The sequence below is a fragment of the Onychomys torridus genome, chromosome 1 (assembly GCF_903995425.1).
Source record: "Onychomys torridus chromosome 1, mOncTor1.1, whole genome shotgun sequence".
In the NCBI taxonomy this organism is placed as follows: domain Eukaryota; kingdom Metazoa; phylum Chordata; class Mammalia; order Rodentia; family Cricetidae; genus Onychomys; species Onychomys torridus.
Window position 1 is genome coordinate 65,034,629 of NC_050443.1, and position 66,043 is coordinate 65,100,671.

A 66,043-nucleotide genomic window follows, 5' to 3' on the forward strand; every position below is an offset into this window, starting at 1 on the left:
TGAAGGATTTTGCCTTGCCTTATTGTATCTTGTTTTGTTTTGTTTGGCTCATCTCTCTTGGAGGTCTTACCTTTTCTGAAGAGGAAACAAAGGTGGAGTGGATCTAGGAAGAGGGTTGGAGGAGAGGTTCTCTCAGGAGCTGACAGAGGGAAAACTGTGGTTGGAATGTATTATATGAGAGAATAATCTATTTTCAATAAAATAAAAGAGATGAAAGTGTGGAATAAATATAACATATCAAATATATGCAGCAGAAAGAGAAATGACCATTTATAGTCAGGAAATGATCTTCTATAAGGGGAAACTTGACATAATTTGTAATTTTTGTACTCCTCTCTCAAATTTTTGCAGGTACCACAGGAACACCTTTTATTCTTGTACGTGAAAAGGGAAATGGGAAATAATTGCTTGCAGGGGCATCTCCTCTTCTAACAAATGTACAAATTATGTCCTAGGATAAGCAGATGCTTTATAAATTTCCAACTTAGAACTTTGAAAAATAGCCTGACATTGTTAACACAACAAAAATGTATCTGTTCATGTGAAACAGAATGTAAAGGAAAGGAAAGCATACATTTTTTTAGAGAACCGACATGGGATTCTCATCCCTGATTTCAACTGCAGGAGTCATAGAACACAACAAATAGGAAATTTTGTATATCTTTTCAACAGATGCAACTAAAAGTCAGGGCAGATACACCACATTCCAACTGCAGGAATTTGGTATTCATGCTGATGGATGAAACATTAGCAGGCCAATAAACATCATTTTACTGCAGTCTCTGTGAAGTAACTCAAAGTTGTACTTGGTACTATGTTTCTGAGAGACATCACATGATTTGATGATTTGGGAATTATCATATTAAGGGAATCTTCCTAGAAGCATGGTAGACAGTGTGGGTCATTTATTCAGCTTCTACCTGGAAATGTTGACTCAATAATAATAAACAACAAGCTATAAAATATCCCATAAACTATTAGATATATAGAAATATCCAGCAATAAAACCTGAAATAAATTTGGATTATATCCTAGAGGAGGGAGGGAAAAACAGATGGAGAATATGCAGAGTCATATTCTATTTCTCAGTACCCCTAGAATACATCATCTCCCATGATCTACTATAATTAATGAATGAGAGATATACTTACTTCTTGTCTAGATTCCCAGTGAAATGATCATTCTTCACATATCCATGCTTTGTGTAAATAGAAAATAAACAACCAAGCTCTTCATCTCCTTCCTGGTTTTTCTTGTCTTTTATTCTCCAAAAGCACTTGGGGTCAGTCAAACTGCAGAAAATGAGGGAATGCTTCAGGACCAAAAGGACAAAGATCAAAGAGAGCATCTTTGTCGTGTCTCCAAGATAGGAGCCCAAGCAAAGTGCAGTATGAAGAGTCAGACAGAAATCCATGTATCAACTATGCATGAACACATCTAGGTGTCTCTTTTTATTACTGCAGTTACTAGTAAAGAATGCATGTACTTCTCTCAGACATGTTTTTCAGCCCATTGTTCACCTCTGGAGGATTCTTAAGCACTCTGTGTCCTGAGGCCTTGTATCTGAGTTCCTTAGTCCAGGTGACAAATAAGGGGTAATAATTTTGTTTATGGTTATCTTTCCCTCCATATCCCTTATGGTTCCATCTGTTTCAGTGGACATGAAGGCCCCAAACATCATTCCTCTTGTGCAAATTTGTTAATAAGCCTAGTTCATCAAACCAATTCTCTAATTACCATTTGAATTGTTGACTTGGATTGCATCAGATTTTTTCAAACGAGTTTTGAGATGGAAGTGTAAGAAATAGTCATTCCTAGATAGAGCTTATTACAGACATATAGGTGCTATGAACAATAATGATCATGATTGGAAATAGTATGAATACATATTTGATGTCCTATATCGATAGAACATGCAGTGTATGATTCACACATATTTGAGTACCTGCTAGTGCACACAATCCCATGGAGCTGCCTGTGTTAGAAGTTCAATCATCACTCTGAATCCAGAACTTTTCATCACTACCTGAATATCAAGGCTAGAAAGAAAACTGCATATTAGAGTTCTATCACATGACCAAGACCTCAGTTCCCATGGATGTGTATTTTGTGCTCAGCTATATCTACATCTACAGCATTGATTTCTTCCATTTTAATGCTTCTGTTTGAATAGCATGCCAGCTGAGAGTTATCTATAATTTATGGATAACCTCTGTTCATTCCAATTTCCCAGTGAGAAATTGTGTACAGAATATATGTAGCCAAGACGGTAGTGCATTGATAGGTCTTAAATGAACTTATTTCTTATATTAATATGGGACATTTGAGAAAGTTCCACCTATGCAAATCAATTGTGTTTGCTTCTAGATGATGTACCCTAGTACACTGAGTCTTGTGCTACATAGGTTTTAATACATTAATGATAAACTCAGAGTCACCAATATTAGTGAATATGTAACACTAAAGAAAGGACATTAAAAACACTTCCCTTTGCTATATGTTACCCAAAAATCAACCCATATTAGACATCTCTACTTTTTTGTCTCAGTCTTCTGTCATTTCTGTCTGTCTGTTGTGCGAGTCTGAAATGGTTCTTGATTGAATGTTGTCTTTTTTAAATCAGTATGTCTGTCTGTCTCTCATTGCCTGTGTTTCTATAGCTCTAACAATATGCTTTGCTTTGTCTTTTTTGAACAGCTCAGAAAGTGTAACATCAGGGAAGGAATGCAAAATTCTTTACAGAAAATGTAGAGTTTTTACAAGAAATTAAATCATTAACTTCAACTGATCCTAAATGATCTCAGCAACAAACAAACCAATATGATTCAGTACCTGTATGTGTCTCCAACAATTATAGATATTAATTTTATAAGGTTACTTTTGACCTATTTTCTGGATCCTGAGTTTCTAACCATAAAATGAATTACTTTTGGGTCAGGGGCCTGGAAGAGTACATAGCTTAAAATTACAGTTATTCATTAGCTTGGATTGCAAAAGCTGATTACATGGGAATTCCAAGGCATGTAAGGTGTGATGTCACATTGTGTTTAAAAGGCATGTTAAAGAAGGAATCTTAATACACAGGATATCAGTCTTTCTTTCTTTTTTTATTTATTTACTTACATATTTATTTACTTATTTATTTTGTGTGTCTTTCACATCATGTATCTTGATTCCATTCATTTCGCATCCCCTTGCATCTGTCTTTCCCCCTTGCACAACCTTAAAAGAAAAAAAAAGAAAAAACAATAAAATCTTAAAACTATCTCATCATGAAAGCTGCAGTATGACACAGTGGGTCATGCTGTGATCCACTTTGTCCAAATATCTTATTGGTCCGGTCCAAGGCTCCTGGTTTCGACTTCTCTATCAATGCTGAGCCCTCAATAGGTTTCCTTCTGGATAGCTTGTTGTGATGGGTGATGTCTTTCTATATGCAGTGAAAATATGTTGCTCTGATTGTTTGATACATATAGCCGTTTGATCTATGGCAAGGCAGCTTAGGGGTAGGCAGGAATCCAAAGAGAGACACGGGAAGAATGTGGGGAGAGACACCAGCCACCACAGAAGGAACAATATACCAGTAGACTGGTGAGCCACACAGCCATGTGGCAACTTATACACTAATAGAAATGGGTTAATTTAAGATATAAGAGATAGCTAGCAAGAAGCTTTAGTCATAGCTTATCTAGTTCATAACTGAAATAAGATTCTGAGTGGTTATTTTATTAGCTTGCTATGGGACTGTGGGTAAGAGATTTGTCTCAACTGTGGAAGCCACTGGGACCCAAGAAACTTCCAGCTATATTTGGCGCTCACTGTTGGGCATTGATCCACATAAACCTGAGAAAGATTTTAAAAAAAGATTCTAAAACAGAGCTAAAAATAGTTTCCTAAATGTGTAGCTCTGGCAAGTTGTGAACTACACTATGATGGGTTCACAGCATACAGGCTTGAGCTAAGCACCAAAGTGGATTTTCACTACAGTACACAGAAGTGTCTCTGAGCTGCACAGTATGCTGCATGTTGGATTTAGATTTTGCAAGTACAAAAAACAAAACAAAACAAAACAAAACCCCAAAAAACAAAAACAACAAAAAACATAAAAAAAGAGGTTTCTGCGCTAAATGCTGCTTAATGGAGGCATAGACCTTCTGCTTCTAAGAGTTGATGATACGCATGCCTATGTGGAAAAGCTGAAATGGGCAGAGTCAGCAGCTAAGGCTGCTGCTTTTCATCCTGCCCATGCACTTTCAAAGTTTAAAGTCTCTCCTGGACAGAAAAGGATTATAGATTCAGAATAAGACAGATTAATATGGCATAAACCGTAAACAGTATACAATGCATGTAAAATTTTACATAGACTTGAAAAAGAGAGGAAAATGAATATAGACAGTTATATAAAGAAATGGTTTTAAAAAATAAAGTCTTTAAAGAGAAAATAAAAATAATATAAAAAAAAAGCCACAAAAGGATGGAAATCACACACAAAGTCTGGATTATATAGTCTTTGGAACTTTTTTAAATTAAATTTTATTTTTTTAATTTAATTTAATTTTACACATCAGCCATGATTTCCTCTGTGGCCTCAATTCCCCCCACCTCTAACCCCATCTTGCCCCAAGCCCCTCTCCCCCATTTCCATCTACTCCAGGGCAAGGATTCCCCTGGGGATTCAGCTCAACCTGGTAGATTCAGTACAGGCAGGTCCATTTCCCTCCTTCCAGGCTGAGGAAAGTGTCTCCTCATATGCCGCAGGTTCCAAACAGCCAGCTCATGCACTAAGGAAAGTTCCGGGTCCTACTGCCTGGGTGCCTCCCAAACATTTCAAGCTATAAAATTGGCTCAGTTATCCAGAGGGCCTGATCCAGTTGGGAGCTCCACAGTTTTGGTTCATAGTTCATGTGTTTCCATTAGTTTGGGTATTTGTCCCTGTGCTTTTTCCAATCTTGGTTTCAACAATACAATCTCTTACAGTCCCTCCTCTTTCTCACCAATTGGACTCCTGGAGCTCCATCTGGGGCCTGGCTGAAGATCTCTGCATCCACTTCCATCAGTTATTGGATGACAGTTCTAGCACAAAGTTAGGATGTTTGGCCATCCAGACTAGGTCAGATCAGGCTTTCTCTCGACCATTGACCAGTATTCTACAGTGGAGGTATCATTGTGGATATCTGGGAACCTCTCTAGCACTTTGCTTCTTCCTATTCTCATGTGGTCTTCTTTTATCATGGTCTCTTATTGCTTGTTCTCCCTTTCTGTTTTTGATCCAGCTGGGATCTCCTGTTTCCCAAAGCTCTCTTTCCCTTGCCCTTTATTACTCCCACTGTCGTCCAGGTTGTTTATGTAGATCTCATCCATTTCTCTGTCATTGGGTGATCCCTGGGTCTTTCCTAGGGTCCCATTTTCTAGGTAACCTCCCTGGAGTTGTATAGCAGTCTAGTCATCTTTGTTTTACATCTAGTATCCTCCTATGAGTTAGTACACACCATGTTTGTCGATCTGACTCTGGGTTACCTCACTCAGGATGATTTTTTCTAGATCCATCCATTTGCCTGCAAACCTCATGATGTCATTGTTTTCCTCTGCTGAGTAGTACTCCATTGTGTATATGTACCATATTTTCTTTATCCATTCTTCAGTTGAAGGGCATCTAGGTCGTTTCTAGGTTCTGGCTATTACAAACAATGCTGATACGAACATAGCTGTGCAAATGCCCTTGTGGTATGATTGAGCATTCCTTGGGTATATACCCAAGAGTGCTACAGCTGGGTCTTGGGGGAGATGGATTCCCAATTTTCTAAGGAAGTGCCATATTGATTTTCAAAGTGGCTGTACCAGTTTGCATTGCCACCAACAGTGGAGGAGAGTTCCACTTGCTCCACATCCTCTCCAGCATAAGCTGTCTTCTGTGTTTTTGATCTTAGCCATTCTGACAGGTGTAAGGTGGTATCTCAAAGTTGTTTTGACTTTCATTTCCCTGAGAATTAGGGATGTTGAGTAATTCCTTAAATGTCTTTCAGCCATTTGAACTTCTTCTGTTGAGAATTCTCTGTTAAGTTCTATAGCCCATTTCTCAAGTGGACTGTTTGGGATTTTGATGTCTATTTTCTGGAGTTTATTTTTATATTCTGGATATCAGCCCTCTGTCAGATGTGGGGTTGGTGAAGACCTTTTCCCTTTCTGTAGGCTGTCCCTTTGTCTTCTTGACCATGTCCTTTGCCCTACAAAAGCTTCTCAGTTTCAAGAGGTCCCATTGATAGATTGTTTCTCTCAGTGTTTGTGCTACTGGTGTTACATTCAAGAAGTGATCTTTTATGCCAATGCATTCAAGAATACTTCCTACTTTCTCTTCTATCAGGCTCAGAGGAACTGGATTTATGTTGAGGTCTTTGATTCACTTGGACTTAAGTTTTGTGCATGGTGACAGATATGGATCTATTTGCAGCCTTCTACACGTTGACATCCAGTTATGCCAGCACCATTTGTTGAAGATGCTTTCTTTTTTCCACTGTACAGTTTTGGCTTCTTCACCAAAAATTATATGCTCATAGGTTTGTGTGTTAATGTCAGGGTCTTCAATATGATTCCATTAGCCCACATGTCTGTTTTTATGCCAGTGCCAAGCTGTTTTTATTACTGTAGCTCTATAACAGAGCTTGAGGTCTGGGATCGTGATGTCTCCAGAGGTAGTTTTATTGTACAGGGTTCTTTTGGCTATCTTGGCTTTTTTGTTTTTCCATATGAAGTTGAGTATTATTCTTTCCAGATCTGTGAAGAATTGTGTTGGTAATTTGATGGGGATTGTTTTGAATCTGTAGATTGCTTTTGGTAAGATCGCCATTTTTACTATGTTAATCCTGCCTCTCCATGAGCATGGGAGATCTTTGCATTTTCTGAAATCTTCTTTAATTTATTTTTTCAGGGACTTAAAGTTCTTGTCATTTAGGTCCTTCACATGCTTAGTTAGAGTAACCCAAAGGTATTTTATATCATTTGTGGCTACTTTAAAGGGTGATGTATCTCTGATTTCCTTCTCAGCCTGTTAATCTATTGTATATAGGAGGGCTACTGATTTTTTTGAGTCAATCTTGTATCCTGCTATGTTGGAGAAGGGGAACATGACCAGTTGGTTTTGGGGGGGAGTCCTGCCTGTTGACCATAATCTGGGCCCAAGTTGAGCCAGTCTTCCTGGAATGGCTAGTGCCCAGAGTTGGGACTGTGGGGCAGGCCTCTCTGGGTATGTCCCAAGGCACTTACATATTGTCCAGATTGGAGCTCCAGAGTGGTATGGGTGCCGGGGGCTGCTCTCTACATCTCAGGAAGTGGCTGGGTCTTTGGCAGATGGGTGTGGGGGGTAGGGTGTGGAGATTGCAGGGTCTCCCTGGGGTCTTGGAAAAGGGGAAACTTCCTGTGTGGCCTGCCTGATGGGCCAGAAACTGAGGCCAAGTTGGGCAGGTCTTCCCAGAATGCTTGGTGCCCAGGGATGGGACCTAGGGGCAGGCCTCTCTGGGTATGACCCTTGGCACTCACCTCTGGTCCAGATGGGAGTCCTGGGCTATATGGGACCTGGGAGATGGTCTCCACAAAGTCACTTCTTAAGTATAAATAAAGATGGCTTGAGCTATTCAGGGCCACTTGAGTGCAATTCCCTTGGTTGGCAGCATCGTTCCTTGTGCCTCAGGACCTGAACCCAAGCCAAAGCTGGACCCTGGCACCAATAGCTGGTCAGAACAAGGCTAGGTAGGAAAATCAAACTAAGATACTGTAGAAGGGTAGAGATAGAGGAGTCATCAGTGAGAGATACAAAGGAAGCAAGAGATGAGCATGCCATACTGATAGAAGGTACAGCCACCTAGCAGAGGATAGATAAGAAATATAGGTTAATTTAAATGTAAGAGTCAGCTAGTAACAAGCCTGAGCTATCATCCCAGCACTTGTAATTAATATTAAGTCTCAGTGTCAATTGTCTGGGAAATGGTGTGTGAGGGAAAAAACAATCCACCTACGTATGACACCCAAACATCAGGTACCAACTTGGGAGAGAAAAAACCGATATAGACAGTCTCTCTTCATATATATTTTAAAATATATGTAAATACATATTTTTAAACAATAAAGTTTAGTCCTTAAAAAGAGAGTAAAGTAAAATTAAAGAAAAACTCACCAAAAGATAGAAAATATATGGGGAGTCAGGATCTTGTGTGTTATTTGTTGTCTTTAGATTTTCTGATTGCTAATGATGGAACAAGTGCTGCTAAAACATACTGGATTATAGAAACTGCTAGATTAAACCAACCTACATATTTAAAAATATCTTGACCTTTAAAATGGAAGTCAAATGGTATGTTGCTTTGGGAGAGAAGTTAAGCTTTTATTTCCATGGGAAATGAAAAACTGGTGTCATTCCTTGCTGAAAAAATTCAGTTTTTATTGGTGGAGATCCCCTAAATTTCTGGTTACAGACATAAAAATAACTTTAAAAGAACTGCAAGACATGTAACATGTATATTACCAGCTCAAACATAAAACAAAATATCATTTTTAACTGTCTTTTATACACCACATTTTCCATACTTGTATGTTACCTTTAAAAGTTTATGTATTTTCAGAACAGTGGGACCAAATGTTAATGATAGCAGATGGCCCAGGTGATTCAGCATCTCAAAATGCATTTGTAACAGTTTCCTCAAAATTCTGTGTCTCAAAGAGTTTCAAGGCTCCTGGCTGAGGTAGTTCAACCTCATAGACTACAACATCCAGCATCATTATTATCCCAATTTTCTCAAGGTTTCCCCAAAGATTTCAGTTCCCCAGAAAACAGGAAGTAGCCTGGAAAATGATGCCCACATTCCCAAAATATTGCTTATGTGTTTTGGTTATCATTTCATGGGGGTTGGTTACAATTTGGTATTGGTAATGTCAGAAGATCATTGAACAAACAAGATTAGATTCAGGTATCTTGTCTGACAAGGAAAGGGAGAATATAGAAACCATAGGATAAAAGGATAGACTATTAAATCTACTTTAATCTAAGAAACAACTATTAATGTCAAAATATTTTACATTGGTGTCTATTTTGGTTTATTGATAAAAATTAAAAGGTACATTTTACTATACAATAGTACTTTACTATACATATATTTATACTCTTGTTTGGGGTATTGTATTTAGGTAACTCATTTAAAATATAATATATAGTTAAGAAATACAGATAAATAGGCTTCTATCATATCAAAATTATAGCCATCTTCATTATTTTTTCAAGAACATACAGAGATATATTTTAGATGGACAGCAAACTTCAAACACTTCTAAGACCTACATAGTACATCATTTAATATGTCTAATAACCTAAGGTTTTTCATGACAGTCAGACACATCTGCTCCTGTCACCACTCATTTACTTAAAAAAAGGATAATGGACATTGAATAATCTCTGTATGGAGTTTTCTTTCTTTATGGCAAAAGCTAGCCCTATTGGCAAAGAAGCTGTACTTGCCTAAATTGCTGACATCATATTGTCCAAACTGTACCATCTGGATGCAAAAAAAGTGACTGCCAATCTTTGCCAAGACAAGGTAGGCCAGTCCTTCAAAATTAATTGCCTATCTGAAATATCTTCCATATATGCTTGGCCTATAGACCAAAGTTGGATGCCACAACATTACAGAAGAGCCTAGGCTGATTGTTTAGGCAGCCAGATGTCCCTGTCTTTAGGTAACATTTCACCCTTCTGGGGTCTTTGATGGAGGCATCAGCATCCCTGACTTCAAGCTATTTTATAGAGGTGTAGTAAAAAAAAAATAGCTTGGGACTGACATAAAAACTGACATGTGGACCAATGGAATTGAATTGAAGACTCTGACATTAATCCACACACCTATGAACATCTGCTTTTTGACAAAGAAGCTAAAAATGTTCAATGGCAAAAAGAAAGCATCTTCAACAAATGCTGCTGGCACAACTGGATTTCAACATGTAGAAGACTGCAAACTGATCCATATCTGTGACAATGCACAAAACTCAAGTCCAAGTGGATCAAAGACCTAATCATAAAACCAGTTATAATGGAATTGATAGAAGAGAAAGTAGGAAATAGTCTGGAATTCATTGGCAGAGGAGACCACTTCCTAAATATAACACCAGTTGCACAGTCACTAAGAGCAACAATTAATAAATGGGACCTCCTGATAGCCAAACACCAGAGCTCCAGGAGTCCAATCAGAGAGAGGAGAGGGATTCTAAGACCAAGTACATCAGTATCTTGATTTGGGAAACCTACAGAGATGACCAAACCAAAGTAGTGGGAACTCAAGAAAGTTGCATCAATGGCTGTGGAGCCTGCATGGGACTAGACTAGGCCCTCTGCATAGAGAGACAATTGTGTAGCTTGATTTGCTTGGGGCCATCCCTGGCAGGAGAATCATAATCCATCCATTGTGCATGAAGGAGCTTTTTGGAGCCCACTACCTATGATGACTTGTGTAGCCTTGAGGCAGGGGAAGGGGTAGGACTTGCCTCTACTGGATGTGACTCCCCCAGAAATTCCTTGCCTTCTTGTGGTCAGAAATGAGGGTTGGTTGGGGAAGAGGATGGAACTAGAAAATATCATTCCAAGTGAGGTAACCCAGACTCAGAAGGACAAACATGGTATGTACTCACTCATAAGTGGATACCAGATGTAAAGCAAAGTATAACCAGACTACACACCACAACTTCAGAGAAGCTAGCTAACTAGGAGGATTCTAAGAGGGACACAGATAGCCAAGTAAAGGAGAAATAGATGAGATATACAAGACCAAACTGTTGGTAAGGAGGAGTAATAGAGGGCAAGGAATGGGGGATGAGAACATAAGAAAGTGGGAGTTTTGAGCTGGACCATGGTCAGATTGGGAGAGAAAAACAGTGATACCATGATAAATGAAGATTTAATGGGAATAAGAAGAAACAGGGTGCTAGGGAGGTTCTCAGGAATCTACAATGATGACCCAACCTTAGACTACCAGTAATATTGGAGCTGGTGGCTGAACTGGTCTACTCTGATGACCTGATTAATGAATGCCCTAACTGTCATCACAGAGCCTTTATTCAGTTCCTGATGGAAGCAGATACAGAGATCCATGGCCGGGCACCAGGCTGAGCTCCAGCAGTCCAATCAATGAGAGAGAGAGGATGGATTCTATAAGTAAGGGACATCGAGATCATGATGGAAAAACATAGAGAGGACCAGCCACACTAGTGGAAACCCATGAATTGTGGAACACTAGCTGTGGAGCCCCCATGAGACTGGAGAAGGATCTCTAGATAGGCAAGACAGTTGTTTAGCTTGAACTGTTTGGGGGGACCTCAGGGGATAGGGATCCAGCCCTGGTACATGAGCAGGCTTTTTGGAGCCTAGTGCCTAAGATGTGACACCTTGTGCAGCCTTGGTGTAGGGAGGATGAGCTTGAACATGCCTCAATTGTTTTTGCCAGACTCTGCTAACTCCCCATGGGAGACTTTGACTTAAAAGAGATGGTAGTGTGGTATAGGTTGGGGGAAGGCTGGGGGAGTAGGAAGAGGGAGGATGGAGGATCTGTCATTGGTATGTAAAATGAATGGAAAAATTCCTAATAATAATAATAATAATAATAATAATAATAATAATAATAATAGCTTAAACCACAAAAACCACACATTCTAATAGTGGAAGACTTCAGCAACCCACTTATACCAATAGACAGGTCTCCCAGACAGAAACTTAACAGAGAAATAAGGGAACTAATAGATGTTATGACTCAAATGGACTTAACAGACATATATAGAACATTCACCCAAATATAAAGAATATACCTTCTCAGCACCTCAGGGAACCTTCTTTTGAACTGAACACACAGTCTCCATGCAAATCTCAACAGATGCAAAAAATTGGAGTAATGCCCAGTATCTTATCAAATTACCATGTCTTAAAGTTTTCATTCAACAACACAAATTGCAGAAGGCCTAAAAACTCATGGAAAGTGAACAACACTCAACTGAATCACCACTGGGTGAAGGAAGAAATAAAGAAATTAAAGACATTCTAGAATTCAATGAAAATGAATGCACAACATACTCAAACTTATGGGACACTATGAAACCAGTGCTAAGAGGAAAGTTCATAGCACTAAGTGTCTACACGAAAAAAATTGGAGAAATCTAACACTAGCAACTTAACAGCACACCTGAAGGCCCTAGCACAAAAATAATAATCCTCTCCTTGGAGGTGCAGATGACAGGAAATAAAGTGTAGGCTGAAATCAATAAAATAGAAACAAAGAGATCAATACAGTGAATCAATGAAACAAAGAATTAATTCTTTGAAAAAAATCAACAAGGTAGACAAACCCTTATCCAAACTAACCAAAATGCTGAGAGATAATATCCAAATTAACAAAATCAGAAATGAAAAGGGGTCATAACAGCGGACACTGAAGAATTCCAGAGAATCAATAAGTCATACGATGGGTGATGATGTTCTGTATGCTGTGAATATGTGTTGCTCTGATTGGTTGAGAAATAAATCTGTTTGGCCAATGGTGAGGCACAGTAAAGTTAGGCAAGACATTCTAATTAAACAGAGATAAAGACATAGAGCAGAGGAGACACTGCTAGCCACTGTCAGGAGAAGCAAGATATAAAGATATTGTAAGCCATAAGCCACATGGCAGAGTATAGATTTATAGAAATGAGTTAATTTAAAAGATAAGAGCTAGCTAGCAAGAAGCCTGCCATGGCCATAGTTTAAAAATAATGTAAGCTTCTGTATATTTACTTGGGTCTGAGCAGCTGTAGGACCACAGGGCCATGGAAGCTGGGCAGGACCAGAAAAACGAACTGCATTCATACTTCAAAAACCTATATTACAAAAAATTGGAAAATCTAAATGAAATGGACAATTTTATGGATAAGTAACACATGCTAAAATTAAATCAAGATCAGATAAATAATTTAAATAGACCTACAATGCCTAAGGAAATAGAAGCAGTCATCAAATTCTCCCCCCCCCCCCCAAAAAAAAAGGACAGGGCCAGATTGTTTCAGCACAGAAGTCTATAAGAATTTCAAAGAAGAGCTAAGACCAATACTTCTCCAATTGTTTCACAGAATAGAAACAGAAGGAATATTGCCAAACTCTTTTTGGGGCTACAGTTACCCTGATACCTATACCACACAATGACACAAAAAAAGAAAGAGAATTACAGACCAATTTCCTTCATGAACACTGATGCAGAAATACTCAATAAAATACTGGCAAACTGAATCCAAAACCACATAAAATTCATCCACCAAATAGGCTTTGTTTCAGAAATGCATGGGTGGTTTAATGTACAAAAATCTGTCAATGTAATACACAAAATAAAGAAACAAAAAGAAAAACCATTAATCATCTCGTTACATGCTCATAAAGCCTTTAACAAAATCTAAAACCCCTTCATGTTAGAGGTCTTGGAGAAATCAGGAATACAAGGAACATAGCAAACATAATAAAAAACAATATACAGCAAGCTGACAACCAAAGCCAAATTAAATGGAGAGAAATTCAAAGTGATTCCACAAAAATGAGGAACAAGACAAAGCTGTCCACTCTCCATATCTATTCAATATAGTACTCAAATTTCTATCTAGAGCAGTAAAACAGCAAAAGGAGATCAAGGGATACAAATTGAAAAGGAAGAAGTCAAACTTTTGGTATTTGCAGATGACATAATAGTCTACATAAGTCACCCCAAAAATTCTCCCAGAGAACTCCTATAACATAAACACCATAGATAATGTGGCAGGATACAAGATTAACTAAAAAAATCAGTAGCCCTCCTATACACAAATGATAAATGGGCTGAGAAAGAAACCAGAGAAACAATATCCTTTTTTGTTTGTTTAGACATGGTTTCTCTGTGTAACTTTGCACCTTTCCTCGAACTTACTCTATAGATCAGGCTGGCCTCGAACTCACAGAGATCTGCCTGGCTTTGCCTTCTAAGTGCTGGGATTAAAGACATGCACCACCACTGCCCAGCCAACATCCTTTATAATAGCCACAAATAACGTAAAATATCTTGAGGTAACTCTAAGCAAGGAAGTAAAAGACTTGTATGACCAGAACTTTAAATCTTTGAAGAAAAATTGAAAATATCAGAAAATGGAAAGATCTCCCATGTTCATGAATAGGTAGGATTACCATATTAAAAAATGGAAATCTTATGAAAATCAATCTACAGATTGAATGCAATCCCCATCAAAATCTCAACACAATTCTTCACAGAACTGGAAAAAACAATACTCAACTTCATATGGAAATACAAAAAACCCAGTTCAGCTAAAACAGTCCTATACAATAAAGCCATCTCTGCAGGCATCACAATCCCTGACTTCAAGGTCTACTCTTGATCTATGGTAGTAAAAATAGCTTTGTATTGATGTTAAATCAGACATATGAATCAATGGAATAAAATCAGATACCCCAAGTTTTGATAAAGAAGGCAAAATTTTACAATGGAAAAAAGAAAGCAAATTCAACAAATTGGACTGGTATGACTGGATGTCAACCTGTAGAATAATACAAGTAGATCTGTATCTATCATTATGAACAAAACTCATATCTAATTGGGTCAAATACCTCAACATAAATCCAATATCACTGAACATGATGGAAAAATAAGTGGGAAGTTGTCTTGAACACAATGGCAGAGGACACTAATTCCTGAATATTAGACCAATACCACAGTCACTGAGATTAACAATAAATAAAAAGAAATTGAAATTGAAATTGAAATTGAAAAATCTTCTGAAAGGCAAAGGACATGTTCAATAAGACAAAATGGTGTTCTATAGAATGGAAAAAATGTCTTCATCAATCTCTCATCTGACAGAGGGCTGATCTCCAAAATATATAACGAATTGAAGAAACTAGACATCAAAACACCAAATTATCCAATTAAAAATGGGCTACATATCTAAAGAGGGAATTCTCAACAGAAGAACTTCAAATGGCCAAAAGTCATTGCTTAACATTCTTAACCTTCTGTGAAATGTAAATCTCTGAGAGACACCATCTTTTTTTTTTTTGTTGTTGTTGTTGTAGGAGCTGAGGATCAAACCCAGGGCCTTGCACTTGCTAGGCAAACACTCTACCACTGAGCTAAATCCCTAACCCCTGAGATACTATCTTATACCTGTCAGAATGGCTAAAATCAAAACCACTGATGGCAGCTTATGTTGGAGAGGATAAGAAGCATGGGAAACACTCCTCCACTCTTGGTGGGAATGTAAACTTGTACAGCCAATTTTGAAATCAGTATGGCTGTTTCTCAGAAAATTGAGAATCAATCTACCTCAAGACCCAGCTATACCACTCTTGGGCATATACCCAAGGGTTGCTCAATCATACCACAAGGACACTTGCCCAGCTATATTTATATCAGCATCATTCCTAATAGCCATAACCTGGATCAACTTAAATGGCCCACAACCAAAGAATGAATAAAGTAAATGTAATACGTTTATACAATGAAATATTACTATGGTAAAAAATGATATCAGGACATTTGAAGGCAAATGAATAAAACTAGAAAAGAATCATCCGGAGTGAGGTAACTGATACCCACAAAGATAAACATACTCACTCATGAGTGGATAATAGATGTAACACAAAGAATAACCTGGCTGCAACCCACAGCCTTAGGGAAGCTAGGATATGAGGAGGACCCTAAGAGGAATGCATGGATCACACTGGGAAGGGGAAATAAATTAGGCTTCCTGGGTAAACTGAGGGTGGGGTGGTTAAAAAGGAGGATGTGGGGGATGGGAACATGAGGGATCAGGATGATCAAGTTGGGGAAGGCAACAAAAGAGATATCTTGATAGAGGCAGCTATTATGGGGTTAGGGAGAAACCTGGTGCCAGGGAAGCTTCCATAATTCCGCAAGGATGATCCCAGCTATGACCTCTAGCAAGTGTGGAGAGGGTGTCTGAACTAGCCTTCTCCTATAATCAGATTGGTGACTATCTTAATTGTCATCATAGAACCTTCATCCAGTAACTGATGGAAGCAGTTGCAGAAATCCACAGCCAAGCACTGGGCTGAGTTTCAGGAGTCCAGTTGCAGAGGGAGGAGGGATTTTTTTAAGCAAGTGGGGGTCAAGATCGTGATGGGAAAACCCATAAGGACAGATTTCCCAAGTTGTGGGAGCTCACAGACTCTAGACAGATAATTAGGAAGCCTTTCTGGGACCAACCTAGGCCCTCTGTATATGGCTGACATTTGTGTAGCCTGGTATGTTTTGGGGGCCCCAAAAAGTGGGACTAAGCTCTGTCCCTAGCACATGAGCTAGCTTTTTGGATCCTATTCCCTATGGTGGGATGCCTTGCTAGGCCTTGATGCAGAGGGGAGCAGCTTGGTCCTACCACAACTTGTTATGCCATGCTTTGTTGACTATTAGGGGAAGACATTATTTCTGAGGAGTGGATGGGAGTGTAGAAAACATATAGGGGGGAACTGGAGAAAAGCAGGGAGGGGAAACTGCTTGGTATGTAAAATAAACAAAAAATTTAATAAGAAAAAACAGAAAAATGAACAGTAGCACCTAGTTTTATAACTTAATCAGTACTATTTTTGCCTCTTCTTTTTCTCTAATCCTAGCTCCTATTAATATTCAAGTAGACTATTCCCTATGATACCTATGGAACACTTCAAGACAAACCCTTTTCTTGTCCATAAAATGTTAAAATAAGCTTACAGAATGATCAAGGACTAGAGGGTTTTAAATGATTATGTGGTCATAGACTACACTGTAGTTATTAACCTTATATCATATTTAGAAAACTGAATAGAAACACTTAATTTTGTAATTTAATCAGTGCTACTTTTGTTTCTTCTCTATTTCTAATCTATGCTCCTGTTAATATAAAGTAAAAGGATCTCCCTGTTTAGATCACTAAATAGACCATCTAGGCTATATGACCTTAAGATTTCATATAATGCCCCAACATTTTAGCATAGAACTTAATGAAAGGCCGGTGGTACTTCAAATGTGACAGCAGAATCAGGCTGATCACAAGGTTTAATCCATAGAATTGAGGTCCAGGTCATTTGTTAAAACTTTATTATGCATCTTATTTTCTTCATTTTGCATACAGAAACTTTATATTTTGACACAATATTTGATGAGTAGAAAGCAGCATTATAATCTTTTATATTTGTTTGCAGTTGCAAATAACATAGATAAATTTAATGAATACATTCAGCATTAGCATTTGTGACTCTGAACTTGTGAAAAGAATTTACCTTTGGTCTTAACAAAATAATATAGCACTTGGGGGCAAAGATGCAAAGAAATAGCCCTGCACTGGAGGCTAAGATGGAGAAGACCTCTACAGCCACCAGAGCCTTGCCTTTGGTGCTTTGGTAGACAGCTAGAAAAGTGACCCAAACACTGCAGAACACCAGCATGCTGAACGTAAGGAACTTCGTTTCATTGAATGTGTCAGGCAGATTCCTGGCCAGGAAAGCTATAGTGAAACTTGCCAGGGCAAGAGAGCCCAAGTATCCCAGGACACAGTAGAAGGAAATCACTGAACCTTTGCTGCAAACAATGACGATGTGGCCATGTTCCATGTGTACATCAGCATCCACAAATGGAGGAGAAGTTCCTATCCAGATCCCACAGAGAAGCACTTGAATCATGGTGCACATGGGGATGATAAAGTTAGGTGCCCCTGAAACCAGCAGTGACCTCATTCTTTTATCTGGAACAGTGACTTTGAATGCCAGTACTACAGTAATAGTCTTTGCCAAGACAGTAGAGGTGGCTACAGTGAATACAATTGCAAATGTAGTCTGCTGCATTACACAGGTGATTGTATGTGGATGGCCAATGTAGAGCAAAGGACAGAGAAAGCAAAAGTTGAGGGAGATGAGTAGAACATAGCTGAGAGCTCTGTTATTGGCCTTGACAATGGGAGTGTCTTTGTGCTTCAAGAACACACCAAATACAACAGCTGTGAGAGCAGAGAAGCACAGAGCCAAGCAGACCAGAGATATTCCCAAAGGATCTTCATATGCCAGAAATGTCACAACTTTTTTGAGGCAGTGAGTTTGATATGTGTTGGCATACTGATCATATGGACACTTGACACATTCATCCATGTCTAGTATAAGAAAGGTTATCAGTTTTAATTTTTTCTATTTTTTATGTATAAAATATGCAAAATATTAATGCATTGGAAAGCTATAGCTAAATTAGCCTTACCACTTGTGGTCTATGGAAATCTAAATATGGTTGATTCATAAGGTTTCATCCCAATTTCAAAGGTTATCATTTTTATGAAAGCCTTTGTTCATATTTATCTTACACACTCATAAATTTCCTAGTGGTTTTCAAAAACAATAATGTTCTCTCATATAATACTTATATTTATGCAACAACATACCTTGGATTAGATTATTCATGGCAATACACTTTTGTTAGTCATGATTTTGTGTAGTATGCAAAACAAAAATTAGAATGAGCTGCTTCCATGTATTTTATGGTATATCAGCCACAAATTTGGTCCCACATTAATGGTCTCATGTGGCTCCTTGAACATACAAACACCACCCACTTTATGTCTTTGAAAAGAATCTACAACAAACATTTTATTTATGTAGTGTAATACCTACATAATCCTAAATATTTGTCCCTATAAATACAAATAAGTATTGTCCTTACTCCAGATCAGGGAAACTTATCTTGGAACAGACAGACACCACTAGCAAAAAACACAACCAATGAAAATCTAGAGTTATGGAGTCTATTCCAATGGATACATCTACAATACTACTCTGTCACTTAAGGCTCATAGGAATTTGCAGGAAAGCTGGTTGGAAAGCTTACAAGAGCTGCTTCACAGAATTTTATGTGAATCTGTGTTTCCTAGGAGCATCACAAGCAACATCCCCAATGTCTTGCCAATCCACCTGCTTAAACATGAGCTGAACAAGGACAAAAGCAATAGTCATGACAAAGATGGTGGGAAAAAGACCATCAGACCATAGCTCTGGAATCTATGGAATAGATTATCTTCTTCAGAGAAATGCATCCTAACTGATTATCTTTGAATAACAAAATGGTCAGCCCTGAAAACATAAAAGATATATCACACATACTGAACAGGTTGTACAAAGAAGTATATGTATATATATGTATATATATATAATATTTTTATGTGATATCAATTAATAAGAAAATAGGCCATGAATTTTAATGTGAGGGAGGAGGCATGTGTGGCAGTTTTTGGAGGAATGATAGGGAAAGGAATATTAAGTAACTGCATTATAATATCAAAAATAAAAATGAAGCAAACAAAAGCATTGATAATATCAGAGAGGGCAGAGACAACATAAACAAATTACCACCTAATTTCTCTGCATGTTATATCATCACCTTTGGCTTATGTTTCAAATGTACAAATTTTGGTAGGGTATATTTTTTGCCAGTTTTACTAATTTCTATAAGATCTAACAGCCCAAGTCTCATGACAGTTTAGTGTCATTGAGAAACTTCATGGTCGAGATAATGTTCCATATATAAAGGACATAATTTTGAAAGTCAGTACTGGATGGGGCTGAGGATATCCTTCCAGCCATATGTTTGTAATTTACACAGCAGTACATTCAGTTTTCTTTCAGTTGCACTGAGCCAACAAGTCATATTGAGAAGTGATGGTGACTTCCCAGTGCTGAGTCTCTTCATTGAAAGATGTAGATTCTTTTTCAGCTTTTACATTCTCTCTGGTTTTTCTGAACAATGTTATCTAAACTGTTAAATCTAAGTCTTCATATACTTGAACTTTTTCTATCCAATTCAAATTTATTATGTGTTATAAAATATTGTATTTTAAAGCTTTAAAAATACACATGAGAAGAACAAGGGGAATTTAATCTAACTCTGTTTAGTTTCTTGTATTTGACCAACACGAAAGTATTTAAACAAACTTTTAATTAAATTTGATATATAGTCAATAGAATCATTTGAATAGATATACTTTTATTAATTTCTTTTCATTGTCTTATTCTATTCAAGTGGTTTATCTTCTTGAATTTTCATTGGGTTCTGAAATCAAATATGTTTAATATTCAGTGTAATTCTTAAAATATGTCATTCATCTTCACAATCTTTGTGTTCAAATCATATGAAACCATATACAGTTTGGTCTTATTCTTTAATAAGACTTTGAGTTAATATTTTAGCTGTTTTTCATCACTCCAACCACAATTTATTCCCTCCTTCAATTACCCCATATACTAATTGTAACATTATTTCCAGTATTTCTATGAAATTCAATATAGATACTACCACATATTGAATTAAAAAATCCTCCACTCATTTTTGTTATGATAATTAGAATAAAACATTTAATTTAGAGTTTAATATGTTGGCCTCCTAATTCATCTGTGACCTAGAATACTACTTAAAATGAAACCTACTGATGATTATATTCACCTACCTTAGCAGACAATATAAAAACACACGTTTCTAAAACATGATACAACACTACTGAGTGTCCACTTCTTGTTAGAGACATTGGGGGACACTTGGAAAATATGGATGTTATGGGAGTTTAAATGTGATTAGTCTCTGTAATCTCATGGAGAGTGTCACTTTTGGGAAGTGTGGTTTTCTTGTTGGAGCAGGTGTGGTCTTGTTGGAGGAAGTATGTCTCCTTTGATCAGGCTCAGTGGGACATCCAGTTCACTTCCTTTTGCCTTTAGGTCAAGATGTAGACTTCTCAGCTCCTTGTCCAGTACCATGTCCTTATCCAGCACCATGTCTACCTGAATGCCACCATGTCCAACCATGATGATAATGGACTAAACCTCTGAACTGTAAGCCACTCCAATTGAATTTTTTCCTTTACAGGATTTTCCATGGTCATTGTGTCTCTTCATAGCAATAGAAACCCTAAGTAAGACAGAAGTTGGTCGCAGGGACTGAGGAACTGATGTAAAAAGCCTGACCATACTTTTGTTTGAAGGAATATCAATTTGGGACTGTAGATTAGAAATGCAGTAGAATGCTTTCAGTGCTGCTTAATGGACAGCATGGAAGACAGTGGTGATGAGTGTCATTTGATGAACTGTGGCAGCCTGGCTCAAAGGGTTTCAAAAGAATATTAATATAGGGCTGGAGATCATTTTTTTTGTGATATTTTGGTGAAGAATGAAGTGGCTTTATGCCCTTGTCTGAAGAGTCTGCCTGAGGCTAAATTGAAGAGTTTTGGATTAATTCTATTGGCAGAGGAAATCTCAACATATCCAAATATTGAGAAAATAGCACAAAGAGCCCCACAAAACTACCATGTGTGGTTATTAGTGTTAACTCTACTGAAGATTTATAATGAAAAGGAGCAGCTTAGCAAGGTAAAATATAAAATGTACTCCATTATCAAAGGTTGATACATATCTGAGCTTTTAGATCAGCATGGTCCACAGATTCAGTTTCAAGATAGCCAAGCTCAGGCTGTGAAGGATACAATTGAAAATAGAATATTGGTGGAGCTGTAAATGAACAAGGGGACCATGCTCCAGCCCCAGCAAGTAGCAGAACTTAGCAGCTTTGGTCATGTTGTTCTGTTTTTTAAGGATAGAAGAAAGGTATTATGGAAATTTCCTCAATGATTAAGGACTGTTTCTGAGGCCAGGCATGTGTCAGGGGTGTCCCTGAATGGAGGCCCAGAGAGGCCATTGTATGAACCTTTGAAGGTGAAGCCTGGATTGCTTTGTAAACCCCAAGATGTCAGAGATGCCAGAACCTTCTAAGGAGAGCTGCTAACAGGTACTGAAATTAGTCTGAGAGAGAAGTGTGTTGCTTTCAACAAAGCTGAAAGGTTTTGGGGTTCTGAAGAGTGTTTTGACATCAGACATGGAGATACAAAATTTGGAACTTCCCCAGCTTGTATTTGGTTTTGTGTTAGTCAAGTATTTTACTATGCTCCCTTCCCTATATTTTAGAATAATAATGTATATCCTATGTTAGTATATGTTGGAAGTATGTGATTTATTTTTATTTTTATTTTTTTTTTCATTTTTTTATTAAGGAATTTTCTATTCACCATACATACTACCCACAGATCCCACCTCCTCCCTCTGCCCACCCCTCAGCCCTCCCTCCCAAGCCATCCCCTATCCCCACATCCTCAAAATCAAGGTCTCCCATGGGGAGTCCACCAGTGTGGCTGGTCATCTCTTCATGTCTTCCTATGGCATAACCATATCTGAATGGAATGGCAGAAGTCATAAAGTCAGCACAGCTACTTGACAAAGATACAGCAAATCTGAGCCACATGATGGCTGCCATGCCACCTTTGGTTTTCATCTCCATCTGCTACATACTTGGGGCACTTTTAGTATTGGTACAACTTGAGGATATTGGGTTGATGGAAAATTTCTTATCAATCATTTATGCCTTCTCCCAGGAATGCTGCTTCTAAGCTTACCTAGGAAAGTCCTGAACATACTACCCCCACCCCCAACTTTGAGGGAGGTATCCTTATCTACATGAAGGTCGTCCTTATGCTTTGGAGGTTGTGACACATAAACAAGCCAGAAGTCTCTTTATGAGGCTATGAGACATTCTTGAAACATCTGTCCCTGTACTTACACCGGAACAAGATATTCAAAACAAAGTAAATTCAAAAATATCAACAAGATTTGGTTGGCTAGAGAAATTTCCCACAGTTCATATTACAATGCTCTTCTCACTGTACACTCAAACAATTATGTGGCATACAACTCTGCCCTACATAGAGAGATATTGATGAGAAAAGTGTAGAGTGGAAAGATGATGAAAGTATGAGATGTTAGGACCTCCCTCTCTTAGAAGTTAGCTCATGTAGAGACACTATAATGTCATATGACCAAGAAACAACAGAATACCAGGATTAGACCTATAGGTAAATTCTATAAAGATATAAATGTGAACATTGAGTGTATTATGCCAGATTTGAATAATAACTGCAGCAACTTTAGCTTGAAGATTTTTTCCTGGCCACTCTGACCATTAATAATACATTGCTTGAGACATGGCAAAATGCCCAGGGTGATTGAAGATTTTGTTTTAGTCTAGTGTCCTTGAAGCAACCAAAGCAACCAGCCTGAGCACAGGCTGTAATATGCCTCTAGATTGTAAAAAAATGGGTTATAGGATTAATGAGTAAGAATGGTAACTATGTTTATTAATGATGTCAAAAATTGAGGGAAATGATTGGAAATGATGATGTATGATGTTCTGTCATAGTTTATTAATGATGACTAAAAGATGAGCAAAAGGAAGTGTCCAAAACCAAAAATGATATGATCTATGTTTTGTAACATCATGAACGTATCCCTGCTCACTAAATTCTGTATAAATAAAGAAACACTCTGGCTGCTAGTCAGTCAGGCTGCAAGATTCTCCCGACTACTATGGCCTGGCCAACTCCTTACACCCTCTGTAGGACTGATCTACTGCCAGGGATGGCTCCTGGCATTCCTATCATGATCTTGACATCCCCCACCCACAGAATCCCTCCTCTCTCCCATCAACTGGATGCCTGGAGCTTAGTATGGCCCCTGGCTGTGGATCCCTACATCTGCCTCCATCAGTCACTGGATAAAGGGTCTATGATGACAGTTAGGGTATTCACTAGACTGGTCATCCAAGTAGACCAGTCCAGGTACCCCCTCAAACACTGCCAGCAGTCCAAGATGGGGTCATCCCTGTGGATTCCTGAGAGCTTCCCCAGCACCCTGCCTCCTCCTACTCCCATGGTATCTTCATCTATCACAGTATCTCCTTCCCTGCTCTCCTATTCCATCTCTGCTCCAGCTTGACCCTCCCATTTCCCTATGTTCTCACCACCATTACTTGCCCACTGCCACGCCACCAACCCCCAGACTGCTCATGCATATTTTTATAGGGGATTATAATTAAGAGATGGCATGAATCTCAGAAGAGACTTTGTACTTTTAAAATAGTTGAGACTGTGATAGATTGTGGGGATTTTTGAAGTTTGATTAAATGTATTTTGCATTATAATATTGTTAGAAGATTATGGGGGCCAGAGAGTAGAATGTGGTAGTTTGATTGTAATTCGGCCCCATAATCTCATAGGGAGTAGCATTATTAGGAGTTATGGCTTTATTGGATTGGTGAGTCCTTGTTGGAGGAAATGTGCCACTGTGGGAGATGAGCTTTGAAGGTCTCGTTTATCAGGTCCAGTATGATACCCAGTTCATTTTCTGTTGCCTTTAGATCAAGTTGTAAAATTCCCAGCTCTTTCTCCATCACCATGTCTGCCTAATGCCACCATGTCCCACCATGGTGATATTGGATTAAACTTCTGAACTGTAAGCCACCCCAGTTAAATGTTTTCCTTTATAAGAGTTTCCACGGTCATGGTACCTCTTTACAATATTAGAAACTGTAACTAAGACAGATGTATAGCTTTCATATCTTCAATATAATTGAAAAATATAAAATTTATTATAATAAGCTGAATCTAAAATATAGATTAGGTGTAGAGGAAATATTTAGTACCCCAAAGAAATATCTAAGAGAAAAGACTAATTCACTTGTTCTGGAGTGATGAGACCAAAGTGTTGTTCATGAAGAAGACAGTATATTATTCCAAATAGTAGGGTTATTAACTATTTCAAGTTTGTAACAATACTTATCTTTTCCTATCCCCTCAAAGGACTCTTTGAGAACTATATAAATATGTTAGATAAATAATCTTTTGATTATTTTGGTAAATTATATTCTTACTTGTCATGTTTGAAATTTCATTTTCTGGACAGGGGTTACAATCAAAACAGCAGACAGCATTTCCCTGCTGAGGGGATTTTCTGAATCCTGGACTGCAAGGCCTACTGCATATCGAGGGTGGAGTCTGTGGAAAATCAGATACATTTTTGAATTAAAGAGCTTAACATACTTGACAAAACCAACAGTGATTCACAGTATGTATCCACTGAAAAATCTCCCTTTACACCTATGTATCATATTATAAAGCATAATTTCAGTACCTTCTCATGCTTCTCTTTTCCTCCAGATCCAGTTTCACAGTTTTCTCCCTGGTGCTGCACCAGAACACCAGTTTCAGCCTTCCCTCCTCCTACCCACATCCCTCATGGGTCTCATAGACCATTACTTCTTAACCTGCCTTTCTTCACTCATCCCCATATCACAGTCCCTAAGTCTAGAAGTTAGGACCTTCTTCAACAGATGCCCCACCTGCCAGAAAACCAGGTGGGCTGATGGCAGGCCTTCTGTTTCTCTGTTCCCCTACATATAATCATGCATTCTCATCCCTAGTGCTGCCACAGAATGTCATCTGCAGCCTTCCCTCACCTCTACCCACACCTCCTGAGAGTCCAACAAGCTATTCCTTCTTAAACTCCCTCCCCCAACTCATTACTGAACCCTAGCCTTCAATTCTAGTAGGAATGTCCTGCTAATTCAATGCTACCCTTCCCAAATCAACAAGTAGGTTGAAAACAGATGCATAACCTCTTCCTAATTCTCTTGAGATACAATCTTTTTAGTCTCATTCCCAGCTCTGTAGCTAGAAACTTGCTGTGTTCTCCCTTTCCTGTCTGATACTATCCTCAATGGACCACAAAGACCTTCTCCTCAAACTTACCTTTTCTCAACTCATTCCAGTTACCCAAAAAAACACCAGCAGGTATTTCCTGTGAACAAAGTGGCTGAACAGGCCAGGAAACACACAGATAACACACAGACATCACATGCTGAAGATCCAGAGAGGCAACAGAAACCAAGGAACAAAACACCAGCCAACAAAGACATATCCAAACATTAGCACTAAGAATTTTAAGAACCCAAAACCCAGATGCCAGGATGCCAGCATAAAAAAATCAATCAACAACAGCCAGGACAATGTGTCTTCATTAGAGCCTAGCTATCTTACCTCAGCAGGCCCTGAATATTTAAACGTATCTGAAAGTACACGAAAAATACCTCAAAATTGAGTTTTGAATTTGATAGAGGTCCCTAAATAGGAAATTAATGAATTCCTTAAAGAAACACGGAAAAGCAAAAGCAGACAGTGTAAGGAATTATATAAAACATTTTAAGACCTGATAATGGAAATAGAATCAAGAAAAATACCCCAAACTGCGGAAATTCTCAAAATGAAACATTTAGGAACTAGACATGAAATATAGGGGAAAGCTTCACTAGCAGAATATAAAAGATGGGTAAGAGAATATAAGGCATTGAAGATATGATAGAAAAAATGGTACATATATGAAAGAAATTGTTAAATCTGAAAAAATCCTGATATTAAACACCCAGGATATTGCAAACATTATGAAGATCAAGCCTAAGGATAATAGAGAAAGAGGAAGGAAAAGAAACCCAGCTCAAGGGCCCAGACAATATTTTCTACAATATCATAGAAGAAAATTTTCCTTATGTAAAGAAACACATGACTACAAAGGTATGAGAAGCACAGAGAACACCAAATGGATTGAACTAGAGAAGATAGTGTCTTTGCCACATAACAGTAGAATTACTAAGCATACAGAACAAAGAAAGAATATTAAAATTGGCAAGGAAAAGACCAATTAACATATAAAGACAGGCCTATTAGAATTATACTCAGTAATGGAGAGATGGCTCAGAGGTTAAGAGTACTGACTGCTCTTCCAGAGGTCCTGAGTTCAATTCCCAGCAACCACATGGCGACTCACAACCATCTGTAATGAGTTCTGGTGCCCTCTTCTGTATACATAATAAATAAATAAATCTTAAAAAAAAAGAATTATACTCAACTTCTCAATGAATCTCGGAGAGACAGAAGGTCCCAGACAGAGACCACCTATGCCACCCAGACTACTATACCATTCAAAAAACTTTCACTGTTCATCAATGGAGAGAATAATATATTCCATAAAGGAGTCAAATTTAATCAATATCTATCTACAAATTCAGTTGTACAGAAGATGCTAGAAGGAAAAATCCTAACTAAAGAGGGTAAAAACACAAATCAAATCATAGAAAAGAATTTCTCACCTGAAAAATTAAAAGAATCTCTCTCTCTCTCTCTCTCTCTCTCCAGCAGTTTTCTTTCACCTCAGGACAATAACATGAATCAATAGTCATTGGTAATAGATATCACAAAATCAGTCATCGCAATTCTCTAATTAAAAAGACACAGACTAACAAATTGACTGTCTAAACAGCATCCATGCTTCTGATGCAACCAAGAAATACCCCCAAACATTGAGAATACACATAACCTCAGGGTGAAGACTTCGGAAAAGATAATCTAAGAAAATGTACTTAACACTGAAGAAGGCACAGCTATTTTAATATCTAATGAAATAAACTTCAAACAAAAACTAATAAAAAGAAGTAGAGAGATATAATACATACTCAAAAGATGAAAAAACCTAACAAGTTGACATTTCCATTCTTAACATCTATCACACAAACACCAGGGCATCCAGGTTTGTAAAAGAAACACCACTACAGCTTAAAACATACATTGGTTCTCTCAGATGGACAGTGGAAGACTTCAACACTTCACTCTCACTAATCGATGGTTTCCAGACAAAATTTAACAGTGAAATACTGGAGCTAAGAGATATCATAAACCAAATGGACCTAATTGTTATTTCGAGACCAGTTCACACTAACACAAAAGATTAATTCTATACTCTGCACCTTATGGAACTTTCTCCAAAATTGTCCACATATTCAGACAAAACAAAACAAAACAAAACAAAACAAAAACCAAGTCTTAACAGATAGAAGAAAATTGAAATAACTCCATGTATTCTATTAGGTCACCAGATATTAAATCTGAATATCACCATCATCAACAACAGAAAAAACAGAAAGCCTACAAACTAAGGAAGCCTGCACAACAGTCTACTAAATGAAAAAGGAGTCAAGACAGGAATCAGGAAAGAAATCAGAGGTTTCATAGAATTCAATGAAATTGAATATACAGCAGATCCTGTGTGACACTATAAAAGTGCAGCCAAGAGGAAAGTTCCTCCAGTAAGTGTCTTCATAAAGAAATTGGAGAGATCTCATACCATTAACATCACAGCACAGCTGAAAGCTCTATATCACAATGATAAAAATCACACCTGATGTCTAATTTCTTGAGTTCTTTATATGTTCTGGATATTAGTCCTCTGTTAGATGTGGGGTTGGTGAAGACCTTTACCCATTCTGTAGACATCAAAATGCCCAACAGTCCAATTAAGAAATGTGTTATAGAACTAAACAGAGAATTCTCCTCAGAGGAAGTTCAAATGGCTGAAAGACATTTAAGGAATTGCCCAACCTCCCTAATTATCCAGGAAATGCAAATCAAAATGACTCTGAGATCCCACTTTACACCTGTCAGGATGGCTAAGATCAAAAACACTGAAGACAACTTATGCTGGAGAGGATGTAGAGCAAGGGGGAACTCTTCTCCACTGCTGGTGGTAATGCAAGCTTGTCCAGCCACTTTGGAAATCAATATGGCGCTTCCTTAGAAAACTGGGAATCCATCTCCCCCAAGACCCAGCTATAGCACTCTAGGGCATATACCCAAGGAATGCTCAGCTATATTCATAGCAGCATTGTTTGTAATAGCCAGAACCTAGAAACAACCTAGATGCCCTTCAATTGAAGACTGGATAAAGAAAATATGGTACATATACACAATGGAATACTACTTAGCAGAGAAAAAATGACGTCATGAGGTTTGCAGGCAAATGGATGGATCTAGAAAAAATCATCCTGAGTGAGGTAACCCAGACTCAGGAGGACAAACATGGTATGTCCTCACTCATAGGAGGATACTAGATGTAAAACAAAGATGACTAGACTGCTATTCACAACTCCAGGGAGGCTACCTAGAAAAAAGGACCCTAAGAAAGTCACAGGGATTGCCCAGTGACAGAGAAATGGATGAGATCTACATCAACAACCTGGGTGTGAGTGAGGTTAACGGAGGGCAAGGACTGAGGGAAAGAAAGCTTAGGGGAGCAGGAGATCCCAGCTGGATCAAGAACAGAAAAGGAGAACAAGGAATAACAGACCATGATAAATGAAGACCACATGAGAATAGGAAGAAGCAAAGTGCTAGAGAAGTCCCCAGAAATCCACAATGATACCTCCCCTGTAGACTACTGGCAATGGTTGAGAGAAAGCCTGATCTGACCTAGTCTGGTGGTTGGATGGCCAAATACCCTAACTGCCGTGCTAGAACTGTCATCCAATAACTGATGGAAGTGGATTCAGAGATCCTCAGTCAGGACCCAGGTGGCGCTCCAGGAGTCCAATTGGCGAGGAAGAGGAGGGATTATATGAGTGAGAATTGTTGAGACTAAGATTGGAAAAAGCACAGGGACAAATACCCAAACTAACAGAAACACATGAACTATGAATCAAACGCTATGGAGCCCCCAACTAGATCAGGCCCTCTGGATAAGTAAGCCAATTGAATAGCTTGAACTGTTTGGGAGGCACCCAGGCTGTGGGACCTGGACCTGTCCTTAGTGCATGAGCTGGCTGTTTGAAACCTGGGGCTTACACAAAGACACTTTGCTCAGGCTGGAAGGAGGGCACTGTACCTGCCTGTACTGAAACTTCCAGGTTAAGCTGTATCCCCAGGGAAGTCTTTACCCTGGAGGAGATGGGAATGATGGGGAGGGGCTGGGCAGAAGATTGTGGTTAGGGGTGGGAGGGGAGAGGACAGGGGAACCCATGGCTGATATGTAAAATTAAATTAAATTAAAAAAATAAAAACAAAAAACAAAGAACAACAAAACAAAAACAAACTAAAAATCACTCCTGAGTAGTAGATGGCAGCAGATATTCAAAGTGAAGGCTGAAATATATAAAATAGGAACAAAGAGAACAATGCAAAGTATCAATGAAACAAAGAGCTGGTCTTTGAGAAAGTCCATTAAGATGGACATAGAAAGAATAATAAAATTAACAAAATTTTAAAAAAAATTAAAAAAATAAGGCCATATCCACAGAGTGTGAGGGAATCCAGAAAATCATAAGTACATATCTTGAAATCATGTCCTCCACAGGACATACTTTAATAACCTGTCCTCCATCAAAATGGAAAATCTAAAAGAAATGGGCAATTCACTCAACAGATACTGCTTACTAAAGTTAAATCAAGATCAGTTTAACAATGTAAACAAACCATAATCCCCAGTGAAATAAAAGCAGTTATTAAAATACTTCTAGCCAAAAACAGAGAAAAAATCCAAGCCAAATGAACAAATCCAAACCAAAAACAAACAAAGAAACAAACAAAAAAACTATCAACCAAATGAAAAAACTCTAGCAATCAAACAGTACAAAACAAAACAAAGAAACAAATTCTTGGCCACGTAGTTTCATCATAGAATTCTAACAGACTGTCAAAGAGTTAACTCTAATCTTCCCCAAATTATTCTACAAAATTGGAACAGAAGGAGCAATGCCCAATTCATGAGTCCACAGTTTGTCTCATATCAAAACCAAATAAAGACTCTATAAAAAAAGAGAATTACAGATCAATTGTCTTTATAAAAATAGATTAAAAATACTCAATAAAATAGATTTAAGCCAAATCTAAGAACATATGAAAAAGATCATCTACCATCACCAAGCAGGCTTCATCCAGGAGAGGAACAGATGTTTCAACATAGGAAAATCAGTAACTATAATCCACTATATGAATATACTGAAAGAAATAAAACCATATGTGTATCTCAATAAATGCACAAAAGGCCTTTGACAATATCCAATATTGCATTGTGATAAAAAATCTGAAGTGATTAGCCATATAAGGGCCATACATAAAGATATTAAAGGTTATTTACAGTATGCAAATTGACATCATAAAAATAAATAGAAAGGAATTGAAAACTCTTTCTCTAAAATCAGTAACAAGACAAGGTTGCCCACTTTCCCCATATCTATTAAAAATAGTACTTGAAGTTTTATCTATGACAGTCAGATAATTGAAATTGATCAAGGTGATACAAAGTATCATTAATTGCAGGGGATATGATAGTATGCCTAAATGACATTAAAAATATTGACCAGGGAACTTCTACAGCTGATAAACATTTTCAGCAATGTGGCTAGACACAATATTAATTAAAAATATCAACTTCCCATCTATGTACAAATGACAAACAAAAAGAAGTCAGGGAAATACCACTTTTCCTAAAACCATCAAATAACATAAAACATCTTGAGTAAACTCTAAGCAAGTGAGGGAAATATTTCTATGATAAAAGCTTCAGTCTTTGGAGAAAGAAATTGAAGAAGTAATAAAAAGATGGAAAGATCTTCCATGTTCATGGATTTGTAGGGTTATCATAGTAAACATCGTAATCCTCCAAGAGCAATCTACAGATTCATTGCAGTACCCATAATAATTCCAATACAGTTCTTTACTGACCTTGAAAGGACAATTCACAACTTCATATGGACAAATAATAACCTCAAAAGAGCAAAAACAATCCTGAACAGTAAAAGGGCTGCTGGAAGTATCACCATCCCTGGTTTTAAGTTGTACTACAGAGGTGTAATAATTAAAACCACATGACATTATCATTAGAACAGACATATTGATCAATCGAATTTAATTGAAGACCAGATATAAGTTCAGATATGTATAGACACCTGAATTTTAACACACTGGAAAAAAGACATCATCTTCAACAAATGATGTTGGTCAAACTAGATGTCTTTATGTAGCAGAATGCAAATACACCCATATTTATCATTCTGCAACGCCTCTAGTTCAAGTGAATCAAAGAAAAGACCTCAACAAAAAAACCAGATAAAATGAACATTAAGGAGGGGAAAGTGGGAAATAGCCTTGAATGCATTGGCACATGAATTGACTTTCTGAACAGAACACCAATATTGCAGACACTAAGCCTGTCAATTAATAAATGGGACTTTATGAAACTGAAAAGCTATGTAAGGAAAAGTACATCATGAACTGGACAGAAAGGCAGTCTACAGAATGAAAAATATCTTTACCAAATCCACATTTGATAGAGGACTAGTATCTGAAGTACAGAAGGAATACAAGAGACTCAAGTAATCAATTAATAAAAAAAAACAAATAATCCAATTAAAAAATGGGAACAGATCTACACAGGAGATTCTCAGGGAAGAATCACAAATAGCTGAGAAACACTTGGAGAAATGTTCAACGTCTTTAGCCATCAGAGAAATACCAAACAAACTGCTTTGAAATTCCATTCTACACCTGGCAGATTGGCTAAGTTTTATAACACAAATGGTATTTCTTGCTGGTGAGGATGTGGAATAAGAAGATATTGGTTCCATTGCTGGGGAGAGTGCTAATTGTATATCCAGCATGGATATCAAAATGTCAGTTTCTCAGAAATATGACAATAAGTATCTGTAGACCCAGCAATACCATTTTTCAGCATATAACTTAAGAACACATACTACAACGAGGACACTTGATCAGCTTCATTCATTGAAGATTTGTTCATGATAATCACACTAGAAACAATCTATATGTCCCTCAGCAGAATAATGGATAAAGATATGTAGTATACTTATGCAATGGAATATTACTTAGGTCTTAAAAGAAATGATGTTATGAAATTTGCAGGCCCATGGATGGAACTACAAAAACAAACAACCATTCTGAGTGAGGTAACACAGACCAAAAAAGATAAATATGGCATTTATTCACTTATCAGTTAATATTAACCTTTAAAATCATGATAACCAGGCTATATTCTATAGACCCTGAGAACATAGGTAGCAAGGTCTCATGAGAGGGCACAGGGATCTCCCTGGGAGTGGGAAGTAGAATAGATTTTATCTCTAGACAGGAGCAGGGCGCGAACAAGAGTGGGAAAATAAGGTAGGAGGAGATAGGGTGGAGGTATAGAGTTAATGAATAGACACTTGGAATTGGGGGGACTTTTGGGGAGTGTTGTGGAATCCTAGAGCAATGGAAACTTACTGGAATCTATAAGGGTGATTCTAATGAGGACTCCTAGTAATGGAAGATAAAGTGTCCCAAATAACCATCTCTTGTAGTAAAGCTAGGTTTCCAGTTGTAGAACTATGTTACATTCAGTTGAATCATTGCGTAAGGTGATGCCACTGAAATCTCCAATGAAGGCTGTTGCTAAGACAAAATGTTGCTCTCTGCAAACTGACAGTGGGTCCTCCTTGTGGAGGATAACATGCATTACAATGCCTTGACAATGGATAAGTCAAGGTACTATCTACATGGAGCCCTCATCTCTACATTCTACACTGTTTGGTGCAGAAGTCAGTTTTCAAGCTACTAAAAGATAAATGTGGGCACCAACACAGCCACAAAACCTTTGACCTAAAATATGTCCTGCCAACAAAATATGCTAGGGCTATGGTGGCACATAACTCTTGGGAGTGGACAACCAATGTCTCAGTTGACCAATAGTCAACTCCATGAGAAGAAATTCATACCCAACATTGCTAGGATAACCATGAAGCAGAGACTCGATAGCTCAGAGTCCAATACCAGTGGGTCTAAAAGCAAACATCAATAACATGATTCTGAATGATGTTCTGCTATATTCACAGATCAGTGCCATAACCAATTCTCAGAGAAGCTTCCTCCAGCAAAAGATGGGAACAGATTTAGAAACCTAGAGCCCCATATTATGTGGAGAGTCTAAGTTTGAGATCTCCATTTGAGTTCAAGGAATCCTGTAGAAGAGGAGGTGGAAAAATTGTAAGAGCCAGAGGAGACAGAGGACACCAGGAGAACAAGGTCATCTGAATCAACTAAGTAAGGCATTTATGAGTTCACAGATGCTGAAGCAGCAAGCACAGAGCCTAAGCAACTGGTCTAGATTAAAGTTTTAGGTTAGAATTTTGTGAGACCCCTGTGAGAAAAAGTGCGTCTCTGACTCTTGTGCCTACTCATGGATCTTTTCTTTCTGTTGTCTTGCCATGTCCAACTTCAATATGGTAGTTTTTCCTTCATTTTATTATATTTTATTTTGTTATGATTGGTCATTATCTCTAAGAAGCCTGTTTTTTTTTCTACTGAGAAACAGAAAGAGAGTATATCTGGAGGGGAGAAAGAGGAGGGAGAAACTGGAAGGAGCAGAGGAAGTGTAAACTACAGTCAGCATATATTGTATGAGAAGTCTCCACCTTCAATAGAAGAAAAATAGAACAAAATTTCATTGTTTATTAAGTTAAATATTATGAATGTATGAGATTTATATATTATCAGTTGAGAGAGAGAGAGAGAGAGAGAGAGAGAGAGAGAGAGAGAGAGAGAGAGAGAGAATCTAGAAAGTGGAAAGTGAATGGGTAATAAGTGTTAAAGTGTTTTATCCCATGTTGGAGCATAAGCAGACCATTTAATTTTAGGTATTTAGATGTTAAACATTAGAATTAAGAACAAATTACCTGTCTAAGACCTGTAGCCCATTCTATAATTTCATCAGACATATACAATTGTTGGTAATTTGTAAAACGTCCAGAAAACTTTCCTATTTTCACCTTAAGTCCAAAATTTGATGGAAAGTCCATGATGTAGAAAATGTCATACTCTGCATCTAGTTTTACTTTCTGGTTCATTTTCACAAGGTCTCCAGCAGGATTTACAAATTGTATGCTCTTCAGTAAAGAGAACATCTAAAACACATTTGTCATTTTAGTTTAAACTGGGCCTACACATTATGCCAGAAATAGAATGTTTATAATGATTCCAATTTTCATTATCCTTTTCTAAAATGTAACTGTTACATAAGTACTCAGTTATTCAAAAGAAGCTCAATGTACATGTATAGATTCAATAAGCTTGAAAAATACAATTTTCTAACTGGAGTTTATGCCTTAACACATGCACACCTGAAATATATGCTTGAAGAGTAGTGACACATTCAGTACTTCTTTCTACTAACAGGGTTATTTGACCATAACCTAGGGAATTGAGATCCTTAATGGGCCAAATAGTGGTAAAACTACTTGATATTATTTTGTGTCTCTTCATTACATTGATCAGCATCTTTTTGATCACAAAAAGACAAGTCATTTTTCTATTACCATTTAATGATTTCATGAGAATATATTTTTATTTAAATGTTACAAAACATGATGTGTGTGTGTGTGTGTGTTTGTGTGTGTGTGTGTGTGTGTGTGTGTGTGTGTGTGTGTGTGTGTGTGTGGTTGAAACATCTGAGAAAAATTTCTTGACTTAGATTGTAAAATGCTGACTTGGGTACCAGTGTTGGCTGCATCATCATTTATGACACTAACATGATATACCTCACATGCAGTACTAGGGTACAGGCACAAATGCATTTAGGAAAAAGATTCTTTATTTACATGGTTTTAGATCTCATGGTTTCCTTTAAGAACATCATCTGTATAACATACATGCTATTCAGTGTAAGACACACTACCTTCCAGGGGTCAAATTCCAGTTTCTTCCCAGCATTATTGGAGCATGTGTCTACTTGTGGCAGAAGCACCTCATGGAGTGAGTGGGCCACAGCAAACACAGCATTATATAAGTTATAAGTTGTATCACTCATGGACATTCCAGATGGTGTCCTAAATAACCATTTCAGTAGGGTTTCTGTTGAATAATACTTCAGATTTTTACAATTAGATGATGGTAAAGAACACTTAAAATAAGTCCACCACAGTTTTGCAAGAGAAATTTCATTACTGTAGTTTGAAGGGTGCACTGTCTGCAGAAATTGTTTAAAACCAGATACTTCAGAATGCTGATGTGAAAAAATGAGAGTCCCATGCGGGGAGTTAAGCAAGAAATCTCCTCCTATTGTGATCATATCTAATTGTGACACACTGACCCAGATTCTCCGAATGTTTAGAGATTGCCATAGGATAAAGTTCTACTTTAGATGAGATTCTTTGTCTCCATTAACGATCACAACCTTTGCTGATGATGTCATGATCTGGTTATAATACTTATTCATCATTTTAAAGTATAATGTTATATCTGTTGAGATTATAGTCACAAATGCTAAACAGACAATGTTTCTTTGCATCTCTCCTCTCCATTCAGAAAGAAATTGAATTCCATGGTCATCATCTGAAATGACCATTCCCACCCAGTTCCATTTGAAGTGAGCCACAAGGGACATCATGGCTAGTGCTAGAGATGTGTCCTTGGGAGATATCTGGTAGAGATTAGGAAATTCTTCATGGACATTCAGGAGAGATTGAAAATGACCATAGTAAAGCTGGAAGACATAGAATATAAGCAGCAATATGAGGATGATGCAATGCATAACACTCAGTCTAAGATCTAAGTGAGCTAAGCAAATGTGGGGAGAATTAGAAAGTATGAATCTTCATCTAATTGTTACAATCATATCTAAATTCTTGTGATTATCTAAATATGTAAAGATAAACTAAGTTTTCAGGTAAAACATTTCACAGTTCTCTCATGCCCTTTTGTGCTAAATTTATGTTTGCCACAGAAAGTTTTTGAGTATTTATGATTTATGGATCAGAATTTACCCACACACAGTCCTAGCCTTTCAATTGCACAATTGGTATCCAGAAAGTTAACTTGAAGGGAAAAAGTAATTCATTTAAAGTAATCCACTCTGTCTTACCTCTGGAGTTCTGGAGGTGTACAGGAGTGGCACAATAATGGTAGATTTTCGCCACAATGGTCCTGTAAGTACAATTAAGTATCTTCTCTGTTTTGTACAGTAGTAGTTAGGAAAATTTTCACTTCTTCTTGAGGACAAAAGAGATTTTACATATATAATGGACTGATCACAGTTAATGTCAACTAGCAGAGAAATATTTGGTAAAATATGAGGATTCCTGTTGATTTCTTCCATGGCAAAATAAAGAGAGAATATCAAGTGGACGTTCTTTGGTGTCAACCTGAAAACAGAGCACACTACTCAGGAGAGATTAGGTTCCAAACATGCTAATCTTAATCATACCCAGTGTGGGTTCTGCACTGGATTATCTTCTTGGCCCAGGGTTCTGATGACTTGCACAGGTCCTATTGTTGTGGCATGTTAGGAAATGAAACATGGAAAGAATATGAAAATTCTCAATGGATTTTTTTTTATTTTTATTTTTTTGAGGGGATATTGTCTATCAATGGGATTTTGTCACTTTTAATTTTCCTACATTTTCACTCTGTTTTCTATGAACACTGTGATTAACTGTATGCATTTCATGGAACAGAAAAGAAGTCCTGACCAATACTAGATCAGCTCATACATTTGTAATATAATTATAATACTTTCATTATGTAGAAAATAATTTGGTATTATCTGCTCTCTAGATAGCTATACTTTTTTTCATAGAGGCAGTACCTGCCAATGTCATGACATTGTTATGGATATGAAGAATATGTGTCTTTCTTTCTGTGTCAGTATTTCTGAAAGTTCTAGTGGAGCGATAAATAATGCAAATATTATAAAAATTATTACTTTTTATTCTTGCTTCCACACAGTTTTCTACTTTTCATTTTCTATTTGAGGCAATGAAATATTGGATTATGTAAGGTTACTTATAACTACAACTTCTACCTGAGAGGAATGAATTCCTTTCACTTCACAAGGACCCTTCGGTTGTACTGATGCATATCATCCTATACACTTAGGTGGGTATCACAGAACTGGATCTAGGTACTACTAGGTTCAGATATGTTCTGTAATGTCATAATCCTCTAATATATTCACTTGAGGTTTTGTCTTTCATTTAACATATTTTAACTGGTTATAACTGCTTTGATATAATTATATACAGTTTGATAATCCTATTTAACCATAATATATCATTTCAGTATTTCATGTATGAGTGTTTTTGCTTTTGCTTAGTGTTCTGACTTTCTGTCCTGCTTTGTGACTATAGTACATATTCAAATAACTGGGCATGGTTTGTGTCTGTGAATTTGGTACCAAATTACTGAACCATCAATGTTCCCTCTACTTTTCTACTTGAGTAACTCTTTTCTGCCATGACTTCTTCCTTTATCTCCTACAATTATCCCTTTTTTTCAGAAAGGCCTGAAGTTATTTAATATATTCTAGGTCCTTGCCATTCTGCTCTGGAGATTTATATGGGTTGTTAAAAGTGAGTTCTTCAGTTAACCCACTGCTATTACTGTTCTGTGAATGTTTAATATGTCAAACAATTTAGGGCATTGTTTGTAAATTAGTTGTTTTTCTTCTGGAATGAATTGTCAGTTTTATATGGAAAGAAAGAAAAACCCAGGATAGCTTAAACAACCATAAATAATGTGATAACTCCTAGGGACATCACTATCCCTGATCTTACATTGTACTACATAGCTGTTGTATTAAAAACAGCATGATATTGGCACAAAACAGACATTTTGGTCAATAGAATGTAATTGAAGACCCACACATAAGCACATAGACTTATGGGCAACTGATTTTTGATAAAATATACACTGGGAAAAATAGAAAGCATCTTCATAAAATGGTGCCAGCCAAACTGGACAGCTGAATAAAGAACATAAATTTATCTACACCTAAAAATAACTCCTAGTAGATAAAAGACCTCAACTTAAGACAAGATACACTAAATATAATGAAATAGAAAATAGGGGAACAGTCTTGAAGTCATTGGTACAGCAAAAGTGTTTTTGAACACAACACTGGCAGCTCAGGAATCCAAACAACAATAAATTAGTTGAATCTCATGACACTGAAAAGCCTTTTGTATGGAAAGAACACCATGATTCAGATGGAGTGAGAGGCAACAACAGGGAAAAACTTCTTTTCTGGGTGGGCAGGCAACTAAGCTTCCAAGAACAACAACATCTAAACTATAGAAAGCAAGCAAACAAACAAACAAAAGACCAATGGACATCACAAGAAAAATAACCTAATTAAAAATGTGGTACAGAGAAGAGACACTCTGCTGGACTAGAGGCCATTCTTCCTGCCAGAACTCTAGGTAGGCCACCCATGCTTGGACTGCCTCCAATCTCTCAGTGCCTGCCCACTCTAGTGTCAATTGCTCCTCTCCTCCATGTCACCATATCCTGGCCTACAACTCCAACAAAGGCACCTTCTTGACTAGAAGCCATGCTGGCCTCTAGAACTCCAGGTAGACCATCTTTCTGTGGATCACCCACACTCTCTCAGTGCCCAAATACCCTATTCCCTATACCTCTTCCCTCCTCCTCATCATATCCCAGCTCCCAATTCAGGCACAGGTCCCCTCTTTGACCAGAGGCCATGGCAGGCACCAAAGCTCTAGGTAGAGTGCCTGTCTGGGAATACCCCTCACTCTATTGATTACACCCATAATTCCCAAACCCACACCATTCCTTATTGCCTTGTTTCAACCCCCAGTGCAGTCAGAGATACCCTGCTGGCCAGTCACACTGGTAAGGAGACTAGGAAGGAAACAGAAAGCAAGGAAAAAAAATACCTACCCAACCACGACAAACTCAGATGTTGGCACCTAGGCCTATAATCACCCCAAAGCCAGATGCATATTTACCAGCATAAGAATACAATCAACAACATCCAAAGTAATATATCACTGCCAGAGCCCATCTATCCTACTACAGCAAACTCTGAATATTCTAACACAGCCGATGCACAAGAAAATGTCCTTAAAACCAACTTTATTAAGATGAAAGAAGTACTTAAACAGGAAATTAATAAGTCCTCTAAAGTAAGACAAGGAAAAAAAAACAGTTCAAGGAAATGAATCAAATGGTTCAAGATCTGAAAATGGAAACAATAAAGAAAACACAATCTGTGGGAATCCTGGAAACGGAAAAACTAGGTAAGCAAATAGAAACTTCACATAGATGCATCAACATTATATTTCACAAGAGGTGAACAGGAGAATATTAGGAGTTAAAGATATGATGGAAGAAATGAGTAAGTCAGTCAAAGAAAATGTTAGATTGAAAAAATTCGTGAAACAAACCATTGAGGAAATATGGGGGCAGACACTAAAAAGACTAAACCTGAGTTCTGCTTAGGTGGGAGCTAGCCAGCCAGGCCCCTCAAGGCTTTCCTGGTGGGAAGACATATATGGACTCAGCTGCAGTTCTGCTCAAGTAGGGGCTAACCAGTTGGGGCACTCATGGCCCTGGAATGCACGAAGAAATCCATGACCCCCATGTAGTTATGTTTAGGTGGGTGCTAGCCAGCTGGAGCCCTCACAGTCCCCAATTGATAGGAAGATATCATTGGTCTTCTCTTTACCTAGTGGTACTACACAGGTATACAGCATTATGATCAGCAAATATGTGGTGGAGAAATGGGAGAGAAAGGGGGCTGAATGGTTCATGTGCTGTGGAAAGAGACAGGAAGGAAGAAATGAAGGCACCAAGAAGTATGCTGATGGGGGCTCTGCTGGGGAACCACCAGGGAACATGGTGATGTCTGGGCAAAGTTACTGCCAAGAGCCATGTCTGTGTCCCTGGTCCTATAGCAGCCAAGGTCTGAGTTTATGTCCATGGCTCCTGTTGCAAACAAGGGCCATGCAGTTGTCCAGGGTTTGATCAGCCACCTGGTATTATATTGTTTCCTAAGGGCCACGCTGCAGCAGGGGCCATAAAAATCTTATGGACATATAATACTACCCCGCATTATGGTGATGTCTGGACAGAGGTTCATCTGGGGGCCATGTTTGGGTCCATGACCTTCCTGCAACAAGGGTCTGTGTTGCTGTCCATGGCTCCAGTTGCCATCAGGGACCATGCTGATTTCAGTGGTCAGGGCTGCACCTGTGGCCATGTTGTTCTTTAGGGGTGGAGGCCATCATGATTTCAATAGCCTTTGCTACTGTCTGGGGCCATGGTCACTACACATGGGCTACTGCTGAGGACTAGGTCTGGGTCTGTGGCCCTAACACATCCAAGGTTTGTGTTGAAGTCTGTTGTTATGCAATAGTTTTATTGTACACTGTGAAAATGTCTTTGCCAAGGCACCTACTGATTATACTAATAAAGAGCTGAATGGCTGATAGCTAGGCTATTGGTTATATTAGTTGGAACTTCCAAGCTGAGAGAAAAGAAGAGAAGGTGAATCCAGGCATGGGAGAGATGATGCTAGAGGATTCAGAGAGGAAGCAGGAGGTGCAATATGGAAAAGAGTTAAAAAGCCACAAGGAAAAACATAGATTAATATAAACTGATTAATTTAAGTTATAAGAAGTAGTTGGACAAACCTAAGCTATAGGCTGAGCTTTTCTAATTAATAAATCTCTGTGTCATTTTTTGAGCTGGTGGCCCAAAGAAAAATCTGTCAACATATGGCATCCCATTTGGGGGCTCAAATATCCAAACATAAGGCCTGGGATAGCTAAGAAAATTTCTGAGCAAAAAGCCAGATGTGGCTTTCTATCCTGTAATCTCTCAGGTGGGCAGATGCTTGGCATACAGAGGCTGCACTACCAGCTGCTGCCTGCAGGCTGGAGCCAGCTACCAGTGCTATGCACCAGCACCATGAGCTAAGCTGAACCATGTGGTGGCTCTGCTAGCAGTTAAAGATTTGTCTCAAATGGTCAGAGAATGCTGCAAATGCCCAGTAAATACAGATCCAGACGGAAAAATACCTCTGAACAGGTTACAGTGTGTTTAAAAATGTGCAGGCTTAATAAAAAAGAAAATGAGTATAGACAGTAATAGAAAAAATAGTTTATAAATAATAAGATAATGCCTTTAAAGAGAGAATAACAATATAAAAAGGATATTTCATAAAGATGAAAAGTACATTGAGCATCTGAATCCTATATGGTATCTTGTTGACTTTGAATTTTTTGATAACCATAGCTGCTGAGAGAAATGGAATTGTAAGAGGGACTGCTGAATTATACCAACCTAGATACTTTAGGGATGCCTTAACTTTAAAATGGAGTCAGAAAACATACTGCTTTGGGAAAGAGGTTATGCTTTTTTCAAAAGAAAATGTAAGGCTATGTATTCCTTCAAGGTTGATAGAGATCAAGTTTGATCAGCAAGACCCTCTGAAAATCCTTGCTACAGATATAAAGAAATAAATCCAGAAAAACAACAAGAAAGGTGACATGTATTTTACCTGCTCAAACATAAAACAGAAAATCATTTGTACATACTTGTACACACTGAACATTCCATATATATATATATATGTCACCTTTGATAGTTGGTGTGTTTTAAAGGAAGGGGACCAGACACCAATGAAAATAGATGGCCCAGGTGACTCAGCCTCTCAGAGTGACTCTGTTGCTGTTTCCTAAGAGTTCTGCATCCATCCAAGGCTCTGGGCTGAAATGGCGCAGCCTCACAGACTATTCTAGCCAGGTTTGCAGATGAGCCTTGTGCTTTCCCATCGCACAGAGCTTGGACAACAAATGTTATGGCTAGCTCTCCCAGCACTTGATTATCCTAATTTTCTCAGAGTCTACCCAAGACTCCATCACCCCAGACAACAAGAAATAGTCTAGAGAACATGATGCTCACATTCCCACGAGGTAGGGCGGTGGTGTTTGATCATTCAGTGGGATAAGGATGTTTGTCATCATTTAGGGGGCTTAGTTACAAGTTGTTGATAATGGTCAGGAAAAAAGCTGAACAAAGGAGGCTATATTCCAGGATCTCTTTCTGAAAAGAGAAAGAGGGGATGTGGAAAGGACAGAATAAAGGGGTAGATTATTGAATTTACTTTAACATAAAAAGCAACTATTAATCTCAAATATTGTACATTGATATGGATTTTTGTATATTGACACAAATTTAAGGTTTTCCTTGTTAGAACACACTCTCTCTATATTTCTACTCCTATTTATGATATTTTTAGATTGATATAAATTTAAGGTTATTTTTACTATACTGTATATATGTTTCAACTACTATTTAAGGTATTGTACCGATACAGTTGATTACCAATATAATGTAAATTTCTAGTTACTGAAAGTTACAAACTTTTTAGGATAATTAAGAAATGTATGTAGGTTAGTAGTTATTCATATATAACAATCAATGTATATGTACTAATGTAAGGTATGCTTTCAAGCTCATACAGATATGTGTTTTAAATTGACAGGTGGTCTTCCAACACTTCAAAGACTTACAGAATATGTCTTTTAAGATGTTTAAGAGCCTAAGGATTTTCATGACAGTGAGACATGTCTACTCTTGGCAGAACCAATCTACTTCAAAAAAGGATGATGAGCATGGAAGAATCTCCATATGGAATTTGCTTTAATTGTGGCAAAGTTAGTCATTTACCCTGACCACAACTGCTAAAAGTATAAAAGTATCCTGCATAAACTGGACAAGCAGGACACAAAGGGATAAAACTGCCATACTTTGCCAAGACAAGGTGGGACAGTTCTTCAAATTTCCTGCTTCACAGAAAAGTCTATCAGATATTCCTAGGCCTTTAGGCTGAAGATGGAAGCTCCAGTGTTGCAGAGGTAGCTTGGGTGACTGTCTAGGCAACTGGATATTTCTGTCATTCCTTATAGTTTTGGAAGTTGCCTGCTCTGCACTTCCTATTTACTCAGTTCATATTATATCTGAATCAGGTCTGTGATGGGGTTGAAGATAAGATAGTTACAGTTTTATAGCTTACCTTGTTATCAAATACAGAAAAGACACTCAAAGGAGGTATAAAATTTATAAGGTTGAGAGACATAAACACTTAAATTTTTGTCAAAAAATGATTTAATGCCTAAAAAATTAGATTTGGCTTGGGAGTACAAGTTAGGATAAAAGTTAATTTAGGTACAAAACTTGGACTCACTAAATAGGATAGATATTAGAGTGTTTCTCTAAAATTGTCAAATACAAGTGAAGTGGGCATTGTGAATATAAGACTTTCATGTGGCCCATGTTGCCACCAAAGGTCACATGGAGCCTGGGGTCTGGGCCATTTCTTGGTGACTAATTGCTATGCTGCTGCCAGAATCATTCTGGTCTGAGTGGCTGGAACTTCTATCTGGAGCCAGGATATCTACTAGGCCAAGCAGCTGCCTGGGACCATGTTTGGGCAGTGGTCCAACTGCAGGTGGGGTCTGTGTCAAAATCTATTGCCCCAATTGCCAACAGCATCCACATGGAGGCCTGGGTCACAGCCTGTGGCCTTGTTGGAATCTGGGACCATGCTGTTGCAGATGCCATACAGATCTGTCACCTGGAGCTGTGATATCATCTTGGTCCAGGCTCCTGCTGAAGGCCATTTCTGGGTTTGTGGTCCTATAGTAGCCAGATTGATGTATGTGGGTCCTGTTGCTACTGAGAACCATGAAGATGCCCAGGAGCAGGTCAGCTGTCTGAGTCCAGGTTGCTGTGTGAGGGCCATGATCAGGCCAAGGACATGCAGATCCAAGTGGCCTGTGCTGCTACCTAGAGCCATGGTGATGTCTGGGCCAGAGTTGCAACTGATGTCCACATCTGTGTCTATGACACTACTGCAGCTAGAGTATGTGTTTATGTCCTAGGCTCCAGTTACCATCAAAGGTTGTTCAGAAACCCAAGGTCTGGAGCCATGTTGGTGTCTGAGAGCCACACTGGCAATAAGGCCAGTGATGATCTGAGTGACCTGTACTGCCACCTGAGGAAATGGTGACATCCAGAACAGGCTGCTGCTGAGGACCATGTCTGGGTCTGTGATCCTACCATGGCTGGGGTCTGTGCTGAAGTCTGAGTCCCATTTTGCTACCAATGGCAACATAGAAGCCGAGGGTTAGTACTACAACCTGAGGCTTTGGTGGTGTCCTGGATAAGAACCATTCTGACCTGAGTGGCCAGTGCTTCAACCCAGAGGCAGAATGTCATCTGCATCAAAGCTACTGCTGAGGACCATGTCTGGGTTCATATTCTAGTTACAGCTGTGGTCTGTTTTGATGTCTGTGGCCCATGTCACCTTGGGTCCATAGGAAACATGCAAGGTGAAATCAGAAGGCCATACTGAGCTAGCTCTGCCCTAAACTGGGCACAGGGAAAACTGGCTGTACCTCTCACTGGATGATGTAGCAAGAGAGCTGGCTCTGGAGAGCTGGCCCCTGCACTTGGGAGGGATGGATCCACCATTCATCATAGGAAAGGTAACCAGACCCTAAGGGCATGGGCATAAGGAGCTGCCTCTGCCCCCTCACTTGAGGTATCCAGACCCAGTGGCCAGACTGACTAGCTTGGCTACCACTCAGGTCCAAATCTGGGTCTTGGGATGGCCCACCCAAACATCTATTCCATCTAGGATCTGCCAGAACTCATGAAGGGACTGGTCCTGTGGAACAATATCTGCAGGCTCTCCATGACTTGAGGGATGCCCATGGGTTAACACAGAGGCATTTCCATGAGGATCTAGTGTAGAGTCTGTATCAGAATCCAGAGGCCTTGAACCAGACCAGTGACTCATTGCAATGAACATTAGTTAGTAAATCTGATTGGACAAAAGTGTATAATATGACATACTGAGACTCCCAATGCTACCAGGATGATTGAAGAGGTAGTGGAGAGGCAGGACAGAAGGAGAAGTTGAAGTGAAGAAGGTTTTTTTAAATTTAGTTTGTACTTGTTGTTTTTGTTTGTTTGTTTTCTTTGGATTTTTTAAAAATTTTCCTTTGTAAAGGGACATTACAGGGGTGAGGGGAATATATAGGGGACCAAGAGGTGAGCAGAATTGTGGGATATAATATGAAACCCTCAAAGCAGCAGTAAAGAAGTTAATCTGAAAAAAGACCCAAACTAGAAATAATAAGAATAGACCAGGAAGAATCCAAACTCAAAGATCCAGAAAATATATTTAACAAAACCTTAGAAGAAAATTTTCCTAACTCAAAGAAGGACACACCAATAAAGTTGCAAGAAGGTTGTAGAACACCAAATACATTGGGCAGGAAAAGAAAGTCCCCCACCACATAATAATCAAAGCATTACACACACAGAACAAGGAAAGATTCAAAAGCTGCAAGGAAAAATAGCAAGTAACATATGAAGGCAAATCTATTAGAATTACACCCCACTTCTCAATGGAGACTTTAAAAGCTAGAAGGGCTTTGAAAGATGTCCTACAGACTCTAAAATACTACAGATGGCAACCCAGACTACTACTATATCCAGCAAAACTTTCAATCACCATAGATGGTCATCTGCAAGTACACTACTGTTGTTAGCTTTTTTTTTTTTTTTTTTTTTTGTGGGACTCCTAACAGTGGACTGCGGATATCTGACTCTTTTTCCTGCTATTAGGACCCCTTTCCTTCTGTTGGATTTCCTTGCTCAGCCCTTATATAAGGGTTTGTTCCTAGTCTTATTGTAACTTGTTATGTTGTCTTTTGTAGAAATCCATGGGAGGCCTTTTCTTCTGAATGGAAATTGAAGAGAAATGAATCTCTGGGAGAGAGGACATGAGGAGGAGGAAATGGGAGGAGTTCAGGGAGGGGAAACTGTGCTTAGATATATTGGATGAAAGAATAACAAATATATAGAAGAAAGAAAAAAATAAATTGTGCCAAAAACGTAGTACAGGTCTAAAAAGGATTCTTGATAGTGATGACACAAAAGTCTGAGAAATACATAAGGAAATATTAAAAATTTTCAGTCATCAGAGAAATACAAATCAAAAGTGTTTTGAAATTTTATCTATTAGTAAGAATGGCCAACACCAACCAAAAAAATGATAACTCATGGTATGAGAATGCAGAATAATGGGAACACTCATTCATTGCTGATGGGAGTTCAAACTTTTACAGCAATACAAAAATCAGTGTGGAAGTTCCCCCACACTTAGTATAGTTCTGCCTCAACGTCAAGCTGTACTACCTTGATGAGGGTTTTCATGGCTGTGGTGAAAAACCATGACAAAAAAGCAAATTGGGGAGAAAAGGGGTTGTTTGCCTTATACTTCCATGTCCCTTATAGAAGAGAATCAGTGCAGGAACTAAAACAGGCAGAAACTGAAAGACAGGTATGGAGTGGTGCTACTTACTGGCTTGCTTCTTATGGCATACATAGCCTGTTTTCTTATATTCACTGCAACTACCAGCTCAGGGATGGTTCTTTCCACAATGCCTTGGGCTTTCCTCATCAATCACTAATTAAGTAAATGCCCCACAGGTATGCCTTTAGATCAGTCCTATGGCAACCTCATCTTAATTGTGCTTCCTTACTCTTAGATGGCTTGAGATTGTGTCAAGTTGACATAAAGCTATCCAGCACACCACTCTTGGACATATACCCTGATGACTTTACATCCTACTATGGAGACACTTTCTCAACCATGTTCATTGTGTGGAAATCTAAAACAGCATAAACTTTCTAAAATACATACATGTATGAAGGCAATCTAAATGAAATTGCCAAATAATGAGAAGACAAACACAGCCAGACATCTTTTATAACCTAATGAGGCTTCATTGGTGCCAGGAATGGGTTAAATCCTATGAAATAGTTAACCATAGGGATACCATGGGAACCCCCAAACAAGCCAGCTATTGCCAAGTCTTCTCTCTATAAACTGATAGTAAGGCCCTATGGCTAAAAATGACATCTACCCAGCTCATTGAAGCTGAAGTCAAGCTATTGATTATCTAAAGACTTAATATCAACTGACTACTTGAAGATACTTTATATGCTACCATAAGCGAAAGGTAAACACTAACCCAAGTACAAACCCTTAGATCTATAATGGTGACCTGCCTGAAAGATGTGCTAGTGTAATAGTGGTACAAAGCTCATGGGTGTAACCAAATAATATATGATTTGGTTTAAGGCTCATTTCAAAAGATTTGATGTAGCCATATAGCAATAAAAATACCAAAAATACAGAACAAAAAAAGCATATTAAAAGTTGCAAAGGAAATAGGCTAAGTAACATATAAATGCAGACAAATTAAAATTACACATGGCTTTAGGGTCAATGGAGACCCTAAAATCTAGAAGTGTTTGTGCATATATGCTGCAACTCTATGAGTCCACTGATTGATGGAGTCTTCAAAGATACACAGTAGACAAGAGCAATATTCATAAAACCAACACACCATAAAACAAACCTCCGGTGGAGGAAGCTCATGAGAAAGGGTAATAAGAAATATTACCTATGAATAGCAAACAGCTTCTGTCTGTAATTCTCTTGTGTGATACCACGGTACCCCTCTAAAATAGCCGAGGTACTTGTCCCATAACCTTGGCAGTTCGTTCTTCACTGTCTTGGCACAATTATTCCTGTGTATTGATAGGAGGTTGTATTCTGCCTATACTGCATATTTCTGTTGAATAAAACAAGCACTTATAGTTGAGCTTTTGTTCCACAATACAATGAGAAACTTAGAAGCCTATTGTCTATCATTAGCTTACTGACAGGACAAATTGATCAGATGAAGTGTCTCTGTGGAGAGATTGCATGTTGGACTTTCACAGATTATACTCAAAGATGGAATTACAGAATGTTTGGTTTTGCAGAATCAAAGTCTTTGGGGCACATAAGTGACTTAAATTGCCCTGGGCTTCCCCCACCTGGACCAGTGGATAATGCACAGAATGGCATTTGGCAATATTCCCTGAGCAATTAACATTTTGAATATACATTTTAATCTCAGTTTATGGTACAAGATTTTCGGCCCAGTTTACTAATTATTTATGTTTAAGTCCTGGATTTTATGTTGATAGCAGACATAAAAAATATAAACATATTAAATGAAATTTAGAGTAAGCTTGTAGTAAACATAAAATTAAATAGAGAGACTCTTAAAGAAATTCTAATAAAACATGACAAGACTGTCCACTCTCTCCATATCCATCAATGTAATTCTTCAAGATCAATGGGATACAAATTGGAAAGTAAGAAGTTAAAAAATCCTTGTTTGCAGATAATATGATAATATACATAAAAGACCCTCAAAATTCCACTAGGGAACTCCTACAACTAATAAAAGCTTTCAGGAAAGCGGGTTGAAACATGATTAATTAAAAAAAAAACTTATTAGCCTTCCTATATGCAAATAACAAATGGAGCAAGAAAGAAATTAAAAAAAAATATCCTTCACAGAGGCCTCAAATAATGTAAAATATCTTAGAGTAGCTCTAATGAAGCAAGTAAAAGACTTGTATGAAAAAAATTCAAGTATTTCAAGAAATAAATTGCAGAAGATATCAGAAGATGGGATGATCTCCCATGCTCATGGATTGATAGGATTAACATAGCAAAAATGCCCATCATCCCCTAAGCATTGTACAGAGAGTCAATACCGTAGCCATCAAAATTTCAACACAATTATTTTCAGACCTTGAAAAGAAATTCTGAACTTCATATAGAGAAACAAAAATACCAGGAAAGCTAAAACAATTTTGAACAATAAAAGAACTGGTAGAAGTATGACCATCCCAAATTTCTAGTTGTACTACAGAGGTATAGTAATTAAAAAACATGGCATTGGTATAAAAATGGATATGATGATCGATGGAATCTAATTGAAGACCAGACATATGTTCAGACACATATGGATGCCTGATTTTGTAATAGAAAAGCCAGAAACACATACTGAAAAAAGACAACATCTTCAGCAAATGGTGCTGGTCAAACTGGATATCAACATGCAGCAGCATATGAATACATCCATATATATCATCCTGCACAAAGCTCAAGTCCAAGTGGATCAGAGACTTCAACACAAAACCAGACACATTGAATCTAATAGAAGAGAAACTGGAGAACAGCCTTGAGTGCATAGGCACAGGAGATAACTTTACAAACAGAACTCCAATAGCACAGGCTCTAATTTCAAAAATTAACAAATGGGACCTCATGAAACTGAAAAACTTAAAAAGCCAAGTACATCATTAATTGAACAAAGCGGCAGCCTACATATTGGCAAAAGATTTTTACCAATTCCACATCTGATAGAGGTCTACTCTCCAAAATATATAAAGAATTTGAGGAACTTGATAATAAAAACACAAATATTACAATTAAAAACGTGAATCAGATCTAAACTGAGAATTCTTAATAGAAGAATTTCAAATGGATGAGAAGCACTTTATGAAATATTTAACATCCTTAAATATCAAGACAAGGCAAGTTAAAACTTCTTTGAGGGGGCTGGAGAGATGGCTCAGAGGTTAAGAGCACTGGCTGCTCTTCCAAAGGTCCTGAGTTCAATTCCCAGCAACCACATAGTAGTTTTCAACCATCTGTAATGAGATCTGGTGCCCTCTTCTGGCCCTGCAGTCTTACATGCTGTATACATAATAAATAAATAAATCTTAAAAAAACTTCTTTGAGATTGCATTTTACATCTGTCAGTATGACCAAGCACACATACACAGTTAACAGCTCATGCCTGCAAGGATGTGGACCAAGGAGAACAATTCACCATTGGTGATGGTAGTGCAAACTTTCAGAGAAGCTGTGAAACTAAATATGGTGTTTGTTTTCCAGAAAATTGGGAATCCATCTACCTCAAGGCCAATTTTCACCACTCTTGGGCATATTTGGAAAGGACACTCCATCCCACCACAAGGACACTTGCTCAATTATGTTCACTGTGGCTTTATTCACAACATCCCCAAACTGGAAACAATCTAGATATTCCTTAACCTAAGAATGGATAAAAAAAAAATTATGTTAGGATAAAGAAGCATTTACCCAATGGAGTATTACTCAGTGGTTAAAAAGCAACATCATTAAATTTGCAGGCATTTGATGGAACTAGAAAAAATATCCTGAGTGAGGTAACCCAGATCCAGAAAGACAAATACAGCATTTATTCACTTACAGGCAGATTTTAGTTGTTAATTAAATGATCCCGAGAGGCTAGGTAAGGAGAACAGATGTAGAGGGAATCCATGATCTTTCTTGGGAAGGAGAAATAGGATAAATCTTGTGCTTGAGTCAGGTCTAGTGATTGATGGGTATGGGAAGGATAAGGTCAGGGTGAATGGATGGAGGGAGATATTTCCAGTAGTGACAGATGGAATTGACACTCATTTTCATTTGGTTTGAAATAGTGCAGTGGAAACTTTGAATCTTTAAGAGTGATCCTAGTGAGGACTCCCTATAAGGGAGAATATAGAGTCTGAAATGGTCATGTTTTGTAGCCAGGCAAGCCTTCCAGTTGTGGAATTGTGTTGCATTTGCTTGAATTATTGATTGAGAGGGTCCTGTTGGGATGCCCAAACAATCCAGGATAATGCCTAGACAGAAGGTTCCTGTCTGAAAACTCAGATTGGGTCCCCATTGCCCATGACAATGTGCCCACAGCTCATTGAACATGGAGAGGTTGAGCTGGTACCAGCATGGAGCCTTTCTTTAATCCTATGTTCTAGTCTTTTTGGTGCAGGAAGGTACCCTTGAGGCTACTAAGAGAATACAGCCACAAAACCTTTCCACCTATCATCCTGCCTGCAAGATGTACTTGTGCAATGGTGGCACAGAATTTGTGGCAGGGCCAACCAATGTTTGGTTTAACTTGAGGCCCAGGCCAGGATGGAGTGGCCAGGAACTAGAGACTCAATAACCCAGAGATGCTAGGATAGGACCAAACACTCCTGGGGAAAAAATCTCTTAATAATATTATACTATACTCATAGACTTGTGCCTTGTCCAATTGCCATGAGAGAGGGGTCCTCCATAAGCAGAGTGGGAGAGGGTATATACATCTACAGCCAGATATTATTCAGAGAGACAGAGAGAGAGAGAGAGAGAGAGAGAGAGAGAGAGAGAGAGAGAGAGAGAGACAGAGAGACAGAGAGAGAGAGAAAATCTAACTTGGAAGTTTCCAACAAATTTCTCCTCTCTGAGGTCAAGAAATTCTACAGAAGAGGAAACAGAAAAATTGTAGGAACAAGAAGAGCTAGAGGACCCCAGGAGAACAAGGTCTTCTGAATCAACTAACTGGGTTTTACAATGGCTCAGAGAAACTGAAGTAACAACATGGTGCCTGCATGGATATGCTCTAGGTCCTCTGTGTTTGTATTTCGACTGTTAGCTTGGTGAATTTATGAGCATCCTAACAGTGAGAGCAGGTGTATCTCTGACTCTTTTGCCTGCTCTTTTCCTTCTAATGGGCTGTCTTGTGCAGCCTCAGTATGAAGGATTTTGCCTTGCCTTATTGTATCTTGTTTTGTTTTATTTGGCTCATCTCTCTTGGAGGTCTTACCTTTTCTGAAGAGGAAACAAAGGTGGAGTGGATCTAGGAAGAGGGTTGGAGGAGAGGTTCTCTCAGGAGCTGACAGAGGGAAAACTGTGGTTGGGATGTATTATATGAGAGAATAATCTATTTTCAATAAAATAAAAGAGATGAAAGTGTGGAATAAATATAACATATCAAATATATGCAGCAGAAAGAGAAATGACCATTTATAGTCAGGAAATGATCTTCTATAAGGGGAAACTTGACAGAATTTGTAATTTTTGTACTCCTCTCTCAAATTTTTGCAGGTACCACAGGAACACCTTTTATTCTTGTACGTGAAAAGGGAAATGGGAAATAATTGCTTGCAGGGGCATCTCCTCTTCTAACAAATGTACAAATTATGTCCTAGGATAAGCAGATGCTTTATAAATTTCCAACTTAGAACTTTGAAAAATAGCCTGACATTGTTAACACAACAAAAATGTATCTGTTCATGTGAAACAGAATGTGAAGGGAAGGAAAGCATACATTTTTTTAGAGAACAGACATAGGATTCTCATCCCTGATTTCAACTGCAGGAGTCATAGAACACAACAAATAGGAAATTTTGTATATCTTTTCAACAGATGCAACTAAAAGTCAGGGCAGATACACCACATTCCAACTGCAGGAATTTGGTATTCATGCTGATGGATGAAACATTAGCAGGCCAATAAACATCATTTTACTGCAGTCTCTGTGAAGTAACTCAAAGTTGTACTTGGTACTATGTTTCTGAGAGACATCACATGATTTGATGATTTGGGAATCTTCCTAGAAGCATGGTAGACAGTGTGGGTCATTTATTCAGCTTCTACCTGGAAATGTTGACTCAATAATAATAAACAACAAGCTATAAAATATCCCATAAACTATTAGATATATAGAAATATCCAGAAATAAAACCTGAAATAAATTTGGATTATATCCTAGAGGAGGGAGGGAAAAACAGGTGGAGAACATGCAGAGTCATATTCTATTTCTCAGTACCCCTAGAATACATCATCTCCCATGATCTACTATAATTAATGAATGAGAGATATACTTACTTCTTGTCTAGATTCCCAGTGAAATGATCATTGTTCACATATCCATGCTTTGTGTAAATAGAAAATAAACAACCAAGCTCTTCATCTCCTTCCTGGTTTTTCTTGTCTTTTATTCTCCAAAAGCACTTGGGGTCAGTCAAACTGCAGAAAATGAGGGAATGCTTCAGGACCAAAAGGACAAAGATCAAAGAGAGCATCTTTGTCGTGTCTCCAAGATAGGAGCCCAAGCAAAGTGCAGCATGAAGAGTCAGACAGAAATCCATGTATCAACTATGCATGAACACATCTAGATGTCTCTTTTTATTACTGCAGTTACTAGTAAAGAATGCATGTACTTCTCTCAGTCATGTTTTTTAGCCCATTGTTCATCTCTGGAGGAATCTTAAGCACTCTGTGTCCTGAGGCCTTGTATCTGAGTTCCTTAGTCCAGGTGACAAATAAGGGGTAATAATTTTGTTTATGGTTATCTTTCCCTCCATATCCCTTATGGTTCCATCTGTTTCAGTGGACATGAAGGCCCCAAACATCATTCCTCTTGTGCAAATTTGTTAATAAGCCTAGTTCATCAAACCAATTCTCTAATTACCATTTGAATTGTTGACTTGGATTGTATCAGATTATTTCAAACGAGTTTTGAGATGGAAGTGTAAGAAATAGTCATTCCTAGATAGAGCTTATTACAGACATATAGGTGCTATGAACAATAATGATCATGATTGGAAATAGTATGAATACATATTTGATGTCCTATATCGATAGAACATGCAGTGTATGATTCACACATATTTGAGTACTTGCTAGTGCACACAATCCCATGGAGCTGCCTGTGTTAGAAGTTCAATCATCACTCTGAATCCAGAACTTTTCATCACTACCTGAATATCAAGGCTAGAAAGAAAACTGCATATTAGCGTTCTATCACATGACCAAGACCTCAGTTCCCATGGATGTGTATTTTGTGCTCAGCTATATCTACATCTACAGCATTGATTTCTTCTATTTTAATGCTTCTGTTTGAATAGTATGCCAGCTGAGAGTTATCTATAATTTATGGATAACCTCTGTTCATTCCAATTTCCCAGTGAGAAATTGTGTACAGAATATATGTAGCCAAGAAGGTAGTGCATTGATAGGTCTTAAATGAACTTATTTCTTATATTAATATGGGACATTTGAGAAAGTTCCACCTATGCAAATCAATTGTGTTTGCTTCTAGATGATGTACCCTAGTACAATGAGTCTTGTGCTACATAGGTTTTAATACATTAATGATAAACTCAGAGTCACCAATATTAGTGAATATGTAACACTAAAGAAAGGACATTAACAACACTTCCCTTTGCTATATGTTACCCAAAAATCAACCCATATTAGACATCTCTACTTTTTTGTCTCAGTCTTCTGTCATTTCTGTCTGTCTGTTGTGTGAGTCTGAAATGGTTCTTGATTGAATGTTGTCTTTTTTAAATCAGTATGTCTGTCTGTCTCTCATTGCCTGTATTTCTATAGCTCTAACAATAGGCTTTGCTTTGTCTTTTTTGAACAGCTCAGAAAGTGTAACATCAGGGAAGGAATGCAAAATTCTTTACAGAAAATGTAGAGTTTTTACAAGAAATTAAATCATTAACTTCAACTGATCCTAAATGATCTCAGCAACAAACAAACCAATATGATTCAGTACCTGTATGTGTCTCCAACAATTGTAGATATTAATTTTATAAGGTTACTTTTGACCTATTTTCTGGTTCCTAAGTTTCTAACCATAAAATGAATTACTTTTGGGTCAGGGGCCTGGAAGAGTACATAGCTTAAAATTACAGTTATTCATTAGCTTGGATTGCAAAAGCTGATTACATGGGAATTCCAAGGCATGTAAGGTGTGATGTCCCATTGTGTTTAAAAGGCAGGTTAAAGAAGGAACCTTAATACACAGGATATCAGTCTTTCTTTCTTTTTTTATTTATTTACTTACATATTTATTTACTTATTTATTTTGTGTGTCTTTCACATCATGTATCTTGATTCCTTTCATTTCCCATCCCCTTGCATCTCTCTTTCCCCCTTGCACAACCTTAAAAGAAAAAAAGAAAAAAACAATAAAATCTTAAAACTATCTCATCATGAAAGCTGCAGTATGACACAGTGGGTCATGCTGTGATCCACTTTGTCCAAATATCTTATTGGTCTGGTCCAAGGCTCCTGGTTTTGACTTCTCTATCAATGCTGAGCCCTCAATAGGTTTCCTTCTGGATAGCTTGTTGTGATGGGTGATGTCTTTCTATATGCAGTGAAAATATGTTGCTCTGATTGTTTGATACATATAGCCGTTTGATCTATGGCAAGGCAGCTTAGGGGTAGGCAGGAATCCAAAGAGAGACACGGGAAGAATGTGGGCAGAGACACCAGCCACCACACAAGGAACAATATACCAGTAGACTGGTGAGCCACAGCCATGTGGCAACTTATACACTAATAGAAATGGGTTAATTTAAGATATAAGAGATAGCTAGCAAGAAGCTTTAGTCATAGGTTATCTAGTTCATAACTGAAATAAGATTCTGAGTGGTTATTTTATTAGCTTGCTATGGGACTGTGGGTAAAAGATTTGTCTCAACTGTGGAAGCCACTGGGACCCAAGAAACTTTCAGCTATATTTGGCGCTCACTGTTGGGCATTGATCCACATAAACCTGAGAAAGATTTTAAAAAAATATTCTAAAACAGAGCTAAAAATAGTTTCCTAAATGTGTAGCTCTGGCAAGTTGTGAACTACACTATGATGGGTTCACGGTATACAGGCTTGAGCAGAGCACCAAAGTGGATTTTCACTACAGTACACAGAAGTGTCTCTGAGCTGCACAGTATGCTGCATGTTGGATTTAGATTTTGCAAGTACAAAAAAAAACCCCAAAAAACAAAAAACAAAAAACATAAAAAAAAGAGGTTTCTGTGCTAAATGCTGCTTAATGGAGGCATAGACCTTCTGCTTCTAAGAGTTGATGATACACATGCCCATGTGGAAAAGCTGAAATGGGCAGAGTCAGCAGCTAAGGCTGCTGCTTTTCATCCTGCCCATGCAGTTTCAAAGTTTAAAGTCTCTCCTGGCCAGAAAAGGATTATAGATTCAGAATAAGACAGATTAATAGGGCATAAACAGTAAACAGTATACAATGCATGTAAAATTTTACATAGACTTGAAAAAGAGAGGAAAATGAATATAGACAGTTATATAAAGAAATGGTTTTAAAAAATAAAGTCTTTAAAGAGAAAATAAAAATAATATAAAAAATAAGCCACAAAAGGATGGAAATCACACACAGAGTCTGGATTATATAGTCTTTGGAACTTTTTTAAATTAAATTTTATTTTTTTAATTTAATTTAATTTTACACATCAGCCATGATTTCCTCTGTGGCCTCAATTCCCCCAACCTCCAACCCCATCTTGCCCCAAGCCCCTCTTCCCCATTTCCATCTACTCCAGGGCAAGGATTCCCCTGGGGATTCAGCTCAACCTGGTAGATTCAGTACAGGCAGGTCCAGTTCCCTCCTTCCAGGCTGAGGAAAGTGTCTCCTCATATGCCGCAGGTTCCAAACAGCCAGCTCATGCACTAAGGACAGGTCCGGGTCCCACTGCCTGGGCGCCTACCAAACAGTTCAAGCTACTCAATTGTCTCACTTATCCAGAGGGCCTGATCCAGTTGGGAGCTCAACAGCTTTTGGTTCATAGTTCATGTGTTTCCATTAGTTTGGGTATTTGTCCCTGTGCTTTTTCCAATCTTGGTTTCAACAATTCAAGCTCTTACAGTCCCTCCTCTTTCTCACCAATTGGACTCCTGGAGTTCCATCTGGGGCCTGGCTGAAGATCTCTGCATCCACTTCCATCAGTTATTGGATGACAGTTCTAGCACAAAGTTAGGATGTTTGGCAATCCAGACTATGTCAGATCAGGCTTTCTCTCGACCATTGACAGTATTCTACAGTGGAGGTATCATTCTGGATTTCTGGGAACCTCTCTAGCACTTTGCTTCTTCCTATTCTCAAGTGGTCTTCTTTTATCATGGTCTCTTATTCCTTGTTCTCCCTTCTGTTCTTGATCCAGCTGGGATCTCCTGCTACCCTAAGCTCTCTTTCCCTTGCCCTTTATTACTCCCACTGTCGTCCAGGTTGTTCATGTAGATCTCATCCATTTCTCTGTCATTGGGTGATCCCTGGGTCTTTCCTAGGGTCCCATTTTCTAGGTAGCCTCCCTGGAGTTGTGTAGCAGTCTAGCCATCTTTGTTTTACATCTAGTATCCTCCTATGAGTGAGTACACACCATGTTTGTCTTTCTGAGTCTGGGTTACCTCACTCAGGATGATTTTTTCTAGATCCATCCATTTGCCTGCAAACCTCAGGATATCATTGTTTTCCTCTGCTGAGTAGTACTCCATTGTGTATATGTACCATATTTTCTGTATCCATTCTTCAGTTGAAGGGCATCAAGGTTGTTTCTAGGTTCTGGCTATTACAAACAATGCTGAAATGAACATAGCTGAGCAAATGCCCTTATGGTATGATTTAGCATTCCTTGGGTATATACCCAAGAGTGCTACAGCTGGGTCTTGGGGGAGATGGATTCCCAATTTTCTAAGGAAGTGCCATATTGATTTTCAAAGTGGCTCTACAAGTTTGCATTCCCACCAGCAGTGGAGGAGAGTTCCACTTGCTCCACATCCTCTCCAGCATAAGCTGTCTTCTGTGTTTTTGATCTTAGCCATTCTGACAGGTGTAAGGTGGTATCTCAAAGTTGTTTTGACTTGCATTTCCCTGAGAATTAGGGATGTTGAGTAATTCCTTAAATGTCTTTCAGCCATTGGAACTTCCTCTGTTGAGAATTCTCTGTTAAGTTCTATAGCCCATTTCTCAATTGGACTGTTTGGGATTTTGTTGTCTAATTTTTGGTGTTTATTTTTATATTCTGGATATCAGCCCTCTGTCAGACGTGGGGTAGGTGAAGACCTTTTCCCATTCTGTAGGCTGTCCCTTTGTCTTCTTGACCATGTTCTTTGCCCTACAAAAGCTTCTCAGTTTCAAGATGTCCTATTGATAGATTGTTTCTCTCAGTGTTTGTGCTACTGGTGATACATTTAGGAAGTGATCTTTTATGCCAATGCATTCAAGAATACTTCCTACTTTCTCTTCTATCAGGCTCAGAGGAACTGGATTTATGTTGAGGTCTTTGATCCACTTTGACTTAAGTTTTGTGCATGGTGACAGATAAGGATCTACTTGCAGCCTTCTATACATTGACGTCAAGTTATGCCAGCACCATTTATTGAAGATGCTTTCTTTTTTCCATTGTACAGTTTTGGCTTCTTCATCAAAAATTATATCCTCATAGGTGTGTGTGTTAATGTCAGGGTCTTCAATATGATTCCATTAGTCCACATGTCTGTTTTTATGCCAGTACTAAGCTGTTTTTATTACTGTAGCTCTAAAACAGAGCTTGAGGTCTGGGATCGTGATGCCTCCAGAGGTTGTTTTATTGTACAGGATTCTTTTGGCTATCTTGGCTTTTTTGTTTTTCCATATGAAGTTGAGTATTATTCTTTCCAGATCTGTGAAGAATTGTGTTGGTAATTTGATGGGGATTGTTTTGAATCTGTAGATTGCTTTTGGTAAGATCGCCATTTTTACTATGTTAATCCTGCCTCTCCATGAGCATGGGAGATCTTTGCATTTTCTGACATCTTCTTCAATCTATTTTTTCAGGGACTTAAAGTTCTTGTCATATAGGTCCTTCACATGCTTAGTCAGAGTAACCCCAAGGTATTTTATATCATTTGTGGCTATTGTAAAGGGTGATGTATCTCTGATTTCCTTCTCATCGTGTTAGTCTAATGTATATAGGAGGGCTACTGATTTTTTTTGAGTTCATCTTGTATCCTGCTATGTTGGAGAAGGGCAACATGACCAGTTAGTGTTGGGGGGGGGTCCTGCCTGTTGGCCATAATCTGGGCCCAAGTTGAGCCAGTCTTCCTGGAATGGCTAGTGCCCAGAGATGGGACTGTGGGGCAGGCCTCTCTGGGTATGTCCCAAGGCACTTACATCTTGTCCAGATTGGAGCTCCAGAGTGGTGTGGGTGCCTGGGGATGCTCTCTACATCTCAGGAAGTGGCTGGGTCTTTGGCAGATGGGTGTGTGGGGCAGGGTGTGGAGATTGCAGGGTCTCCCTGGGGCCTTGGAAAAGGGGAAACTTCCTGCGTGCCCTGTGTGATGGGCAGAAACTGAGGCCAAGTTGGGCAGGTCTTCCCGGAATGTCTGGTGCCCAGGGATGGGACCTAGGGGCAGGCCTCTCTGGGTATGACCCTTGGCACTCACCTCTGGTCCAGATGGGAGTCCTGGGCTATATGGGAGCTGGGAGATGGTCTCCATAAAGTCACTTCTTAAGTATAAATAAAGATGGCTTGAGCTATTCAGAGCCACTTGTGTGCAATTCCCTTGGTTGGCAGCATCGTTCCTTGTGCCTCAGGACCTGAACCCAAGCCAAAGCTGGACCCTGGTACCAATAGCTGGTCAGAATAAGGCTAGGTAGGAAAACCAAACTAAGACACTGTAGAAGGGTAGCGATAGAGGAGTCATCAGTGAGAGATACAAAGGAAGCAAGAGATGAGCATGCCATACTGATAGAAGGTACAGCCACCTAGCAGAGGATAGATAAGAAATATAGGTTAATTTAAATGTAAGAGTCAGCTAGTAACAAACCTGAGCTATCATCCCAGCACTTATAATTAATATTAAGTCTCAGGGTCAATTGTCTGGGGGAAAAAATCCACCTACGTATGACACCCAAACAACAGGTACCAACTTGGGAGAGAAAAAACCGATATAGACAGTCTCTCTTCATATATATTTTAAAATATATGTAAATACATATTTTTAAACAATAATGCTGTGGATATCGCTCTGTGTAAATAAAGTTCTGATTGGGCAGTGGCCAGGCAGGAAGTATAGGCAGGACAAGAGAGAAGAGAATTCTGGGTAGTAGAAGACTGGAGGGAGACACCGCCAGCTGCCGCCATGAAAAGGAACATGTAAAGACACTGGTAAGCCACAAGCCATGTTGCAAAGTATAGACTAACAGAAATGGGTTAATTTAAGATAGAAGAAGTAGATAACAAGTAGCCTGCCATGGCCATACAGTTTGTAAGCAATATAAGTTTCTATGTGTTTACTTGTTTGGGTCTGAGTGACTGTGGGACTGGTGGGTAAGAGAGATTTATCCTGACTGGGCCAAGCAGGAAAACTCTAACTACACAATAAAGTGTAGTCCTTAAAAAGAGAGTAAAGTAAAATTAAAGAAAAACTCACCAAAAGATAGAAAATATATGGTGAGTCAGGATCCTGTGTGTTATTTGTTGTCTTTAGATTTTCTGATTGCTAATGAAGGAACAAGTGCTGCTAAAACATACTGGATTATGGAAACTGCTAGATTAAACCAACCTACATATTTAAAAATATCTTGACTTTAAAATGGAATTCAAATGGTTTGTTGCTTTGGGAGAGAGGTTAAGCTTTTATTTCCATGGGAAATGAAAAACTGGTGTCATTACTTGCTGAAAAAATTCAGTTTTTATTGGTGGAGATCCCCTAAATTTCTAGTTACAGACATAAAAATAACTTTAAAAGAACTGCAAGTCATGTAACATGTATGTTACCAGCTCAAACATAAAACAAAATATCATTTTAACTGTCTTTTATACACCACGTTTTCCATACTTGTATGTTACCTTAAAAAGTTTATGTATTTTCAGAACAGTGGGACCAAATGTTAATGATCGCAGATGGCCCAGGTGATTCAGCATCTCAAAATGCCTTTGTAACAGTTTCCTCAAAATTCTGTGTCTCAAAGAGTTTCAAGGCTCCTGGCTGAGGTAGTTCAACTTCATGGACTACAACATCCAGCATCATTATTATCCCAATTTTCTCAAGGTTTCCCCAAAGATTTCAGTGCCCCAGAAAACAGGAAGTAGCCTAGAAAATGATGCCCACATTCCCAAAATATTGCTTATGTGTTTTGGTTATCATTTCATGGGGGTTGGTTACAATTTGGTATTGGTAATGTCAGAAGATCATTGAACAAACAAGATTAGATTCAGGTATCTTGTCTGACAAGGAAAGGGAGAATATAGAAACCATAGGATAAAAGGATAGACTATTAAATCTACTTTAATCTAAGAAACAACTATTAATGTCAAAATATTTTACATTGGTGTCTATTTTGGTTTATTGATAAAAATTAAAGTTATATTTTACTACACAATAGTACTTTACTATACATATATTTATACTCTTGTTTGGGGTATTGTGTTTAGGTAACTCATTTAAAATATAATATATAGTTAAGAAATACAGATAAATAGGCTTCTATCATATCAAAATTATAGCCATCTTCATTATTTTTTCAAGAACATACAGAGATATATTTTAGATGGACAGCAAACTTCAAACACTTCTAAGACCTACATAGTACATCATTTAATATGTCTAATAACCTAAGGTTTTTCATGACAGTGAGACACATTGCTCCTGTCACCACTCATTTACTTAAAAAAAGGATAATGGACATTGAATAATCTCTGTACTGAGTTTTCTTTCTTTATGGCAAAAGCTAGCCATATTGGCAAAGAAACTGTACTTGCCTAAATTGCTGACATCATATTGTCCAAACTCTACCATCTGGATGCAAAAAAAGTGACTGCCAATCTTTGCCAAGACAAGGTAGGCCAGTCCTTCAAAATTAATTGCCTAACTGAAATTTCTTCCATATATGCTTGGCCTGTAGACCAAAGTTGGATGCCACAACATTACAGAAGAGCCTAGGCTGATTGTTTAGGCAGCCAGATGTCTCTGTCTTTAGGTAACATTTCACCCTTCTGGGGTCTTTGATGGAGGCATCAGCATCCCTGAATTCAAGCTATTTTATAGAGGTGTAGTTAAAAAAAAATAGCTTGGGACTGACATAAAAACTGACATGTGGACGAATGGAATTGAATTGAACACTCTGACATTAATCCACACACCTATGAACAACTGCTTTTTGACAAAGAAGCTAAAAATGTTCAATGGCAAAAAGAAAGCATCTTCAACAAATACTGCTGGCACAACTGGATTTTAACATGTAGAAGACTGCAAACTGATCCATATCTGTGACAATGCACAAAAGTCAAGTCCAAGTGGATAAAAGACCTCATCATAAAACCAGTTATAATGGAATTGATAGAAGAGAAAGTAGGAAATAGTCTGGAATTCATTGGCAGAGGAGACCACTTCCTAAATATAACACCAGTAGCACAGTCACTAAGAGCAACAATTAATAAATGGGACCTCCTGATAGCCAAACACCAGAGCTCCAGGAGTCCAGTCAGAGAGAGGAGAGGGATTCTAAGACCAAGTACATCAGTATCTTGATTTGGGAAACCTACAGAGATGACCAAACCAAAGTAGTGGGAACTCAAGAAAGTTGCATCAATGGCTGTGGAGCCTGCATGGGACTAGACTAGGCCCTCTGCATAGAGAGACAATTGTGTAGCTTGATTTGCTTGGGGCCCTCCCTGGCAGTAGAATCATAATCCATCCATTGTGCATGAAGAAGCTTTTTGGAGCCCACTACCTATGATGCCTTGTGCAGCATTGAGGCAGGGGAAGGGGTAGGACTTGCCTCTACTGGATGTGACTCCCAATGAAATTCCTTGCCTTCTTGTGGTCAGAAATGAGGGTTGGTTGGGGAAGAGGATGGAACTAGAAAATATCATTCCAAGTGAGGTAACCCAGACTCAGAAGGACAAACATGGTATGTACTCACTCATAAGTGGATACCAGATGTAAAGCAAAGTATAACCAGACTACACACCACAACTTCAGAGAAGCTAGCTAACTAGGAGGATTCTAAGAGGGACACAGATAGCCAAGTAAAGGAGAAATAGATGAGATATACAAGACCAAACTGTTGGTAAGGAGGAGTAATAGAGGGCAAGGAATGGGGGATGAGAACATAAGAAAGTGGGAGTTTTGAGCTGGACCAGGGTCAGATTGGGAGAGAAAAACAGTGATACCATGATAAATGAAGATTTAATGGGAATAAGAAGAAACAGGGTGCTAGGGAGGTTCTCAGGAATCTACAATGATGACCCAACCTTAGACTACCAGTAATATTGGAGCTGGTGGCTGAACTGGTCTACTCTGATGACCTGATTAATGAATACCCTAACTGTCATCACAGAGCCTTCATTTAGTTCCTGATGGAAGCAGATACAGAGATCCATGGCCGGGCACCAGGCTGAGCTCCAGCAGTCCAATCACTGAGAGAGAGAGGATGGATTCTATAAGTAAGGAACATCGAGATCATGATGGAAAAACATAGAGAGGACCAGCCACACTAGTGGAAACCCATGAATTGTGGAACACTAGATGTGGAGCCCCCATGAGACTGGAGAAGGATCTCTAGATAGGCAAGACAGTTGTTTAGCTTGAACTGTTTGGGGGGACCTCAGGGGATAGGGATCCAGCCCTGGTACATGAGCAGGCTTTTTGGAGCCTAGTGCCTAAGATGTGACACCTTGTGCAGCCTTGGTGTAGGGAGGAGGAGCTTGAACATGCCTCAGCTGTTTGTGCCAGGCTCTGCTAACTCCCCATGGGAGACTTTGACTTAAAAGAGGTGGTAGTGTGGTATAGGTTGGGGGAAGGCTGGGGGAGTAGGAAGAGGGAGGATGGAGGATCTGTCATTGGTATGTAAAATGAATGGAAAAATTCTTAATAATAATAATAATAATAATAATAATAATAATAATAACAATAATAATAATAATAGCTTAAGCCACATAAAACCACACACTCTAATAGTGGAAGACTTCAGCAACCCACTTATACCAATAGACAGGTCTCCCAGATAGAAACTAAACAGAGAAATAAGGGAACTAATAGATGTTATGACTCAAATGGACTTAACAGACATATATAGAACATTCACCCAAATATAAAGAATATACCTTCTCAGCACCTCAGGGAACCTTCTTTTAAACTGAACACACAGTCTCCACGCAAATCTCAACAGATGCAAAAAATTGGAGTAATGCCCAGTATCTTATCAAATTACCATGTCTTAAAGTTTTCATTTAACAACACAAATTGCAGAAAGCCTAAAAACTCATGGAAGGTGAACAACACTCAACTGAATCACCACTGGGTCAAGGAAGAAATAAAGAAATTAAAGACATTCTAGAATTCAATGAAAATGAATGCACAACATACTCAAACTTATGGGACACTATGAAAGCAGTGCTAAGAGGAAAGTTCATAGCACTAAGTGTCTACATGAAAAAAATTGGAGAAATCGAACACTAGCAACTTAACAGCACACCTGAAGGCCCTAGCACAAAAATAATAATCCTCTCCTTGGAGGTGCAGATGACAGGAAATAAAGTGTAGGCTGAAATCAATAAAATAGAAACAAAGAGATCAATACAGTGAATCAATGAAACAAAGAATTAATTCTTTGAAAAAAATCAACAAGGTAGACAAACCCTTATCCAAACTAACCAAAATGCTGAGAGATAATATCCAAATTAACAAAATCAGAAATGAAAAGGGGTCATAACAGCAGACACTGAAGAATTCCAGAGAATCAATAAGTCATACGATGGGTGATGATGTTCTGTATGCTGTGAATATGTGTTGCTCTGATTGGTTGAGAAATAAATCTGTTTGGCCAATGGTGAGGCACAGTAAAGTTAGGCAGGACATTCTAATTAAAGAGAGATAAAGACATAGAGCAGAGGAGACACTGCTAGCCACTGTCAGGAGAAGCAATATATAAAGATATTGTAAGCCATAAGCCACATGGCAGAGTATAGATTTATAGAAATGAGTTAATTTAAAAGATAAGAGCTAGCTAGCAAGAAGCCTGCCATGGCCATAGTTTAAAAATAATGTAAGCTTCTGTATATTTACTTGGGTCTGAGCAGCTATAGGACCACAGGGCCACGGAAGCTGGGCAGGACCAGAAAAACGAACTACATTCATACTTCAAAAACCTATATTACAAAAAATTGGAAAATCTGAAAGAAATGGACAATTTTATGGATAAGTAACACATACTAAACTTAAATCAAGATCAGATAAATAATTTAAATATTCCTACAATGCCTAAGGAAATAGAAGCAGTCATCAAATTCTCCCCCCCCAAAAAAAAAAAAAAAAAAAAAAAAGGACAGGGCCAGATTGTTTCAGCACAGAAGTCTATAAGAATTTCAAAGAAGAGCTAAGACCAATACTTCTCCAATTGTTTCACACAATAGAAACAGAGGGAATATTGCCAAACTCTTTTTGGGGCTACAGTTACCCTGATACCTATACCACACAATGACACAAAAAAGAAAGAGAATTACAGACCAATTTCCTTCATGAACACTGATGCAGAAATACTCAATAAAATACTGGCAAACTGAATCCAAAACCACATAAAATTCATCCACCAAATAGGCTTTGTTTCAGAAATGCATGGGTGGTTTAATGTACAAAAATCTGTCAATGTAATACACAAAATAAAGAAACAAAAAGAAAAACCATTAATCATCTCGTTACATGCTCATAAAGCCTTTAACAAAATCTAAAACCCCTTCATGTTAGAGGTCTTGGAGAAATCAGGAATACAAGGAACATAGCAAACATAATAAAAAACAATATACAGCAAGCTGACAACCAAACCAAATTAAATGGAGAGAAATTCAAAGTGATTCCACAAAAATGAGGAACAAGACAAAGCTGTCCACTCTCCATATCTATTCA

The 66,043-nt window shown here is 38.3% G+C and overlaps 2 pseudogenes; both read right to left on the bottom strand.

Annotated features, from left to right (window-relative positions):
* LOC118572242 overlaps nt 1–1,348 on the bottom strand; it is a 95,582-nt pseudogene extending 94,234 nt beyond the window's left edge.
* A 15,903-nt stretch (nt 1,349–17,251) lies between these two features.
* Nucleotides 17,252–53,415, bottom strand: LOC118572297 (annotated as a pseudogene).
* Nucleotides 53,416–66,043: the final 12,628 nt, after the last annotated feature.